The sequence below is a fragment of the Oculina patagonica genome, chromosome 5, assembly GCF_052425735.1.
Source record: "Oculina patagonica isolate OP01 chromosome 5, crgOcupat, whole genome shotgun sequence".
Classification (NCBI taxonomy): domain Eukaryota; kingdom Metazoa; phylum Cnidaria; class Anthozoa; order Scleractinia; family Oculinidae; genus Oculina; species Oculina patagonica.
This window is the reverse complement of record NC_135762.1, coordinates 6,699,100-6,759,373: the sequence shown is the minus strand read 5'-3', so window position 1 is coordinate 6,759,373 and position 60,274 is coordinate 6,699,100. Positions and strand designations below refer to the sequence as shown.

At 38.4% G+C, this 60,274-nt stretch overlaps 5 protein-coding genes and 1 long non-coding RNA gene across 6 annotated transcripts; 1 reads left to right on the top strand and 5 right to left on the bottom strand.

The window, feature by feature from the left end:
- Positions 1-1,220: 1,220 nt before the first annotated feature.
- On the bottom strand, positions 1,221-9,869 carry LOC144653842 (uncharacterized). The gene is made up of 7 exons (XM_078513949.1): positions 9,508-9,869; positions 8,437-8,682; positions 5,289-6,469; positions 3,876-4,018; positions 3,243-3,465; positions 2,319-2,413; positions 1,221-1,575 (listed from the first exon to the last, which is right to left on the bottom strand). Exons 1-7 carry the CDS (start codon positions 9,671-9,673, stop codon positions 1,443-1,445), a joined length of 2,187 nt encoding a protein of 728 aa, XP_078370075.1. The 5' UTR covers positions 9,674-9,869; the 3' UTR covers positions 1,221-1,442.
- Positions 9,870-9,929: 60 nt separating this feature from the next.
- Positions 9,930-17,480, top strand: LOC144653869 (protein-serine O-palmitoleoyltransferase porcupine-like). Its single transcript, XM_078513987.1, has 11 exons — positions 9,930-10,398; positions 11,587-11,630; positions 12,039-12,217; positions 12,352-12,458; positions 13,606-13,740; positions 14,054-14,154; positions 14,690-14,766; positions 14,997-15,060; positions 15,887-15,972; positions 16,151-16,258; positions 16,867-17,480. Exons 1-11 carry the CDS (start codon positions 9,989-9,991, stop codon positions 16,963-16,965), a joined length of 1,410 nt encoding a protein of 469 aa, XP_078370113.1. The 5' UTR covers positions 9,930-9,988; the 3' UTR covers positions 16,966-17,480.
- A 438-nt stretch (positions 17,481-17,918) lies between these two features.
- On the bottom strand, positions 17,919-20,240 carry LOC144653856 (uncharacterized). The gene has a single exon (XM_078513970.1). It carries the CDS (start codon positions 20,177-20,179, stop codon positions 18,605-18,607), a length of 1,575 nt encoding a protein of 524 aa, XP_078370096.1. The 5' UTR covers positions 20,180-20,240; the 3' UTR covers positions 17,919-18,604.
- Positions 20,241-21,736: 1,496 nt separating this feature from the next.
- Positions 21,737-37,208, bottom strand: LOC144653844 (inner nuclear membrane protein Man1-like). The gene is made up of 14 exons (XM_078513951.1): positions 36,333-37,208; positions 36,011-36,066; positions 35,007-35,085; positions 33,103-33,185; positions 32,578-32,660; positions 31,692-31,834; positions 27,025-27,126; positions 26,602-26,704; positions 25,608-25,770; positions 25,148-25,181; positions 24,711-24,798; positions 24,187-24,295; positions 23,548-23,626; positions 21,737-22,960 (listed from the first exon to the last, which is right to left on the bottom strand). Exons 1-14 carry the CDS (start codon positions 37,153-37,155, stop codon positions 22,779-22,781), a joined length of 2,127 nt encoding a protein of 708 aa, XP_078370077.1. The 5' UTR covers positions 37,156-37,208; the 3' UTR covers positions 21,737-22,778.
- Positions 37,209-38,877: 1,669 nt separating this feature from the next.
- LOC144654253 (caveolin-1-like) lies at positions 38,878-41,007 on the bottom strand. Its single transcript, XM_078514336.1, has 2 exons — positions 40,499-41,007; positions 38,878-39,319 (listed from the first exon to the last, which is right to left on the bottom strand). Exons 1-2 carry the CDS (start codon positions 40,622-40,624, stop codon positions 38,981-38,983), a joined length of 465 nt encoding a protein of 154 aa, XP_078370462.1. The 5' UTR covers positions 40,625-41,007; the 3' UTR covers positions 38,878-38,980.
- Positions 41,008-41,831: 824 nt separating this feature from the next.
- LOC144653933 (uncharacterized) lies at positions 41,832-57,176 on the bottom strand. The gene is made up of 3 exons (XR_013570844.1): positions 57,092-57,176; positions 48,603-48,675; positions 41,832-43,453 (listed from the first exon to the last, which is right to left on the bottom strand). It is a non-coding gene; the product is annotated as an uncharacterized LOC144653933 (long non-coding RNA).
- Between the last annotated feature and the right edge of the window lie 3,098 nt (positions 57,177-60,274).

Below are 60,274 nucleotides of genomic sequence, written 5' to 3'. Positions count from 1 at the left end.
TTGATTGACTAGAATTTAACCAACAGAATTTAAAGTCTAGCCAATCAAATCATGTGTCTCTTGAGCCATCTTTTTCCGTGCAGTTCGGCTAGCCCGAGTCCCTAACGGTTTTTCATTTGCAGGCTGTCCCCGTGGTATAGTATACTGCTAAATCCTAACAAAATGCGTAACGCGAACATGACAGAATAAATGGTTCAGCCTTTAGGATTTCCAACTTTTCCGGAAACTTTTTACCGGAACGAGCTGTGCATGGGCGTTATAAACCAAAATTTCGGTTTTCATCACAAATGGTAAACGCCCAAATCTTAAGTATATAGACTACAGTCAACTCTCTCTTAACGGACACCTCTATAAGACGGACACCTCCACCTTTTTTAGTCATTTTACTGTAAGAAAACTCTCTGTAAGACGGACACCCCTCTAAGACGGACAACGGGCACTTTGAAACCGCCAACGGACACGCACAAAAAAGTTATTTCTTAGTGAATAATACTTCGAAACTTGGTATCAGCATATAGCATAGTAGGTCAGGACCTTTAGAATACCAAACTTACCAAACAATCCGCTATAACGTATTACTTCTCTGCTTAAACTTGTATAATGGGCACCAAAGAGGTAGTTTTCTACTGACAGTATTACCGTTTGTTATGAACAAACAAGTCCAATTTCTGATGTTATATTTGTTCCACCTTGTTTTTTTGCTATTAAAAGTAAGCGACTCAACACAGACGTATATTCGTTTTGCATAGCCATTTAGCTTTATCGTCTCAAAATTTTTGGTGTCACGTTACCTTGACTCTCTATAAGGCGGGCACCTCTCTAAAACGGACAGTTGGGGCCGGTCCCGACGGTGTCCGTCTTAGAGAGAGTTGACTGTAAGTATATACCGCTTTTTATTTTTTTAATTTTTTTTTTAATTTTTTTTTTTTATTGAAACAAAACAAACATCTACAATACTCACATTAACTACTTACTTACAACAGTTTGATTTTAATTACATAGTTACATTAATTGTTAATAAATATTATTGATTAATAAAGAAAAAAAATAAGCTACTGACATACATAAATGTACAAAATTCAGAGACAGCTATACACAGAGTAACCACAGCTTTGAAAAAGATGGGTCTAATATCGAGTTCCTTATTGTAAACCCATATAAAGTATATACCCCTTGGAGTTTCCATCTGTCGTAATACATTTTAACACAAGAAACCATAGTACAGTTGCTACAAACCTTTTATTTACAACTCTACTCGTTTAATATTACACATTTGTTTTGTAGTAAATTCCAGCAGAATTCCCCAAGGCACATTATCCAATGAAACAATCGACTCTATTATCCTTATTATCTTTGAGTAAATATTTACAGAAGTAAATAAGAACCTGTTGGTACTTCATTGAATTTCAGCAATTTTGCTGCCATTTTGACAATTTCCCGCATTATTTTGTCTTTTCTTTACTTTTCTTCTTTTTCTTCTTCTTTTGCTTGTCTTTTTCTCGGTCTTTTACAGCAAGACATGAGGAACAGTACCAATCTATATCACCGGGGTCTTCAATTATCCCAACGCACCTCCTACAACAAAATAACAATTCATCTATTAATGGCCACTGTCCCAAGCCGTTTTAGGAGCATAACTTGTCGCTGAGTCTGGTGAATTATGTGCCTTTTGTACGCTTTGACAATTTCACACTTTCCCCTTTCTCTTCATATCAAACTTTGCCTATTGTTATGGTTTGACAGTGGAGCTTTTGTTGTCCATCCTTAAGAATTTTTCAGTTCGGTGTCGTGCAATTATGCAGCATGCTCGGTTTAAATCGGATCCATTCGGCACAGTGTCTATGATGACATTTTTGTTCCCAATGGGAACCTACTTGGGGAAACACAGACAGACCAACAGGGCTGACTTAGTACATGTCGGTACACCGAAAGTTGGACTTTAAACTATGCAATTAAAAAAAAAATGCCATCTCACTAGTGGAAGGCCCTACCAAGTGCTCTTATGTGGAGTTGGTCAATTACGTGGAGTATTTGTCTAATGATTGACTGTATTCAGTGGTATGATCCCCCTTGCCTGTTTTCCTAACCTAACTCTCACTCTGTTTCCAAAAAAATTCGCTAACAAGTATCTAAAGATCTACCATACAAGTTCTATAAAGCCCCTCCCCCCCTTTAAACCCCCCTTTTGAAGTTCAATTTTTTTTCTAAGGTCTCCTTGTCCAGTAATACCTCCCCCCCCCAAAAAAAAAAGTCTCAAAAATGATATAAACCCCTGGGGGGCTTAATATGGCCTTTACAGTATTTAGGTATTTACTCACCCATGAAACCATTCATCACAGCGATCGCAACCAATCATAAAACTGCCATCATCAGGATCACTACAGACTGGACAGTAGTATACCTTACCATCACCCTGTGGAGCATAACACATGGAACATATTGTTACAACAATGCATGATGTGACAACCTTACAATCTTGGTAAATTCAAATGAAAAATTAAGACCACCCCTCCCCCTTTTACACCCGCTTTCAGTGAAACATCCATAGCTACCTTTCTACATTCATCTTTCGACATTGTTTTCGATGCGCTGTTTGAAATGAGCCCACAAGTTTAGAAGGTCATGCAAGTGGGCTGTGATTGGCAGATTTTGATCCTTGTTTGTTTAGCACATTGAAAGACGGATGTTGATAGAAAGCCTCTATGCATGTAACACTGAAGTGGGTGTAATGATGAAAAGAGGAGCGTTCAGTTTTAGCATGAGATTGAGTTCCGGGAAGGAAATCTCAAACTGTGTTCGGCTACTTTTTTGCTATACAGTATTAGTTTTTGATGTCCCTATAGTGTTACATGGCTTTATTATCTTTTGTCATCTATTGTTTGTTTTTTCTTACAAGTGAAAAATGCTGTTGTGATTGTCACTTTTTTTGCATTCTGATTGTTCTTGGTGGAAGAAGAAATTTTCAACTTCTGCTTTTGAGTGGCTCTGTTATAAACATGGCGCACACGTGATACACAATCCGCTGTTCACTGTCAAGATGTTCTCCAAGATGGCAGCGGCTGGTTCTCGGACTGTTTCAGACAAGGATTTCATGGGGTTTGAATACTCTTTAGAAGCTGAAATTTTGGCGACTAACATATCTTTGTATCACCTTTTATGTTGGCATAAAGGAAAAAAGTGCCATTTTGGAACAAACTTCTCCTTTAAGGAGTACAATGATGAAATGTCCCAAATACACTTACATGTACCAAGGTTGTGGACACCGTCTGTGACACCACCGTTCTTGTCAGTGTTTCACTTTTGATTTTTAGTTTGGGTACAACAGGAGGAGCAGCGGCAGCAGCAGCAGCAACAGCTGGCTCCTGTTTAACTGAAACTTTTGAAGATGTTGGAACTGGACTGTCAACCATTTGACTGCTTCCAACAGATGGGCTTACTTTCTTTAAACTATCTGATCCAATTCCCCTTTTAAAAACAAAAAAACTGTAGATGTGAGTTTGTATATTGCTGGTTCCAGTTGAATTCACATTAATTAGGAAGTTATCAGTAATACTTTCCCTCTACTTTTGTCCAACTTTTTTATCTTGTAACTTAAAACTTAGTAAATAAAAGACTGACTTGCAAAGAACTCAATGTACCACTGCTCAAACACCTTGCTTTGAAGACTTAATTATTTTGTAATACTTATCAAATCACAGAAGCCAAGTCAACATTGAGAGGGAACGGGAAGGGGTGCACAGTAGAGTGATTCAACAAAATTTGACAAGACCCATAGCTTTGATAACCAATCAAGATGTGTGCTTTACTTAGGTTACAAGATTCTATACAAAACTGCATAATAAAATAATATTGTGGCATGTTAAGGTAGAACATACATTTGTGAAGGTTCTGTCTTGCTTGTCCCCTTGTTTGCAAGGGATGCTGGGTGGGACGGAGTCTCTAGCTTCACTGTGATGCGAGGAATAGGAGGTGTGGCGAACGGTGATACCTGCAATGGTTCTGCATGATCTGTCTTAAGCTGTAACACAACAAAGAAACATTCTATCAAAACATTGCAATGAATTGGTATGGCGCCCTCCTTCCAAATATGTCCCCCTCTCCCTCCATCTCAAGTAAATGCTGGGGTCCACCCCCATTTTAAGGTGTGTTTTGTTAAAAGTACCCCCTTTTACAAAATGCTCCATACCAGTACTAAGGGTACCAATTTGAAGTTAAGTATTGAGTTAGGAAGGATTTGTTTTGCTAGTATCAAAAGTTAGCTTTTATAATCAATAGAGACCCAATTTCTTAAACCCTTGGTTTCTCAAAACTGTACATGTGCAATGTAAGCCAAAGAAAGTGCCCTTCCTTGACCTCCAAATCGGAGGGTGGAGGGGAGAGAGAATTGTAGTCTTTTGGTCATACTGGGGTAAAGGGTGGGACTTATTATTGCGGGATATTTGTAACCTTCCACGGGAAAACGTACATTAACGACTTCGCGTTAAACGCTTCAAATCGCTTGTTAATCGTTCATTTGGCGTTTAAATCGTTTAGAAAATCGTTAAAAGCATTTGGAAAATTGCTAAAATTTTGTCCCTTGTCGTTAAAATCGTTAGAACTGTTTTCACAGGTTGTTAAAGTTGTCAGTAAAAGTCGTTGAAATTTTCTCTGAACGGCGTTTAAAAAAGTCGTTCAATTTAAAAGTAAAGCGTCAAAATTTCCTCTGAACGGCGTTTGAAGCTTGATCGAAACCTCATTCAATCAGCTGGTCAGTTTTTGGTTAAGCGTTTAAAACTGAGCTCAATTTGATTGTTGGCAATCTACAATCGATCGATATCCACAATCTGCAGTCGACGTTACCGTTCGCAAAAAACATTTTTTTTGATAACATGTAACAATTAACATCGTAGTGAACGAGAAAGCAAGCAAGTAGCAATTCAAGTTTGTTTATTCATTGAAAAAAAGTTAACATACATTACAAACATACCTTATTCCCCTGTTAAAATCGTTTGGAAAAAGCGTTCAAACAATCGAGGTCATTCGTTAAATCGTTTATGAAAAGCGTTTACATTTTTGGCGTGATCGTTCAAAGCTGTAGCCAAGTCGTTAAAAGGCTCCAGAAAGTCGTTTACTAGTCATTCTTCGTCGTTAATTTTAAGTCGTTTACCGGTTAATTGTAAATGTACGTTTTCCCGTGGAAGGTCACATTTATGCATGTAAGATATCTACGTCTTAGTATTTTGGTGGTGTGGTAGACTTCTTTTTGGCAGGATAGGAAGCATTTTTCAGAAGAGAATTATTACTATTACCTTTTTGCTTTTATCTTTTTTCTTTTCTCTGTCTTTGTCCTTATCCTTTCTTTTCTTCTTTTTCTTTTTGTGTTCCAATGCTGGATCTGTTGAAGTATTTCCCGGCACACTGCTATCTACAGGCGGCATTGCAAAGTCTGCCATGGAAAATTTGAGTCCTTCGCTGGTAGAAGGGGCGCTCCATTCTTTAGGTTCCACTTTCAGTGAAGGTTCAAGAATTTCTTTTTCTTTTTTTACCTTTTGTTTCTTGGAAGGACTTGCTTTAGGTTTTGATTTCTGGGGCTGAGAATTCTCTTGTTTATCAGTGTTATCTGGAGGCAAGAATTCTGACACCGTAAATTGTGGCTCATTATTGACCTCCTTTTTAATGGGTTTTATAATTAACTTTGGCATGCTTTCTTTTACTTGAATGTTCTCTTTGGCTTTTTTGGGTGTTGGCTTTGCCGGTGGAGATTTCACGGCAGGTTTCTTAACCTTGGTGGCTGTTTTTTTCTCTTTCTTTGGGGTAGTTTTGACTTTCTTTGTGGGGCTCTCTGTTTTAGTTTTGATTTTTGCAGAGGGTAATTCCTTTTTGTTTGTCACGGGTGATGTCATTGGAGATGGTGATTTTTCTTTTGGTAATTTTGGAGGTGTGGCCGTTGACAAAGAAGTTGACTTCTTTACAGGGCTTGCTGTGTTCTTGGGAGCCTTGACTTTTTTCTTTGGGCTCGACTTAGCTTTTCCGGCGGGTTGTTTTCCTGGTTGTTTGCTGGCCTCAGCTTCCTTTTTCACCTCTGCCTTTGGTTTAGCTGTAGATTTAGAAGATGTTGCAATTGCCGCAGAAGGGGTGGGAGTAACGTGAGGTACAGCTGTCGCTGGTGGAATCTCAAATGTTTTTGCCGTGCTCCAAACATCAGGTGATGGAGTCGGTGAAGGTGAGGACAAATTCCCTTGTAATGCGTCCAGAATGTCCATTTCATTTCCCCTGTTCCCTTTTTGCATAAAGGGAAGGTCAACTCTTCTTTTCTTTATTTCATTATCCAAGCCTGGGGGGGTATCAAGGGGTCTTTTAACAGCCACATTCTGACTAGAAGTTTCCTCTGCGACTGTCTTAATTTCATTTCTCACAAATCCCTCTGCACTTCCTTGCTCTTCTCCAGCATCAACTGCATCTCCATCTTCTGTTGCTGCTTTTTCTTCATCTGAGGAATAGATGAACACTGGAATTACAAAAAGACTGCTGAACATTATGAGCAAACATTTGAGACTTTAGTGGGACTACAACACAACATTCACAGAAGGATATACTTGGATTCAAAGAACTGTAAAATATTCAGCTTAGAACTCTGGGAAACTATCAATAAGATTAATTCACACTCAATACATATGTTTTTGCATATTTATATATAACTTAAAAAAATGTTAGTCAAACCCTCACACTGTTAGTTACATAAAAGTGTGTAAAAAAGACATACAGCTAATTTGAGAAAGGTTGTGGTAAAGAAATCACAAAAGTGCACGCAACATGACCGAAAGATGGTCTGGGTATTCGCTGGAATTCTGCATATTGGCTTAGAGGAAATGTACAAGTTTGTATTCTTGTACATGAAGATTTTGTTTTTCCCCCAGGAGGCCTTTTTTCTGTAGCTTTACTTTTACTGTCGCATGTTTTTGGGTTTTGAAAATTCTTCTAAAATTCAGTGTGGCTAAAAGGACCTTGTTTCTACATGTCTGAAGAGAAAGGAAACATGTAAATTTGCATTTGTCATGTCGCCATCTTATTAGTATTCAACACATGCAGTAGCTCTCCACTTCTACCCATACTACCTTTTGGTCTTGTTGCATGCACTTTTGCGCTTTTTTCCGACAACCTTTCTCGATTTAGCTGCATGCAAATCACTTTCACAGCGCTCGAAATTAGCGGTTGTCCGGTCGTCCGAGACGACTAAAAGTTCGTTCGGGCAACCAGTTTTTTAGAAAATTTTAAGGCCTGGTTGCCCGAGAAAAAACCGCCGGACAACCAAAGAACTTACATTCCCGTGATCACCCAACAGAATAAACCAATTAAAATGTAAGTTTAAACATGAAAATAGCTCTCTTCTAATCGATGGAATCCATCACAATTCTTAGGAAAAGGAAAGCAAAGGTTGAAACAGTTAATTGGACGTTTGTCGAGTGCAATAAGCCGAAATAAGCTTGCCGTGACCTCTTGAAATATTTTGAGGCATGTTAAAAGTGACTAGTTAATTACGCATGCAGATTTGCATGACTTCAAAATTCCAAAATTCAAAATATCTTGGCGCTTTGGAATGCTTTTCTTGCCTTTATCTTAAATGAAATTTAATTCTGAGCAAAGTTTAATTCAAGTTTCTTTCATATTTCAAACTAAAGTTCAGAATTTTTGGCTTTTTTAAGCAAACAGATTTGTGACCCAGGTGTAATTGAGACGCATCTTGTCTGGCTGTTGTCTGGGAATAATTTATATTTTAGCTGTTTTGAGTTTGGTGTGTTTTTGCGTGTGTAGGGATTTGTAAAATGACTATATCGCTTCTGAAAGTACAAAGAAGTATTTTCATTAACGTTAAAAGTAAGTGAAAGTGTTGTGTTCATTTACTCTAAAGGAATTCTGCAGTTTTGTTTAGGATGAGCAGTTTCACACTGTGTGAATTGTAAAATAAATGTTATCGTCTCATGACCTGAGAACAAAAATTGTAACAAAAAAATACAACACTTAATACGGACAACCAAGCCCTCAGCAGGGCAACCAAACTCAGGGTTTAGGTTGTCCGGCATTTGCCATAAGGACAACCTGGATTTTTTTCTAATTTCGAGCACTGCTTTCACTGCTTAGAACCTCGTGAAGTTAGACTCTATACTCAAAGTTAGACTACAATAAATGAATACATGTACCTTGCTCACACAAAAACCTTAACATTTTATAAGCTGTTAGTAGTGAAACACAGTCTAAAACTGTTTCAACCATGTAAGTTGCTTTTTTAGAATTTAATGCAAGACACCTCTTTGCACCCTACCATTTGAAAACAAAGTGCTAACACTATAAAAACGATTACACTTCATCAGATAAATCTCTATGTTATTTGTGCAGTGTAATGAATGTTTGGAGCTAGGAGGTTAAGAAGAAGACTGCACAGCAGCAGCCATACAAAACCTTCATTTTGAAGAAGCTTAGAGACCAGGGGAGGCAAGTAGTCATAGTACTGCTCCAGTCTCTCCGCGATCTCTCCATTACGTGGATGATGGAGAACACAGGGTTTTGGCTTGGGGTACTGTGGCAACTGGTGAATAAATGGAACTTGGTCTACCTGGCTCACAAAGTCTTCTAGCTCATGGAGGCAAACACCAATATCTTGGAAGGCGTGATTCAAGTCGTCTAGGTTAGGTTCAGTTCGGGAGTCTGTTGAAGTGTAAACATTATTTTATTATACCATGAATAATGCTTAGGTAAGTCTGTTTAGAAGTTGAGCTTGGTGATCTTGGATTGTCCAGCTTATTTTGCCATTTTGGTTGTTTTGATATCAGGTTTTAGTACACCGCTTATATGACCCACTCCAGTGCATTAACTATTCCTGAGCATAACCACACTGATTGTAAGCCATTATGCACATGTACATGTAAGTAAAATGGCATGTACTAAAACCCGAAACAACGAACGAAATGAACGCAATGACTATAATTAGCGAAACCACAGAAATGAGGGAAACGAAACTGCCAAAACAACCGAAACGGCCAAAAGGAGCGAAACAAAACAAATCACCAAAAAAGGAAAATCAGCTAACCATAAACCGGCTAACCTGAGCATTGTTCAGGCTAAACAGAGTGCTATCCAGGGTAACCAAATAATGCTCAGGTTAGCCTGTTTACAGTTAGCTTCCAAAAATTGTAATGGGCCAGTCTGGAAAACATGTATGTTACGCCGAAGATCTTCGGCGTGGAGCTCGATAATTTACGCCACTTCTGGCGTATTTCATAGGGATTTGGCGTAAAACTTCGGCGTATCAAATACGAACTTTCCAGTGTGGGTAATGGGTTTTTTGCTTGTTTTGATGATTTGTTTTGTTTCGCTCGTTTAGGCCCTTTTGATTGTTTTTGGTGGTTTTGTTTCGTTGTCATGGGTTTTAGTACATGCCACGTAAAATAGGTCACTGCTGTTGATAATTCAATTTAAGCCAATTAACATTACAAAAGAAAGCTAAAAGATCCCTGAAATTAATAAACTTACATAGCTGGCAGTATCCATGAGCAGACTTAGCTATCTCTTCAAGATACTTTTGTAACACGTCTGTTAACAGGTCGTGTGTTGATTTCTGCAAGGCGTCCCATCCCATGGACTGGCAGATTTGAGCCACGGCGGTTTGAAGGGCGCCATGGTTAAAACCGTCGCACATTGCGAAGAAGGCAAAAAAAGCTCGCTGTAGCTGCTCCTACGTAAACATGTGCTACTAATTACACTTTAGGGGCACTATTTACGCACGAAATAAAAGGAAAGGGGCAATTTTCCTCGCAAATACTTCCACTAAACCTCGTACACAGCAACTTTTACTACAAGGACTGCTTTGGTCAACTGCGCACAATCTGTTTTGCATTTACCGCTGTGAGCTAATACCGTGCGCTCAAAACCAATTTTCAACTTTGGAATTTGACTGATTTTGACAGCAACGAAAATCGGAGAAAATTCCCGGTCCAGTTCAGTCAGTTCAGAAATGGATGAAGTACAGCTGCCTGATTTTGTTGATGAGAATTTAGTAGAGTACTATGATGATCCTGACGAGCTTTTGTTGTACGAAGATTTGCAACAGATGTCAAAGTATGGACGCTTCTTCTACATGTTCAAGTCTTGTGTAGGACCGACAACTACACAAACTGTCGATTTGGTCGGTCCACTTCTGGCGATGTGCCTCATTCTGCGTGTTGTATCGGTGCTTAAACTACCAAGACTTCTAGTTCATTTTGTTTCGTTTGTTTGTGGAGTTGGAGCGTTATTTCTGTTCACGAAAAAGAACTTGGTTTATCCTTTAACCATGAGCGCGCTGGGTTATGGAATTTTGTTCGTGAATAATGGAAAAAGAGGAATGGTCATGACTATTGCATCGGTCACGTTTATTATCGTGTGGTGCGTATATGCGATTCCGACTTTCCCATAGCTTGGGAATTAATATGAAGGGTGTAAAGTGTTGTTCAACCTACCCATGGGGTGGTGGGAGGGGGGAGGTGCAGTGGGTAGGCTTGGTTACCCCCATCACGAATCATGAATGGAGCAGTCGGGGGAACAAGTGCTAGTTGATGGCCACATCACTTCTCCTAGCCTGCGGGCAGGCTCTCTATTCGGGGGCAACATTAATTGGATCGTGCCTTCCACGCTGGAGGAGTGCAATTCACGTTGCCCTGCCCTGAATAGAGAGCCTGCTCGCAGGCTACACTTCTTCAAGAAGTGACTGAGCCAGCGGTGTTCGTCCCAGAAGTTGCTCAGCAACTTGACGTATCTATACATGTGACGGCTTTTAGAGTTAACTTGAGTCATCATTTAATTTTTTTGTTTGGATGAAATAATTTGGAAATTCTTTGAGTGCTTCAAAGAAGATTTGCCAAAACTTGCACTTATTCCCCTGACTGGGAGTGTGTTGTCCTTTTTATCTTCAAAGTCCGAGATAGTGAATACTTTTTTCTGTTGATTTTTTTGTGGTCACTACCATCACAAAATCAGTGGTCACAAATGGGATAAAATTCACTTCCAGTTTGGGATGGGGGATCGCTTGGTTGGTGGCTAGAAAAAAAAAGATATGGTTGTACACCCCAGCCCAGGGTGAAGGGGCTAGGAAGCAAGATAAGGCACTTGCCTTGATCGCCTAAATTTTAACCCCAAATTAAAAACAAAAAGTGTTCCCAGGTGAATAAGATTCTGAAGAAATACAAATTTCCATGAGAAATGCTAAAAATAGAATTTTAGAGCTTCTGGATTTCAAAATTTCGTTGGAGGCATGCTCCCAGATGAGACCTCCTTAGTGTCCATCACGTACCCTGCCTCGTCTATGCCAAAAGTCTGGCTACAGCTCCTGCCAATGGCTCTCCTGTCTTGATATTAGTATAGTGGCCACCCCTTGTTCTTTGCGCAACAAAAAGGAAACAATTTTCCATGAGGTTGAGGATAGGCAGTTTGGAATTGAATGATACATAAGGTCTGAAGAAAAATAATAAACTCTGGTTTGGAAAAGCATGTTTTCTGCTGATAATTTTTGTGAAAAGATATTTTTATTAGTCCTGCAAGCTTAATAGCTGTATGTACATCATTTTTTATCCACAGTGAACTTTTCATTGTCACAGCTGAAAACTGGCATCAAGTTCGAGGTATTTTCTAAAATTAAATATTTCTTCATTTTGTGCTGATGTACCATCTTTTTGTCATCCTTGGGGACCCAGGGGTAGTTAATCGGGGCGACAGGCAGCCCATCGGAACGCCAGAATTTTGGGGTGATAGTTTACAACAAGCTCGGGCGAGCTCAGGAGACCCCCTGGGCCTGGGCACTTTCTTTTTCGAACCAGTTCCTGAAGTGTTTGAACTTCTTCCTTCTGATTGGCCAGAAAAACAATAATGTACCGGTAGGCTAAGGAGATTTGAAAGCAATAATCTTTTCCACTTTTTTTTCCCTTTGCCTGTAAATTTGGAATTTAGGCATTATTTTAAACAATTCAACATCAACTTGGCGTAAGAGTGGAGGTTCCCTTTAAAGGGTTTTTTCTTTTGGTTTGTTTCAGGTTCTCAGATGGTACTAGTAATGAAACTTATTTCCCTGGCATTTGACCTGGATAAGGGTGTGATATCTAGACCGAATATTCTGGAGTATTTTGGCTACTCTGTGTCAGTCAGTTCTGTTATATTTGGACCCTTTATGACGTACTCAGACTATTGCCAGATATTGGTCGGAAAAAGGATGGTAAGAAATAATTTTAATTTTTTTGGGCCAATTTTTTTTCACTTGCACCTAAAAATTTTAAAAAAAACAAAAACCCCTTTGGAGAGGGGGTGGAGGAGAGCTAGTAGTGATGAAGTTTCTTTTCTCTCTTTCAGAGTTTTTTGTGGTTTCTTGGAGTAGTAAGGAGTTGTTTTCTGTCCTACTGTTGCTTGATCATATCAGCTTGTATTGCACCTTGGATATTTGAAGAAGATTCATTTAAGTGAGTCATATTTTGTCTTAGGGCTGATTTACATGGTACAACTTTTACACATGCAACTTTTTTTAAGCATTTGTTGTCCGAGTCATGTAAAATTGGCATACAACTTTCAACAGCTAAGCAGACAACGTGGGCTTCAAAAGTTGCATGTGAAAAAGTTTTACTGTGCTAATCATCTGATGATTTTCGTAGGTTTTAAAATCTGTTCAACAACAGTTTTTGTATCACAGCTAAGCTTCAAGCCAAGTGGCTCATACTGCCAGAGGTTATCCCGGTTTCGGTTACCGACTACCTTATTATAGGAAGATTAACGCTTGTGCCAATTAAGGTATTTGAAATTAACGCAACTTAAATTAACAGGAATCAAAGGAAAAAATACTTTCCAATAAAGGAAATTAACGCGGAAGAAAAGGTTAAATTTTAAAATGAAGGAAATTAACGCGACGTACACAAAGAAAAACATTTGTTGAGATAACAGCAACAAGTTTATTTTAACACTAGGCGTATAATCCGAGGAATACTTCTACTCTCTCCTGGATGGGATGCTAGTCCATTCGTGGGGCTAGCCCCAGCATTATTTTACCGGTACCCATTTATACAAAAAAAAAACCCACCAAACAAACACCGCCCTCCCAATACTGTACACCTGATTAAAGAGAGGCACTGTGAGAGTAAAGTATATTGCCCAAGAACTAAAAACAACACAATTACCCTGGCCTGCAGCAAACCGTTTGATCCGGAGTCAGGCACACTAACCATTAGACCACCATGCCTCCCAAATTTTTTGTATTGTAAGCGATATTAAAAAATAATAGGGTTAAAGGGTTAATTATTGTAAACTGGCGGCACAAAAGAGCATTGTTTATGTAGACAAGTTATATTTGTAAGCTTGTTGCATGCAACAAATCAACATGTACATGTACCATCTAAATTGTTCCTCATCAGATTTTTGATAATAATCTTTGGATTTCATAATAAAGTACCGGTATAAGTGTTTGAGTTTAAAAGAATTCTGTCTACTCCCTGTGAGAAAGGAGAACTGTCACAAAGCACCATACCTGATCCATTCAACAGGGCAATAAATGTGATAGCCATTTTGATTTCTTATCATTAACTAATAATGCTGATTATGGCGTTTTTCTCCCTAAAGGTGGTTTATAGCATACCAAGCAGCAATGTCATTTAGGTTCAGTCATTACTTTGTCAGTTTCCTGTCAGAATGTACCAGTTTATTAAGTGGAATTGGAACAGAGGTTAACCAAGAAGGAAAGCAAGTAACAAGCTGGTAAATCAATGATCCAATCAGTATGTGTGTTGTATAGAACCCCCAGTCTCTAGGGTTTAGACAAGACATAAAAATAATTTTTTATCACCACTGTAGTTGTAATACATTTCAGTTATTATTTTTTCTGGACTCTGCCTAGATTAATCCCTTACCATCAATACCCCAGATCCCAGAATAATCCACAGTACGTTAAGTATTTTTTTTGGCCTAAGAATATCTCCATATCTTCCCCAAATTTTTCTAACATTTTTTATACGAAAAATTACCTTGTATCTTTCTTTTTGTCATGAAAAAATATTTATCTATTTTACAGGAGATATGATGTTGCTCGGCCCCAGCATATTGAGCTTCCTCGTTCCTTGGTGGAAGTAGTTGTACACTGGAATATTCCTATGCATGTGTTTCTAAAAAATTGTAAGTGCTTCCTAGTAAGTAGAATGTTTGTTCTGGGAATTGGTGTACAGTAACATCTATCCCTGGTGAAAATATAAAAATCCAGAGACTTTAAGGATCTGCATAACGATGTTATGTGGATATTCAAGTGGCAATCACTTAGGATCTCCATTTTACAATCCTTAAAGATCTTCAGGGATCTTGCAAAGACCCTTCAGGTTCCTGCAAGTCCCTTTTAAGCTCTTTCAACCCCGGCAGAGGTCCTCAAGATCCTTTGTCAGCGATATTAAAGTATTCTTGCAAAGATCTTTGTAAGATCCTAATTAAATTCTTGAAAGTCTTAAAATATACAACACATCCTTTAAGGATCCCATATGGATCTAATATGAAAGATCATTGTCTTTAAGATCTTTGACAGGTCTTAAAGTTCTTGAAAAATACTAAATTAAAAATTCCTGGATTCAAGGTTCTTGCTAGGAGTGAAAACAAATGAATATTTAATCCTTTATAAGATTTTCTCAATTTTGTTAATTGTCTACTTTTTGCCTGTCCCTAGATGTGTTCAAAAAAGCTCAACCTCTTGGAAGATTTATTGCTGTTCTCTTAACATTTGGGTTAAGCTCTTTGCTCCATGTAAGTATTGACTCCATTGCACCATTGACAAAGTTCTTCTTGGTATACATTAAAAAATTATACACTCAGCAGCCAATTTAAGGCAAACATTTCATTTTATTCAATTCCCTGTACCCTGTTATCAAACTGTTACCTACACCTTCCCAGCAGACAGTTAACCTCTTATGGATGTCTGCAAGCGTGAATAAAATTATTTCCATTGTTACTGTATTTTTTTTATTTTCCTTCAGGGTATAAATTTCCAATTAGCAGCAGTATTGATTTCTATAGGAACATATGCTTACATTGAGCATGGTAAGTAAACACTTTATACTTGCAGTGAAAATACGAAAACCATGAACACTTTTATTATACTTTTTGGAACAGTTTGACAACTAGTAAATAATAAAGATGGTAAATTTTAAGCTTGGTAATAAATAATAAATATAAGATGTTCAACCCGAGCATGGGACAAAGAAAAATTCTGAGTCCCCGACGGGAGTCGAACCCATGGCCTCCCAGATACCGGTTGGGCGCTCTAACCAACTGAGCTACGCGAGCCTCGTTGTGAGCTGGGCCATTTACTAGATTGATATGTGACACGCGTCCTGCATACTGCTAGGATCAGCAATGTCGAAATCATCAAGTTTCTAAAAGAAAGAAAAATTAGAGAAACTAGTTGTCAAACTGTTCCAAAAAAACTTTTGACTCTATCACTGTCCATGTTTTAATATTTTCCGCCATTTGAGCTATCATTCGATGGTTTTCTGCAACAATTTTCATATTCAAGATCAAAAAAAGTGTTCACGGTTTTATGTTCTTCACTGTAAACAGTGTTGAAAAAGTAACCCAGTTCTAATAATATACAGCTGTAAGCTGTCTGAAAGTTCAGGAAAGGTAAAAGAAAATGTTTTTTTTTTTCCAATACTAATGTTATCACAGGATCCAGATTATCTCATCCGTACTGTTACCAAACTTAAGTAACCCTATCACTGGCTAGGAATACTGTTATCCCCCCTTGTATGGGATACTAGTCCACCACAGGTACCCCACCCCACCCACCACTCCCTCAATTAGTATACCTTTAACATTTTGTGATTTTTTTTTCTTACATGAATTTTCTTTTGACTTCAAAAAACAGTGTTTCGTCTGAAGTTGGGTAGAATTTTCAATGCTTGCATCTTGGCAAGAAAATGCAAACCAGAGTGTGGACATGTTTACAATGACGTATGTGTTTTGCTCAAAGATTTTTTCATCTGTTACTATTTGTTAATTTGTTGATTAATCAACTTTTGGCACACACAATAATTCAATCTAGTTCCAAACTTCAATTTGTTTGACCTCACCAACTGAATTTAATAGTAATTATTTTTATTTTCAACAATATTATATCTTCTCTTTTCAGGCTAACTTTTGGGTAATTGCTGCAAATCTTGGCTTTAGTTTTCTTGCTGTGTTTCACCTAGCATATTTAGGCATCATGTTTGGCAGTGACTCAGGAGAGCAAGAAAGGGTAAATAATTATACCTTCTAGGAAAGTAATGCTTGCAATGTTTTAAGAAACAGGTCACGGCAGGTGACTTAAATTACAGCTAATTGAAGGGCAAAATTGTTCAAGATAAAATGAATTTATTTTAAAACACGAAGAGTGCAAAAGAAAACTGACCTTTCTGATGACATGAGGAACAAAATAAAGAACACAGCAAAAAATAGTACAGAACAGAACCAGCTCACTTGAAATGTGAGATACAAACTGAAAGATACTACGATACTGACAATGAGGAGGGTCTTGAAATCTTGTCAAACAGAAAGAAAAACAATGTTCAATGTCTGAATGGCCTACATGTCAAGACAATACTCAGTATTTGGGGTCAAAAAATCAATTTTAAATCCTAATAACAACAATCTGCATGTACTTCTAAAAAATTAACCAATCGAATGATTGTACATATGTACCGCCATACAGCTGTGGCAACACAATCAGAAAATACAATGCAGAAAACAAAACACAATGCATGCAGAGGGCTCTTTGGACGCATTGCAGGCCTAAGGTACTAGGTAGTAACTTATGAGAACTCCTGTAAATTTTAATTTGATTGTTTGCAAACTGTATCTTTACAGGGTTATGGCATGCAGCACACTCTAAGCAAATGGTCTGACTTGGATTTTGCCAGTCACTGGGTCGCCTTAACAACATTCCTTCTTAGTAGAATTATGTAAATCTGTCAGATGTAGAAAAGACAAACAAGCCAGGGAGCCTTGTTATAGGGGTTACCTGGTGTGTGTAGAAAAAATAATTTTTTATGAAAAATGTTGAGAAATCCAGCCTTTGCACTGTGTGATATCACAATAAAGTACAGTCAAAGCTCTCGTAAGCGGACACCCTCGGGACGCGAAAAAAGTGTCCGTAACTGGAGCTGGCCGCTACAAGAATGGTTCTCGTAAGCAGCCACTAGAGGTGTAGGGGAAAGATGGCCGCTTACGGGAGCTTGTCCAGCTAACAATAACCGGACGAACGTGGATGACGACAAAACAAGCACTAAAATGTGGTCCTGTTATTACTGTAAAATCATTGTCACAAACGGCGACATGAATTTGATTGATAATAACAGGATACAGAGGTCGTAAGTAGGATTTTCTTTCGGGTGTCCGCTTACGGGAGCTTTAAAACAAAGAAAAAGTCTAAGTCGTAATCTCTGAAAGTGTCCGCGGCCGGTTACTGGAATGTCCGCTTACGAGAATGTAAAAATACAGAGTTTGTATGGGAGTTAAAACGGGGTTTCAAACAAGGTGGCCGTAAGTAGAGCTGTCCGCTTACGAGTGTCCGTTTAGAGAGCTTCGACTGTAGTTTAACACAGGACAACTGCTTGAAAAGCTGTACAAATATACAAATCTTTAATTAGGTTCTATTTATTTACAGTACAAATTAAACTGTTTTAAAAATCCATATGTAACAATTTTTGTTGTTTTTGGACATTTTTTTGTATAATAAAATTACAATAAATTTGGTTGGACACCTAAACAACCAATTCAGATCATGTACAGTAGTTGGATATCATTATAATAATTAAAATGGTATAATACAAAATACTGTTAAAACTTTTCAAGCTCTCCCACACCCACATAAGCCCCCATTAGTTCGTAACTTGTATGTCAGATAAGATCAGATAAGATAAGATAAGATAAAATTTTATTGAACACTCCTAAAAAGGTTTTTCAGTGAACAATACAATACATGAAGTTGAATAAAATGTAAAATGTAAAATATGTACACTAGTTATATATTATAAAAAATAAAAAGAAGTAGAAAGAAAAATGAAAGAAATAAGAAAAAAATTAATTTAAAAACTCGCTGAGAAGCTTTGTCTTCAGAGTTTTCTTAAAATTTCCGTGACTCTCATATAGTTTTAAGTCTTTGTCTAAAGAGTTCCATAGCTTTACTATTCTGTAATAAAAAGACTTCTGGCCAGCAGTGGTTTTGCACAGGGGAATATTCAGTTGTTGTGAATTTCTTGTGGTTCTGCTTGATATTTGTACAGCTTGTCCTGTTGCAAATGCACAAATCGGAGTGGTTCTTTTATCTGTTATATTCGCTGATAGACCACTATTGCTCATTCTTTAATATTTTGTATATTACAATGTAATTTTCTTCAAGGCTATTAATCTGTACAAAATTCAGAGCAGGTCCCAGTTTTATTAAAATAATAATTAAAAAATATTGGCATTTTGCCTAGAAAATCCTAAGCAAGACCAAAATCCGAAATTCACACCCCTAAGTGAAACAACAAGCATCCCTGTCTCTTTCACTGAGCCCCTCCCCTTCCCCCCCCCCCCCCCCCCACCATTACCCCTGCATGATTCAGCTCAGATCCACATGCAAAAACAACAGGTGGATTGTTGTTGTGAGGAAAGGCATCAAGAGTGTTAATAAAGCAGCCTTGACGCCTGTCAAGTTCATGCGCAGTATTTGGACGCCTCTTCCTGTTGAAAGATCTCCGTTCATCTCATCCAGGATTTGCTTGTCTTGGAACAGATAGCCTTTTTCCATCTGATCACTGAACTTGAGCTTTTGTACTACTTCTGGTAGGCTCCTCATGATCTTGTGCAGCTTAGCCAGAAACACTAACGGAAGGCTGTACAGCACTAGCATTTCCAGGAAATCCCCCAAATTAGCGAAAAAAATCTTTGTGATCCCAGCTACATCAGTCTTGGATACAGTGTGCTCCTCAGGTGCCTTGGGTTGTGTTGTGTTTCGATTGGCTGGAAGCTTCAACAAAAAGGTCACTTCTTGCGGTTGGATGTTGCTGTAGTTGGTAACTATAAGGGCTTCAGGGTTTTGAGGAGGCAGTTTTACTGCTGAGGTCATTTTCATTTGGTCAGAGTAGGTCTGTTCATAGTGGCTCTCTGTTTGAAGACGCTCAAAACAAGAAAAAATGGATGGAATGAGAAGAATCAACAGCAACAATAAATGGATTATTAAGAAGGCTTGAAAAGACCTCTCTGCGTCTTGAATGATTTTAGTGATATCAATGAATCGATTTCTTGCTTTCTCTTTACCATCACGCCATTTCTGAATTTGTTCCTTGTAAAGGCGAATCTGACTGAAGGTGATATACACAACATAGATGAAAGCGAGAAAAATCGGGAGAGCAGCAACAACTCGAGCCAGAATCGACAGAGCAACATTCCAAAGGATCTCCTGGAGATCGAACGATTCTACCTTTCGAGTTTTAATGTTCATCTGGACAATTTTCGAAAACACTGGCACGGCGAAGACGCAGATCAACACAGCAACGCTGATCTTGTAGATGGTGCGTCTAACTTTCTTCCAATATCGCCTGGTCAAGATTACTTCAGACAGCATTTTCTCTAAGTGTCGTTTTCGAAAGTACAGCACACCAAGAATGTACATTTCGAGGTACCTCAAGGACCAGATGATATTCTTAGCAGCCGTCACCGTTTGACCTAATTCGTCTTGTATCAGCGATCTGTTGTGGAATGCGCCCATGTCGAACGCGTAACAGCAGCACAGGAAAGCGATGATGAGAAACTGCATAAAAGTGGTGAACGCCTTGCGCGCGAACGAAGCGTTTTGAGGGTACCACTGAAAAGTGATCTGCAAAAACCATCGCAGGACCTTCAACGATGGAGAGCTCAGGCTCAAGTTCATGATAGCATCGTCTTTAGTCACAGGTCTGCCGTCTTCAATTGCGGCTGCTTCGTGGTCACTGTCACCGTCATCGTAGCCTACAACATCTTCATGGTGAACTGATACAATGGAGATCATAGACGAAGAGCGATCACGATAGTCATCTTGGCTTGTGTTTTTACTCCCTGTAACAGCTTCGGTTTCGTCCACAATGACAAGGGACTCTTTGCTGCCACCGTATGGGCTATAAACGGGCTTATTGTAACCAAAATTATTAGAAGCCATGATCGAAAAGCAAATACCTACGTCCTTCTAGGAGAGATTCTACGAAGATTGTGCTGCGAGCATACAGGGGCGGTGTATGTTGATGTTTTGTTTCCCTTCGCTTTGTTTTTGTTGAGCTGCACGAAAACGAGGCGAGGGGAATCCCCTTGTTGGATTTCAATGCCAGCATTTTAGAGAAGCTGGGGAATTTACCGTTCGCTTTTCAAGTTTCGAATGCCCAGATATGGTTATGTTTTGGGTGCTGGATATTTTCTGTACATTGTTTTGGATTTCTTTTAGCTGTATATATATTGTCTTTACTTAGGGGGTGAAGGTTTATAAAATATACTGTTTGTTTGAAATGTTGTCTAGCCTTGACCTGTATGGGCTTATCACTGCAATTTGGCCAGGGTCAGAAATCACAACACTTGGGACTTTTATGGATTTTGTTTACCCTTGTCCGAAAGGTTTCCTTTCTTCTTTCTCTCTGCTTAAAAAGAAAACATCAAGGTGGTTGAAGGGAACGACTTTATACCACCTCGGAAATTGATTGAGAAATTGAAAAGAGAGAACCTATGTAGCCTACGCCGCAGACGAAACTAAACCCTTGGTTAAGGGTAAGATCACGTCTGCGACGCAGGTTAGAACCTCTGGAACTAAGAAAGGATTTTATACAGTCACACCTGGAACGGACTGCAACCATTGTCTGTAACGGAAGTGTCATGGAAGTTATGCAAGTGTTTTCTTTTGTTTCAGATGGTCAGTCGTCGCGTCCGAGCGAAGCGAAGCCCAAGTGAGCGTCAGTTCGCCCATTTTCTTTTGCCGTTTTCCCCCCCAAGGGCCTACTTCTTCCGCTTTGTCGAGCGTTGTGCTCGGACGGCTTCTTTTGCTCTCGGGCACGGCCATCTTGTTCCTCGAAAATCGTATCTGCATTCTGTGAGATTCCGTGGATGTGAGGATCGACAAGAGGATAGAGTGCAGAGTGTATAACGTTACAAATAGTCTCCTTCGCAGCCGTTTTTTGGGGCGTCGCGCACGCCACTGATATCAGTTATTATCAAAGTTTATCAAATTTCAATGAAAAACAAGCCCGTGTAAGATTAATAACTAAATGCAATTCCATTGGCTACTCGGGAAGTCTTATTTTCGTTAGGAATTTTTTGTCTGAGATTTCGGGTGCGGGGTGAGGGGGAAATATTCAAAATTTTACGGTAGACAGGCAAATCTTCACCCTCTCATTGTGCGATCGCGAGTTGCAATGCAATCTACGATCACACACTCTTTATTCCGGCATGTTAGTCGCAATGCTACCCGCAGTTTACTACACGCTGTTTTGGTGGGTCGGTAGGCAAAAATCTATAGTGGAGGATTTGTGCGGAGCCCTCCTTTTGATTTAGAAACAGCGCGGCTGCATTGTCGCTTCTCCCTCCCCGGCCTTTGAAGCAAAAAGGCTTATCTCCACTTCCCTCCCTCCTCCACCCCCCCCCCCCCCCCCCGCGCACTTCCGCGCCCGTTTTCCAAATTTGTTACCTCCTTAATTCTGTAGCTCACGGGAAAAAAAAACAATACGATCACAACTTTATCACCAAAAAGTTTTGTATTGAACTGTATATTTGTAAACTTCAGGCCCCGTTGTTCAAAAGGTGGACAACGCTTTCCAACGGATAAATCACTATCTGGTGGATAGCGCATTATGTTTTGTTAACACTTATCCACCGGATAGCCATTCATCTGGTGGATAGCGTTATCCACCCTTTGAACAACTGGGTTAAGTGCATTACTGTACCTAGTGTGCAATAACAGCAGGAACAAAGATCTCGGTTCAAAAAATATAACAGTTATCTGCCTGCTACTACACTAGACTGCCAGTCAATAAACCTTGAATTTGAAATGATCACCGTATATAGGGTGCTAAATACAACAACCGAGCACTTGTTTCAATTGAATAGAAAATCGTGCAAGAGATAAAAGGAATTTCTCTGGTAATAGCATTTTTTCCTGCATGTCCATGTTTATCTAGGGTTGGGTTACCATGGTAACGAGCAAACCAATGATTCAATACAACTTCAACGAAAGAGAACCTGCAACTCCCAGATCGTTAAATCAGTTCTAGCACCTACAGAAACTGGTACTAGTTCTTTCTCAATTCCTACATCGCACATTCTCGTCCCAAGAGCCGTCCGAGCCTGGGGCACGAAGCCTGTGTTGCTGGTGGTCGTTGTCGCAGCTTTGCCAGTTGCTTGCGCGTGGGATAACCCCAGCAAAACCGCCAGCTACGCAGGCTAGGGGCACAAGGAACAAGTGGCTTTTCAACAAAGAGAAAATTTAAATTTAGCAAATCAAATCAACCGTTTTAAAATCCCTTTGTTGTAAGGGATTTTACTACCTTTGATTTGATTGGTAATTTTAAATTCTCTTTATTAAAAACCTAGCCAGTGAAATCATGTCTTCTAGAGCCACTTGTTCCTTGTGTCCCAGGCTTAACCGGTTAAGAGTGACAAGCTGTTCTGGGGACGAGAATGCTACATCACGCTCCTAATCCAAGATGGCGGCCGATCACGTGGCCAGTTTGCCATCCCGACGAATACCCAAGTTTCTATAGCAACACGGGCAGGAGGGTTCAATAATATTCGACATCTGAATCATTGACGTCTTCCTCCTCCTCCCCTTCATTGGGATCAAATGTAACAAGCGACGAAGGTGACGATCCTGAAGGATTCAAGCGTTCAGTAGCTTCCAGTGCCACTGGAAATCGCTGGTGGTACCGCTTCAAAGTTAGATACTTGACAGCAACAAGGCGGCCTGCAATTCACAACCAGAAAAAAGATTAACCACAGATCAATTCACCCATGGGTGTGTTTACATAAAAATCTAAAATGACAACTGTAGAGTTCTCAACCTGGTACCTTTTAGACAGGAACAACTGATCAGAAAAAAACATTAATTTTTGAAAAATCGAGCCACGCCCACAAAGCCAGATATTAGTTACTTTTTAGGGGTTCCTTAAAAAAAGCCAAAGAGCGCCACTTTCAAGTATAAATATATGCAAGCTTCCAACAACCCCCTCCCTCTTCCCTCCTCCTCCACCTGGGCTGAGATGGACTTAAGCTTTTATATGGAACACTTTTAACTGAATATTTCCCAAGCAAGAAGTAAAGGGTTTGACTCGCAAATTTGTCATTTTTTGTGATGTTAAAAATGTCTTTCAATATATAAGTAGTTAGACAATTTAAATTGTGCGTTGATAGAACATTCAGTTACATCTCCAAAATGTTGTCCTACTCTGGATCAGCTGCCGATGAGGCATTAGACATGACCCACACACAAATAGAATAAAATAAAATTGTATGGCTGTTGTTGTTTTTATTCATGGTATTCACACAGCTTACCGTCAAACCAACATCCATGGAGACTTCTAAAGGCCAACCCAGCTGAATGGTGTGTGTCGCACTTCACATAAACACATCCCTGAAATGTAACGCACAAGGTTAGCATTATATGTCCTCCATACGAAAGGCACTGAATTATTATAAACTACAAGGGGGAGCAGGGGTGGCGCAGTGGTGAAAGCGCTCGCCGCCCACCAATGTGGCCTGGGTTCGATTCCGGTCCGGTGTCATATGTGGGTTGAGTTTGTTGTTGGTTCTCGTCCTTGCTCCGAGGGTTTTTCTCCGGGTTCTCCGGTTTTTCTCCCTCCACAAAAACCAACACTCCAAATTCCAATTCGATCTTCGATGCACGTACAAGTCTCAACGAGCTCTAAGCTCTGCGGTGTTACATGGGTAAATAAATTACATTTTAACATTTACATTTTTTACAATGGAAAGGGTAATCATTTGTTAGTGGTTTATGAAATTAGAAAGGAAACAATAGACACGAGGAAATAAATAAAACAGTGTGAAGAAAAAATCGGTTAGAATGCAAGGAAACTAGGGAAGTTTCAAAAACATTTTCTGGTGCTTTCTCTTCCAGTTTTATGGCAAAAGTTTTATGCCAAACTCTGCTTCATGTATAAAATCTGGTCATACCTCACTAGAACTCTTATCCACTGCTATATGTACCACCCCAGCTCCATTCTCAATACACTTCTCCAGTATAGCATCTTGAATCATCACATGCCAGCCATCTTCAGTTTCACTGCAATAACCACAAACTCTTACATGTAGGTTCCGACACTCAAATGTTTAAACTGCTGTAGTGCAAATTATTTGATTTGCAAGCGAAAAAAACTATTTCATTTTTCTTCAGATTCTGTATGGCCCTTTCCCCGACTTAAACTCACTTCATCAACACTCAACACAACAAAATGGTCACTCCTTTTTAATTGCACAATTTAAGATGACAAAATTAATATAATTTTCAACTTGAGGTTGATAACTGACTGATAAGGTGAATTTAAATTGCATCTTGAATTACTTTTGTTCTAAACAGCTGACAGTTTTGCCACAGGAAAAATAATATCTATGAATAAGGGTTTGTTGTTTAGTATCACAATAAAAAAAACAAAAACAGGAGATTTTATTTATCTGCGAAATCATAAGTAAACACTTACACATCAGGATCAAACATGTTCCTTATTTTCAAACATGGTGTGGGGCTAATCACAGGTGGATTTACAGCAGACTGAAAGTTCTCGAAAGCTGCCAAGAAAATAACTTGTTTTTAGTCAAAGATATAACAAATCAGTACCCTATGACTCTGAAATGCCAGATCACTAAAGGATGGTTTAAACCAACGACAGAGTCGAAGCTGAAATCACAAGAGTCCATGCATGTACAAACACTACAAATTGCAATCACACACAAAATAATAAGTACCGGTAAAAACATTTTGATCATTAAGTTTTGCCGAATATTTCATTTTGCCATGAAACTTACATGTATGGAACTAAATAACAAAAGCATCTAAAGCTTTTACACCTGTCAAACTTTCTGTTGGTGAGTTCTTTAAGAGTTTAATAGGGAAACAGAAAGGAAGTGTGCAGCATACCTTGTCCTTGCCAGTATTTACCATGCTTTGAGGCCTAAGGAAAAAAATCATATGAGAAAACTGTCAGTTTTTTTAAATCTTGTTTAGTGTTGGTGTATGACATGATAATGTCGCTAAATATAATGCTCTCGACCCATACCTTCCTGTAGGTAAGTGTGCTGCAAGAATTTACTTTAGAATTTACTTATACTTTAGGGTGACTTTGCCTAGTGGGTTGTCTTGGTGTCCCCCTTTGCTCAGTTTATAGTATGTGACTTCACGGGCCTTATAGCAGGGCTGTGAGACCCCTCCCCCCCACGGCCCACAAAGGTCGGGCTCATCGGCAGGTGAGGTTTAAAATGACTCTCAGAATGCAGGAAATGTGGACCTCATCAAATTGTGGCAGGGTCTTAATTGAAAGCCCTGCATGAAACTACTACTCGGTGCAATAATGGTCAGACAATAAAACAAAACAACATACTGAAAGTGACAGTTTGGGGTTGTGAGGTTTGGGTGTAGCAATATGAATCCATCGCCAGACTTCAAAATCCTCTCCAGCTATTCTCTGGCTTTCCACTCGAATGCGCGATTCATTAGCACTCAAAAAGCGAACCGCTCTATTCCATGCTTTGGACAGTCTTTGTCTGTTTAAAAAGAAAGAAACATTTTTCTTTGTTAAGGTAGAACATCTTGATATTTATTATGAAATCTAGCATGAAGCAAATTCAAGAAAGAGAAAAGGGGTACAATACTTTTGAGCTCTCCTGAACTCACTTGAGTGTAATAATACAGCAGTTTTACAGGTTTTTTAATTTCTTTTTTTGAACCCTCCAAGTTTATTTTTTTTCCTTAGTGGCCATTTGGCCACCGACTGCTTAGGTTTGGTTGCCAGTGAAATATTTTGGTTGCTAAATTAAGCTCACGCTTTCAATCCTTCTTTTCAATTTAGTCGCCAGCTTCAAAATTTTAGTCGCCATGGCAACTAAAATGGTCTTAACTTGGACAGTTGTTGAACTTTATGTAGTCTGATGCAAAACATCAAGCCTTCCAATCAAAACATGTTTACCGTAATTTCCGGCCGTTTAGCCGCACAGCAGATTACCCGCACCGGTTGATTTTTGCCAAAATAAGAAAAGGTTTGAGGTTTGAGGCAAGCGTATATTTACTGACTCTTATCTCTGTTTTATCTTCTGTCAGTACTGTAATTATTGTTTAATACTTACGGGAAGATAAACAAATTATCAGATAACCCACACCACTCTATTACCCGCAGCAACGGTAGTTTACGGAAAAAATAACGTATTACCCATGGGTAATCTGCCAGAAATTACGGTAATATTTAATATAACAATTATTTCAGGAACAGTGTAGTTTGTCTAGTTTGACAAAAATGTCATCATTATCAGGCCATCCTTATTTCCCACAACAACACAGCTGGCCTATAGGGGTAAATAACAACAAGCACTGAGGCAAACCTGTCTGATGGAGGAATCAACATGTCTCGAACATGAGGAATTGGAAGATACGGCAACAGATTCTTCTCGGCTTTACTGGCTTCATGATGCTCTCTTAATATGTCTGAAAAATTAATGACGCCAATGCACTTATAAACAATTCCATATAACAACAACAAGCTGCGAACCGCTTTAACTTGGGCCATCTTACATGCAGACAATGTTTCAAGTTCTTTTCATAACTTATTTTTTAGAGGCAATAGACTGAAGGTTGGTGATGTTTTTTTTACACCAGGCAACATTTATTGGAATATAACATTACCAGATGATCTGTAAAAAGATATCGCAATTGCAACAGAAAGAAAAAAGAACGCAACTAAAAACTTGACTTGGTTTAGCCCAAAGAAAAAAGACATGTTTATAACGAAAAACTGTTTCACCTACCAATAATATTTTCAACAAACTGATACATCAGTCTCGTCTCTTCCTCCTCCCTCCTCCATCTTTGCCGCACAATAAAATATGCAAACATCAATCCTCCAATGCCTAAGTGAGAAATAGACAAGCTTTAGTGGAAACCCGATATAACGATTCGCAATACAGTGCAACCCCGATATAACGATATGCCAAGGGAGCAATGAAATTATATCGTTATATTGAGGTATCGTTATATTGAGACTCCCGGTATAACGATATGACCGTAAAATAGCCGAAAATATTGTTATATCGGGGTAAAATAAAAATGTACTTTTTTACTGTATATTATCTAATTAAACTTGTAATAAGACTCAAATAATTCACAAATGTAGCGTTTCAAGCACGCAGCAATGACACAGCAATGTCCTTCAACAATTTGCAAAGCATTAGACGTTTTCAAGGTTACACGACAACGTCTGTGGTATGAATCGTAAAAGGGAAACAAAACTAAACATAAACATTTGAAGTTGCGACTATAAACGTCTTTACTTAACAGTCTTTGCGTGTTCATTGTTTTTCTTTTTTAAAAGACACTTGTTCATTAATTGAAGAACTCTACAAGTTTGGTTTGCCTCATATTTTTTACTTGCAATCTTGAAAACGCATCCTCCATTGCTGAAAGAGAGGAGAAGAATTCTCTCTCTCGTTCGCCTGAATCGTTCAACGTAATAATAAAATCTCGTATTGCCTTGACAGCTTCAGTAGCTTGCACAAGAGTCAGGGGCGTAGGTTCAATCACTAATATACAGTGCAAACCCGATAAAACAATCCTCGATATAACGATATCCCCGATATAACGATGTGTAATATCGTTACTTCGGGGAAGATTTTACGCTCGGTGCGATCAATTCACATCGTTATATCGGGAATATCGTTATATCGAAGATCGTTATATCGGGGTTCTGTCCCATACAATTTACTGTAAATTTTGCCGGGACATAGCATATTCATCGTTTTATCGGGGATATCGTTATATCGAGGATCGTTATATCGGGGTTGCACTGTATAACAATATTCCTGGTATAACGATGAATATTCTAGTCCTGGCAAAAGTTACTAACAGTAAAATGCATGGGACAGAACCCCAATATAACAATCGTCGATGTAACGATATTCCTGATAAAGTGACGAGATGTTATCAGTACTCAGTACTCAGTCACAATCCTTAAGCAAAAACGTTGAATTTAACACAATAAACATTACTGACAGTTATCGAGTAATCTCTAAGGTTTTGGTCAACAGCTTTGTACAATGATTTACAAAAATGATACTTTGTTCTAAGCCTCTTTATCAACTTTATCCTCCTTGTCATTAAAATTATTACCGTAAAGTTCCGTGTATAAGCCGCACCCGTAGATAAGCCGCACCCCCGATTTGGAAGCTCAAATTTTCGAAAAAAAAAATACAGACAAAAAAGTTTGAAGTTCAAGTGAAGTTCTATTGGTAAACAAACAAGGACAAACAAGTACGGTTTCAAAACACTGACACGGCAGTTGTTGCAATGTTTAATATGAATTAAGTCTTATGAAAGCAAAATTTCACTTGTCATACCTTCTTTTTAGTTTGAATTCACAATATCTTTAACTTGAGATGCTCTCTTGATGTCATTTTTTTAAGAAATTCACGTCTAAACACTCCATGAAATCAGCTGTGAAAATGTTTGTACGCGAATGAATGCTAAGTAACCAAGCTTGAAATGTGGAGAGGAGTCTGGGCATCACAAAACAAACATGGCGGCATTTTCCTTTGGTTTGGACCTCGTATAAAGAAACCACGTTTTCAAGATTTTTGGAGACTGCTACCCGCAACAGTATAAAAACTTTATGCAGAATGGGAGTTTGATAATCCAAAAGATTCATTTGCTGTGAAGGTCAATAAAAAAGCGAAGCGGTCGGGCATTTTTTGCCTTGTGAGTACTTGCAATTATGTTGGTAATTCTCGGACGCGGCTGAAAGGCAAGCGTTGAAGTGACCGGTAGGCGTCAGTGCAAACAGCTTTGCAGAGGAAAAAAGGCAGTGAACGATAACAAAGTTTTCAGGTTGTTATATGTTTATTCAGTGGTGTCTTGAAAAGTTTTTTAAGAATATTAATTAGGCCTTTGGGAACTCCAACCATAGATGTTTCCGTAGATAAGCCGCACCCCCGATTTTTGACTAAGATTTTAAGGAAAAAGGTGCGGCTTATACACGGAACTTTACGGTATAGTTCTCTTAGTTTCAGCATCTTTGACTAGGTTTACCCCAGTATAACGATGTTTTCAGTTATTTTAGGGCCATATTGTTATATTGGGAGTTATGATATAACGATTCCTCAATATAACAATTTAATTTTCCTGCTCCCTTGGCATATCATTATATCAGGGTTCCACTGTATAAACTGACTAGCCCAAGAGTCACTCTCCTTACTGGTTGCAATGCATATTTCTTTTCATATTAATAATAATAATAATAATAATAATAATAATAATAATAAAATATTTACATGTATATAGCGCCAGTATCCTGAAAGTTCAAAAGGGCTTTACAGAAGTAACGTGTAAAAACACTATTAAAAAAAACTCAGAGACTCAAAGGACAGTACAGAATGCAATATGGCCAATCAATCGACAGCATGATAATAATTTTCCAGGGTAATTTCGCTTGAGAATAAGTCAAATGAGTTCACCTTTCAGTTCAGTATTGAAGCAGCAAACGTGATATTTGTGCTTTTTGTGCAAAGGTTTGTAACATGAGTTTGTTTTTCTCTTAGACTGCTATGATGCGTTTAAATCTAATTAAATTAACGCCACGCATTCTACAAGAATCATACTACATTGTCCCCTTCAGCATTTAGAAAAAGACCTAAAAAGTTACAAATTTTCAGAACAGTGCACGAGCAGAGTACAAACTATTAATTACAAAGCATAAAAATGTCGAAATTGCGACTTTCTCCCCGAAATTGTCGCTAAAAACTGCGGCTTTTTCACCGAAATTGTCGCTAGAGCATTTCGTGCACCAGATCATGCTCTTGCCACGGTCTGGTGAATACGTCACACGCTCACTCAAGCATGAAACCGAGAAGCACATAGTGTGAAGATTTCTTTCAAGAAATGTCGGAACCGTCACAAAAGCATGTTCAAACACTAAAGCAGCAGAGGTTTTACAAAATAAAACGGAGGTTAGTTCAACCGATGGAGAACAAATCAAAGGAAAGGAACTGACGGATGTAACATGATATTGTTGTTTTTCTCGCAGATCGCTGTGATGCCTTTTAAGTCTAATTAAATTAACGCCACAGATTTTACAGGAATTCAACCGCATTGAAAAGCACACCACGTTAGGCTTTAATACAAAATTTCTAAACATGTCCCTGTTATTTTAATTTTCGATAGCTTGAATTTCAGTTTGATATTGAAACAGCAAACGAGATACTTTTGTTTTTATCAAAAACATGTATCATACTTTTGTTTTTGTCGAAAACGGATGTAACATGATGATATGGTAACCACTAACGTGATTTATTTTCTGCAAACAAGGCGACATTGATTATAACACAGATATTATCAATTAATTATGAGATGATAGATCACCTTTTCTAAGAAAACAGCGTTGCCATATGACACCTTAGTGTCTAATTCAATTAATTTGTGGTTTTAACTTGGGGCCACGAAGTCTACACGAATCCTTCTGCAGAAGAAAAACGCAATGTTCGTGATGTAGACTGATCTGCGCATGCGTTTAGCACAGTATTTTTTTCAGAAAGAATTGTACCACAAGGAGAGCATAGTGCTTTCTGAAACAAATATATACCTTGAGTTCTTCAATTGTAAGTATCGTAATGTACTCCCCGATTTACCAAGGGCACACGGTCAGGTGCTCTCCATCCCCTCCCCCCTTTACAGAAATAATTAATTAATTGATATTAATTAATTAATTGGTGATTAAGAGTTTACACCGCGTTAGCGGTTTAGTGGCTTAGGGGTTTAGCAAACGCCAACCCACCAAACCATCACAATAGTGCATTTTGCACTAATAAATATAAAAATAGTTAAAAGGTTACAAAAAATGCTTAAAATCTTAGACTAATAAAAAATGTTGCTAAAAAGTTATAAAAATGCTTTTTTAAAATGGAAAGTTTTAAGTTTATGTTTAAAAAGGGACACTGAGGAGCTGTTCTTAATGTCAGAAGGTAGAGTATTCCAGAGTGTAGGAGCGGAGAAAGATCTTGCGCCATATGTTTTCAAATTGAAATGCGGAATAATATTTTAGGACTAAAGTCCCTGGCGACAGGCAGCAAACAAGAACTGTAAGTTATGCAACATCACTGAAGGTTGCAAAAGTTTTGTTTTTATATGATCATTTGACAGACTGTTTTGAATTTCAAAAAGCTTTACAGTGCGATGCGCCTTACCGTGGCCATCCAACAAACTTTTTTACAAGACAGTGTCATCTTGTGATATTTTACATTTTTACTGCGTGTTGTTGATAAATACGAGGTTACAAGTATCCAATTGATCGTATTCAACTTTGCAAGGAGGCGTGTTCGTCTAACAAATAATAATATTACAAGAGCACACTTGTAAAAAAGTTTGTTGGGTGGCCACGGTAAGGCGCGTCGCACGGTAATAATACCCTAGCTGAAGAACATATACTTACCAAACCCAATCAAGAAAGACAGATAAGCCAAGCGGGACAGTGCTTCTCTGATGCGACATAACATGGGTTTTGCAGAAACTGATGTGTCAATCCATTCCACCTGAGTTGCATTGGTTGTTACCTCATTATTTTTATCAAACAATCTGAAGAATTTAGAAAAATTCATGTGTTAAAAACTGTGGAAAATAAACAAATCAGGGCTTTAAATCAAAGATTAGCCAACTTAATCAAAGGTCTGCAGTTGTACTACTAACCTAAAAATAACTAGTCAGGATAAAAATAACTTGAAATTAAATGGTTAACCAAAAGGGCACAGTGGTGTTATAGAGGTTAAGAAGCAAGACATGTATTGTAAATGACCCACATTACACCAGATAGCTCAGGAGCTTGTTAAGACATGTACATGCATCCAAGACATGTAAGACATGTACCATATTTTCTCGATTAAACGCCGGGCCCCGAATAAACCCCGGGTCTCCAAGTTGTATTTGAAAATAAACCCCTTAAACAATTATTAAAGGTTTAATATGCTTTAAAAATAACGTCTAATTATATAGCTGTCAAAAATATTGAATAAAAATTATTTCTTAGAAACATAGGGCTTGAAAAAACTCCTGATTTCAAATAAACGCCGGCCCTATCGGGCCAAGTTTGAAATAAACGCCTGCGGCGTTTAATCAAGAAAATACGGTACATGCCACCCCTGCTCCCCGTATTAACTTTGGTGAGCTGTCAGTAACATGGAGATGTCCATATTGTGGTAGAGGTTATTAGAAGAGGTTGGACTGAACCACACAGAAGTAGAATTTAAGATAAATGAACATTCATATGCACCTACTGGTGCACATAAATGATTGGTGCAAGCTTTTGTCTGTCTTTGTGTTACCTTATGTTCCAGTTGGAGTTGTTAAGAATGAGTTGCAATGTGCTGTTAAGGATCTTGTTTTGATCACCAGCCTTTCTTGATGGCTACAATGCAAAGTAAATTTGAAGCTACAACAGTCTTGTGTAACAAATAGAAACCAGATAGACTCTAAAATAAAACTGTGTAAATGGCCTCAACTAGTGCTGGCTGGCTGAAGCCATTGATATATGAATGCTTTGCACGAACCATTTCTTAAGCAAAAACAAGTTTTAAACTTGCTAAAATTTGTTGCACTCAATAAGTGTGAGGGTGGCATTCATTCGTCACAAAGTATTATTGCCTTTAGCTTTACCTGACAAGACCTGATCAACTTTATTTACATACTACATGCTTATCCTTTTTTTACCCCTGGTGAAGGCTGTAGTTTCAGCCGATAAGTTAGGTTTTTAATTTGTTTTTTCAACATTGCTAACCAGTGTAACGCTTTTATCTTGTATCAACCTGGTTAGAGCCATTTTCACAGTATTTGGTTGTTTATGTACTCACATTATCTTCTTTGATCTGTTTTTGAAACTCTCCCTTAGTAACATTTCTGCTGTTTGTACTTGGATCTTCGCATTCAAATAATCCTACAAGACAAGATAATGCTTAAAATTATATCTATGCAGCAGGGCTCAAAGTAATTTCAGATAGTTGCTCAACCCTCCAAGTTTATTTTTTTCCTTAGTGGCCATTTGGCCACCGACTGCTCAAGTTTGGTCGCCAGTGAAAAATGTTAGTCACAAAATTAAGCTCGCTTTCAATCCTTCTTCTCAATTTAAGTCGCCGGGCTGGCGACTTTGATTTCAATTTAGTCGCCAGCTCCAAAATTTTGGTCGCCATGGCGACTAAGATGGTCTTAATTTAGAGGGTTGTTGCTGGTCATGTCGTCCGGCCAGACAGATTTTAGCTCGGTCACATGTCGTTTCTGATTAGTCAAAATATTGAAAATAGCACTTTTAAACTACCACTCGTTTCTGCTGTTTGTTAGAGAGTCTGTTTTAGCTGCAATAATATTGTTACGAATAAATCGCTTTTTAATGTCCTCCTGGTCATCAGTTAGTATAGGTAATCGCATGGGGCCGAGTAAAATTAAGGATTAATATCACGCGTGTTTTCGGAAGTTATAGAAATTGCCAGAGTCGCGAAGCGACGAGGGCAATTTCTACAACTCTCTGAAGCTCTCTGAAGCTGCTGGCTTTTTTTTTTCTCTGGCTAAAAGAGAACTTAAATTATCTGGCTGAAATGTCACATGAAAACAGAGACTTGGGTAAACTCTTAATGCCGTCAAGGTCAGAAAAGCCAGCTGGGATTGCTAATGAGCCAGCTAAGTGATTTCTAAGCTACATCCCTGTTAACCCCTTTACTGCCGATCCCTCTGTACCACCCAGTGCCAAAGCTTAGGTGCATAATTAATGAGGCAACACAGCAGAGCTGAATGAAAGCATAAATAACTCTAAAAATAATTGTATAAACATCACGACAAGGACACATGGTTTTAAAACTATATTGAAACATTTGCTAATACCTAACTACATCATGGTTACCTAGGACCCATATTCGATGCAAAAATCCAAATTTTCAACATTATACAGCTTTTGAAAGCCTTCCACAATCACTCGATCTTCTGCATGTATTTTTCCATAACGTTTTCGCCAGCAGATTATTTTCTGTTTTCCAAGTTTTCCACTTAACATCTCTTTCCCATTCGGCATTTAAATTTCTCATAATTATTTGCGCTGATATGACATGTCTAACAAACAATTTCTTCGGCCACAAAGAAGAAAACAAGATAGCGGACAGATTACAGCCATAAATTTTGAAAAACCTGAGAGGTAGGCTTTCGGAAACTGATGACGAGTAGTTACCAGGCTACCAAAAGTCTTTCTGGGTCAGATCTGCCAATAGCTTTTGAGTTTAGTGTGCCAGGGTTTCAACTGTGGTCTTTATTTTCTTGACGTACTCAGTATGTCATATAGGCACATGAAGTACAGAAATCATGACGTACTCAGACGTACTCAGTACGTCATAGAGGCAGTGAAGGGGTTAATGAGTTTTGGTAACCCCCAGCATTATTTCGTCAGTACCCATTTATACAACTGGGTGGAGAGAGCCTCTATGCCTCCCATAAGATGAAGATATAATAATCAAAAGCAAATATTATTATTGTTGTTGTTGAAGAAAGAATGGAGCTGTTATTAGTTTTTAGCTGTTTTCCAGGCTACAAGGGCCACACTTGAAAAAATTAGCCTCACTTCTTCAAGTTGGGTTCTAAAGTTTTTGATGGCATCACTTGTTTATAGCTTCAGTACACTGGCATAGTAATTTTTACCAAAACTGGACCATATGTCTTTGGGCTCTTGAATTTTTTGAAATGAAGCTCATGACAGTGTCCCTTGTTTCGTAATTACCTGCTTTAATAATGAGCTGTTGGAATAACAACTGTGCATATCCCTGGCTGATATTGGCCAATGGTATGCAATCAGGAGGCTAAAAGACAAAAAAGGCACAAGAATTATACACCAAGTGAAGAATTGCAAACTATGTGTAGGGTTGCAACCAGATCTTGAGGTAAAAAAAAAAAGGTCAGCTTCGAGCCAAAGTGGCGCATACTGCCGGAGCTTATCCCGGTTTCCTTAGCATTAAGCAGCTAGGAGTATTTCTACTCCCCCCTGGATGGGATGCTAGTCCATCGCAGGGAACCCCCCAGCATTATTTCGCCGGTACCCATTTATACACTATGAGAGTAAAGTGTCTTGCCCAAGAACACAACACAGTGACCCCGGCCAGGGCACGAACCCGGAACGCACGCACCGGAGTCTGGCGCGCTAACCATTAGGCCACCGCGCCTCCCATAGATCTTGAGGTGTAATGAACTAACCATTACATTACCACTAAAACATCAAAACATGTTTAGAAGCAACATAGTGCTCTCCGAATTTATTTTTCAGAGGTACATGGTGTCTGAGTCTCAGTGTTAGAATATTGCTAAAATGGATGAGCTTTAGGGTATTTCCATCACAATGTATATGAATGCCGCTATTGTTTTTTACTCCATTCTACAAAGCTTCCTGAGACATGTTAATTAGGCACACTTGTGATGTTTGGACAAAGCTTATTTCTAATACATGAAAAACTGCACTGGTTTTTTAGGAGATGAAGAAAAATCCTTTACCTGCCTTTTTAGCTTTGATGCCATGCCCATTATTCTAAAAATATTTTTATTCAATCTTTATTTTGCTGTTACTCATTTTCAAAACATAAGTTTTGGCTACAATTTAAAGCAGCAAGCAGCAATTATTGTGTGATATTAGTTGAGGTTGCAATGTCATAGATAGCTCCCTCATTAATTAAGAAATCGGCTATATTGTTATCTTCTGATAAACTGTTGTATATCAACATATTGCATCTATACCTTTGGATCGTTTTTTTTCTTCGGTGGATTGTCACTTTGGCAAACTGGTAGTTTCACTGAGACAAAGATACAACAAGAACACTTAACACTTAAATCAATAGAAGATGTAGTTAATAAATAATATTTATACGATTTAAAATTAAAGAAATGCATTGATTAGTTAAGTCTTAAGTCCATCGAAGCTAATTTAACAAATTGCAATTATAATTGCATTATGATTAAAACTTGTGTTAGCACTATTGAGAAGCGATTGCCTGATTTCATAATTTTTTTCCAAACTAAGAAAACACAATTAAAATGCAAAGCAGCGTTATATTCTTACCCAAGTCAGAGATCATTTTCTCGCTTGAGTGGCTCTTGAGGGTCACACACAACAAGACGACCACGCAAATAGCGCTTATCAGCAACGCAATCTTGAATGTCGAGTACCAAAAAGAGCTCCTCTTCACATGTTTGGCTCCAGCGGGTCTCTCTTGAAGTGAAGGGTTCAGTTCCGAATTAGCAGTTGCGCTTCGTTCGCTGTTGTCATACGATGTCGATGGAAGAGTAGCGTCTGATCTTTCACTTTCGTCTGGATCTCTTTCTCGTCTCACAGCTCGCAAATATTTAGTTATACCAATAGTTCGCCTGTTTGGTCTATAATAGACTTGTCCGGCGGAATCTGACAATTCGTTATTAGCATCTGTAGTATCTAAAGTTTCCTCAGGAACGCTGTTGATAAAGCTCGGCTCTCGAGGCCTTAAATTACTTTTTCGCGGAGTGGTCGGTTTCGACTTTTCTCGCCCCGGCGATTCGTTAGCAGTAGTCGTATCTTCCCTGCGCCTACCCCTTAACCTACTTGAATCTGCTAATCTAGTTGAAGTTCTTGGTTCTGCGTCTTCTTCGTCGCTCGAAAATCCAATCAACTTTCGAGACGGAGTTTGATTTCTTGTTGCGGGCAACGACCTGCGGCCGGACGAAGTCGCTCTCCTGGGAGACGGCTTTTCTGCACTTGACTTATTGCTTCTTTGTTCATTCTGCAACCGCTTCAATTTACGAAAAAGAAAGGGCCTTGTAGTGTCTGTTACAGGACCGACATCTTCACCCAAAGCCTTGAGTTGGCGACGCAATTCGACATCGGAGATATTACCGTCTCTCGCCGCCATTTTCAAAAGACTGTCCAGCAGGCCAGGCTACATTGCGGCTAGCAATTTTGGGCAGGACCGCTGAATTCATTTCTTATCCGACACGCCCAGATAGGAGCGAACTTTATCCCCAAAATAAAATTTATATCATGATCAGTCATTTCTTCCTCCCGAAGTTATTCTTTCATAATGTATTTCAGACAGTATAGGGCAACCGCGCCTGTCCTCGCATGCCCTTTCTACCGAGAGCCTGTTCTAGGCTCCAGGCTCTCGGTAGTTGGATAAATGGATGGTTGGAATTGTCGTCCCCAGATTGAAGCCTCGACACTTTTGTTCATTACCGTACCCAAATTCGCAAGTAGCCAATCAGAAGCGCGATCTACTGTTCTGATATCCTACGATATCAAGTCACTGACCTGATATGCCACCATATCACGGTCACTTTGAATTAAAGTAGTGTTTCCGTACGATGAATTGAAAAGAGGTTTTACCAATAAAACAGAAACGAGTATTTTTAATTAGCTGGTGCTTACCGGTCGTAAAATGAGAAAAACTTTCCCGCCAAAACTAAACTTGAGCGCGCTCGCCAATTGCGCGATGTTCGCCGACGAGTACTGAAACATTCACACTGAAACAATGGAGTCGGGGTTTCCAAATTTTTCGCTAAATTTGTATTTTGAAAATTTAGGGAATGAAACTCCAAACAAACGAGTAAAAAAATGTGAGAAGAGGACTTGATATATATAAAAGTGTTGAATACCAAAAAAGTATCAATACAAGCAGGTCAACGCATTTTGAACTACGTGTCTGGCAAGCATGGCTTCAACAGAGCGAATAATATCACCGGATTTTTGGCTGAACTTGGGTACGGTAAATACCTAATAGTACCTTTTTGGTACGCTTCGGCGGCATATCAGGCTCGTTTGGTCTCACCATGGGTATTTTGGCTCGACTGCGTCTCGCCAAAGCGTACCAAAAAGGTACGATTAGGTAAGAGAACCAATTATGCTGACCAGAAGGATTGAGCCCTCTGGAGACGTAAAAAGATAGATGGAGGACGGGAGAAAGGCAGGCAGGCAGGCAATGGGGAGGGAGGGTTGGATGGAGTGAGAAAAGAAGGGAGGGGAAGAGGGAAGGAGAGAAAGAAAGGTGGATGGATAACAGCGTGGACAGAGTCATATATTTTGCAAAGCTGTTTTGAATGGTATCAAGTTCTTTGTCAATTAACGCGATGAAGGCTTGAAATGGTCAGGACAAATATAGTATCTACGCCCAACGCAAAAAGAACCCCTTCCCCAATCTCCCCCACTGTTTGATTGTTCTCATTATCACTGTCACTTCCCCGTAGCCCTCGGGTTGATCAATGGAGAACTTTAGGAAGCACTTTAATACTAGGCTGGAAATTTAATTATTTAGGTAGACTCTGAGTAGGCCTTGATTCTCACTGACTTGTGGCGAGGATATTCGAGACAAGAACAAAAGACGCTCCAGAAAAAAAACTAACAGCGTTTATTTTGCTTCTCGCGCAACGTACGATCCATAAGGGAGGAGCAAGTACTAGACAGAGAAAATCAAGGTCAAAAGTTACGTTAGGTTGCACACGGGGCTAACTTCCGGCATGTCCGGTGAAACATTTTATTCAAAGAAACGAAAGTCCACGACAGAACAAGTTTCGATGGGAAAACCTATACAAATTTTCATGACAGATTAAATAAACTATATTAAATTTTAAGCTTCACACGTTCAGTTCTGCCCGAAGATCATAATATAAAAAGTGATTTGACTGGGGATTTCTACGACTTCACGGCAAAAATGTTCCTCCAAGTCACAGTCTTTTCTGCTAGTCTTAAACGGATTGCGAAGAAATCTTGATTCCACCAAATACCTTTCCCACGGATTCGAAGAAAGGATCGAAAAATGTCCTCAGGCAAAGCCCGAAAATCTTGCCTAGGCACTGCAGCTCAATAATATATGCCCGTAAACATGGCATTATGCACCAAATGTAGTCAAAACTAAGACACGCAAAGTATATCCCACAAAGCACCGCGGTCGGGATGCCGAGAATGGCTGTTATAATTCTGTAGCACCAGTATTTCGTGTTAACGAATGCCGTGAAACTTGTGCGCCAGACCGCGTCGATACTGTGAGAGCCATCGGGTTCCGCAAACACGTCTTGGAAAAATACCTACAGTAGACAAGAAAAAAAGGACGTTAGTTTTTTCAGTCTCTTTCAGCACGAGTCTCTAGCTCGTTATCTCGTAGTTAAAAAGTTGCCGTAGAGCGCCCAACCGGTATCTGGAAGGCCATGGGTTCGATTCCCGTCAGGGACTCAGAATTTTTCTTTGTCCCACGCTTAGCCTGCGTAGCAGGCACCTGTCTAGTTTTTTAGCGCGCGTTTTAAAGAGGGACGAGCTCGAGATCGCGAAAAGGCCACGCGAGACGGTACACAGAAACCTGCTACGCAGGCTATCCCATGCTTGCGTTATCTTTCATATTTTCTCGAAGCATATATTGATCATGATTGGTCAGAAGGATTTAATAAATGATAACCAAAGATAAACTGTTTTTATTTCACTAAATAAGCAATTTCTCCAAGTTGCAACTGAACTTATGTTGCAAGAAACTTATGTGAACCAGTAGCGAGAAATAATTCATGTACATGTTACGGCACATAGAGGGTAACGGTTTGCTTTTCACTTAAAAAGATCTTTAGTTATTAAAGAGAACAGTTTTACAAAAACACTATACTTGGCTTTACAACAAGTAATAGCTACAAACCGCAGAACCGTTAGATAATGACATAACACTATTTTCAGAGTTTATTTTCTTGCAATTTAACTGTTTGTTTAGATATTGAGAAATACACCTAGGCCTGTTAATTTAACAGTTTAGACTCACGCGAGCGCCACTAACAAAGCATTAACTGCACTGAGGGATCTGTCCAATCAAATGAAAGTTGATTGATCATTTCTCTTTTAAAGGGCTGTTAAATAAACCTAGTGTGCGACCATTCAAACGAAAGCCATTGAGAACTACTTTTACGTTGTGCTCTTTTTTATTCTGGCACAAAATAAACGTCAGCTGACTCGCAACGTGTTGCGGAATCAAGAGTTGCGCGAAAAATCGTCCCCGGTATCATGATCATGTTACACAAAGTTCGATTTTTCGAGCAAAATTGTTGCACAAAAATCGTTGTTGTAAATAACATCCTTACGATAGACGCGCGCACGTGTATGGTTCTAATTCATGTCGTAGGCCTGTGTTAAGCTTGTCGCATGCGAGAAAGTCGCACCGTGTAAATCAGCCCTAAGAAACGAAGGGTTGAATTCTATTTTTAGATTTTTGTCGTGGTTTTTCTTCTTACCTTCACGTGGTCATTCATCGCCGTAGGATCTCTGTCGCTCATACTCATATGGTGGCCATGCTGTGCTTCGTGTTCATTGCCTTTGATCTCAACTTGGACTTCGCGTAGTTCATCTGTCGACGACATCTTAATTACCGTTCCCTTATTTTTCGGACAAAAGATTTTTCACGCGAGTAACGGTAGTAATATGGTGAAATAACAGTGGAAACCAAAACACAACTGTACGGTAAAGCCACGTGGGTGAAGAGTAAATAGTGAGACGTGATTGGTCGGTAATGTTTTAGGACCCTGTAGTTTGTTCACCTGTTTTCAAAAAAGGGTTAGAAATCTACAAAGGAAACACGAACAACACGTAATGTGACTAAATGGAAATATGTCGCTAATTTTCGTTTCCTTTTTCGTTCTAGTCGAACATACTTTCTCACGCAGTCGTTGTAGGGCGGAGTGAAACACAATTGCAATTGCCCCTAAAAACGACTGCGTGGGAGGCTAGGCCGAACAGGAATCGCCTTTTTAATTTCACATCAGCCTGATGAGAAATATATAAAGAAAAATAACCGTTGTCAAGGCCTCTGCTTTTATTAAAGTTCTTACCTAAACACGGTTGTTTTTAAAGCTAGAAGTTTGTCATTTGTAGGTGAGGAAATTTTTTATTCAACGTTAACCTGTCGAGGTTCTCGAGATGAAGTACAAATTGTCACTAGAACACCCGAAAGGCGTGCTACCTGCTGTACCCGTTCAGGCGTAATTTAAACAGGTAAATTCTCCTCACTAACCTCTTTACAGTTCTTATTGTTCTCGTTGAGTGAAATTCATAATCGATCAAGTCTATTTTCCGCTTGGCGATCCATTCCCAGATTCTCTACAAAACCTGTAACGTGCGACTGTGTTTATCCAGCTGATTTGAGCGGTACAGAGCGAAAATGCCAAAAAGAAATTAGTTTTTAAAAGTAAGTCCGGTCTAGTTCTTGAGTTCAAATTACTAGTTGTGTTTATACATAAAGAATGTTACACTTTCAAAATCAACAAAATAATATTTGTGTTATAATTGGTTTCAATAGTAAAAGCAAAACAACGTCCATCGAAGTCGCACTGTTTGCCAAAAAATGTGTCAAGTTACATTCGTTTTCGACAAAAACAAAAGTGCCGTATTACATGTACGTTTAGGAGAAAATCAAAAGTATCATGTTACATACGTTTAGGAGAAAATCAAAAGTATCGTGTTACATTCGTTTGCACAGAAGGTGAAACTGAAATATCACGCTTGCTGTTTCAATGTGAAATTCAAAACAACACTTTCAAAACCGGAGTGAAGCAACAATGACAACAACAAAACAACAACAACAAAGCTTTATTGGTTTTCTACAGCTGGCGACTACAGCATCACATCTCAAGGCGGACGCAAACGACTATTTTGACAAATTTAAATGATTATCTATTTTCAAATAATACATTTATGTTACCTGTAAATATAGAATAGAATAAAATAAAATAAAATTATTTTTACATTATAAATTCACTAACAATTACAAATGTTGTCTATATGTACTTTATAAAGTTGCCGTTTTACTTACTTATAACAATCATGAACGATATACACGAGAATGCACTCGCACAGAAGGGGAGCGTTACACTGCAATTGTTATCATCATTCGAAGACGATAAAAAACTGATTTCATTTTAAGTCACTTATACCTACTTTGTTTGCGATTATAGAATCGATATTATTTTTCTTCATGGGGGACTGGTCAATAAGTAGAGGGGGTGGGCCGGAGCAGAAAGGGGGTGGATCATCAGTTTTTGAGCCCTCGAAAAAGGGTGGGTTATGTAGTTTTGATCTATACGTAGAGGGTGGGTCATCTTATTTATATCAGTATAAATTGATAAATTTCTCGAAGTGACCAGTTTTAAATGATTTTCTAGCGATTTCAGGAGGCCCATATATAAAAATTACCCGGGGGAGCATTCCCCCTGATTCCCCTAGATGGCTTGTGATTACAACATTAGTTTTCTGCATAGATTCACTCTTCGCTTTAGGCTTTCACCAGTAAACTCTTTTCTCTAAAACTTTGCAATTAAATGTATGAATTATAAACAATGATTGTAGTAGTTTCTGTTATCAATTTCTGTATTTCTTGAATATTTATTTCCCAAATGTTTGCGTCTTAATTTTCCCATGGACTTAACTCACAAATATGTGGACTGAAACTTAAAAAAGACTAGTATACAATACAATATAATACAATAAAATTTATTTCAATTCGGATTACAGAGTAGCAAAAAAATGCTAGTTAATTTCTACGAATGAAAAGAAAATAATCAAGAAAAAAAGAAGTTAAAAAGATGTGCTAAAACTATTTACATCAATTATGAAAATAATAAAATATTATAAGAAGACCAGTATACAAAGACCAGTATACAAAGTTTGACTAGTATAAGGCTAGTATAAGAAGTGAGAAATTGTCCATCAGGGAAAATTAGGGTGGTGTGTGTAGGAAATCACACTTTAAAAGCGGTAATCAAATAAAAAAACTCCAACCTCTTACAGAATAATGAATTTTTTGAGCAAAGGAGGTGGGTCACGTAATTTTCAACCCCCTATCAGGCGCGGGTCAGTCCAATTTCAGCCAGAGCGGGAAAATAAAACAATCCTCCTTCCTGCCTCCCATTCAACGTCACCGCTTCCAATGCAGCTTTGGCAACTACTTCTGCACTACTTTTGATTACTTCCTTAGCGCTGCTCGAAAGCCCCAAGGTAACAAGGTCTCCAGCTCCCGATAGTGCACATTCGAAAAAGCCAACCATATCACCAGACGTCAAACATATTCCCGCTTTAAGAAAATCTACGAATGGGCTTGTCCCAGGTGCACAGATGTTTAATACCATCTTTGCTGCAATCGGTGCGACAACCAACAACCACCGTGCCATTTTTGGGAGATGTTGCGACTGCAAAAGCTGAAGAATCACAATACGATTAAGAACTTTTGTTCTTTTGTTTCCATCAGAAAAAAAAGTTGTAAACAGTGGTAAGGCTGCATTCATTATGTATGCTACAGGGGGGGGGGCAGAGGATTTTTTTTTTCCAGCGGCTCGTTTTTTTATATCCCCCCCAAGGTCCATACAAATTTTCACAATCCCCCCATGCAATCAGCCGAAAAATGAATACCCCCCCCCCTCCTCCCTCACAAGAAATATCAAAATAAATATCTGTATAATAGTACACTACCTTATTATAGGAATATAACGAAGCATTTTAACAACGCGAACAAAATGTACGCGTAATAAAATTAACGCAAATTCAAGAAAGGTTCTGGTTAAATCCTTATAGTAAAAAAGTTAACATCAATAAAATTAATGCAAATTTTTGAAATTCGCGTTAATAACATGTATCGTTAATTTCCTATAATAAGGTATATATGTTTGAGATTTCAAGAGACATGATGAATAACAACATCGAGAGAGTTTTGACAGTTTATGTCATACCTATGCCAGCCAGTCTAAGTAGCGCAAATTAGGTATAGATAGCCTGCCAGCTCGTGTACGAGTACTACCAGGAGTATTGACTGTCACTCTCGTCGACAAAAGCAACAACCTCATCATCATCATCACTCTCACTATCACACTCATCCACGGATTCATCTCCGCTGTTGCCATCCTCTTCACCCTAATTTTCCGGCGTTCAGCATCATTCCTCTCAAGTGCGACATGTGCCATTATTCTCCTTATCTTATAATTTTTCTTCCCAAGGAGAGAAAGTTTATGACGGTCTAAATATTTGTTAAGTTCTTCGACGTATAGCTTGTTCATATTTTCAAACGTGGACGTGATAGTTTTCCAGTCATATTGTTCATATTCTTTCATTGAACATTTAAGTGCACATTTGTTGTTCAATTTCATAAAACTGTGCACTGAATTACATTGTTTTCTTTTGCATTCATTGATTCAATAAAGTTGCACTGCTTAGACTGAGGTTGCATTAAATGTTTCCATTTTTGATGTTTTACTTTCTATGCTGTATCGAAACATTACATCTACAGGCCAGGCACACTACTTGAAAACTTCAAATAGCTACTATAGTCTCTCAGAATAATAGAGGTACCCTTGTTGCTTACAATCCTTGAAAGAAGCTGCTGTATTTATCTTTTTTTTTTTCACTTTTTTAAAACTATTACAAAAGCTAGACAGAATCTTACAAAAAATAAGCATCCCCCCAGTAGATATTTAACAATTTTCATATCCCCCCTTTTTTTGCTCTAAAAATTTGAGAACCCCCCCTAAAATCCTCTGCCCCCCCCCTGTAGGATACATAATGAATGCAGCCTAAATAACTGAAATAAAGAGATACATTGAACACGTATGCAGCTTCTGCTTGGAAGTAATATAACTCTCGGACGTACGGGTTTTTTTTTTTTTTTTTCGAAATTTTTAAAAGAGGATTTACTATAAAATGCTGAAACTTTCAGTAGCTGTTCATTCATCCCTTGCGGAAATTTTGATACGTCAATCATGTGTCCATGATATTTGACGTTGCCATTACAAGCAGGTCGTGCCAAAAATCGTCATTTTCAACATTTTTCTTTATTTTTTCCAGTTTTTTGAAACAGAATTGTACGATTTGATTATTTTTGCATCCATAAGCAATGGAATTGCTAATGAAACATTTCATAAGCAGTGATTTTGCATTAATTTCCGTTATTTTTTGACTTTGTAAGAAAATGGTGAAACTTAACCGCCTTAACCGTCTGTTGCGTGCTAAAAGAAAGGCAGGCCCGTTGGGTGGATTCTGTTGTGGGGCGTTCTTTTTTTTTGGGAGGTATTTTTTAGCGCCGGAGGCGTACTGGCACGAGCGCCGAAGGCGCGAGCCCCTAGGGGGGTCTTGGGGCGTGTCCCCCACAAAACTTTGCAAATTTAGGTTCTCTCAAGTGCCATTTCCTCCATTGTGAAATCATTCTGAGGTGGGATGCATTTCCTTCAATATTAGCTCTTCGAAAAGTAACTTTCATTCCAAAAAATTTCTGAAATGTTCAGAAATGCCCGTGTGTTCATTTAATTTAGCGGCAGTTTTCAAAACACAAATAAAATTTTTTTTTTTAATCTTGATCACGCCTTTGAAAACGCGGAGATAATTGACAAGGGCAACAATCGCATTAGAAAGACACTTGAATCGTGGCACACGGCAAAAACGGTCGAGGCCGACAACAATTCGTACCCTCTGCCAGGACAATATAACATTCTTTTAAACAAACAGTAATTTATACACTTTTAGCATTCCTTTTAACATTCTTTTACACATACTTTTAACTTTTTAATTTATGCCATTCGCTAGTCATATTCAAATTTTTAGGTCCATTTTATCACTTCATTTTTATCCGTCGAAGACAGCAGTCTGACAGTCTGGCTGTCGAAAGCTCATAATTTTTTTAAATATTTTACCAGAGAACGCTTTTTATCTTCTTACAAATATATAAATTACATGCAGGGTGGATGAGTGGACAAGAAATAGAAAGAATGATGAATTATCTGACATGTTATACAATTTTGTATTTTAGAAACAACTACGGAACATGTTCCATGTCTTAGCAAGTACAGAATAACTGTTTGTACCCGGGGGTAATTCCATAACTTTCAGAAATTTTAGTTAGGATTATATTTTGCAATGCTTACACACTGTCTTAGACTAAGAGCTTTGTCCGACGCTTTGTACAGAAATCTACAAAACAACAAATGCGCATGCTTGCTTATCCAGCCAACTAACACTAGTTCTGATTGCCGCGGGCGCCACGACAAGGATGGAAAGCAAGACGAACATCAATTAACCAATCCAAAAGATTAGAACTTCTATTAGTCGTCCGTGTAATCGACCGGTGACAGTCTTTTGATTGTTTTGTGTAATTTTGTTATCTTTCTATAACTTCCCAAAAATGCCGACTTTAACCGACTCTCCCCCCCCCCACCCTACGGGCCTGAAAGATAAAGACAAGAATCGCTCGTATGGCTTTCTAAAGGACTAGAAAGACAATAAAGTGACACCAGGTAAGGGTTTAAGTTTTATTATAACTTTTCAACGGTGAAAAGAGTTCTCAAATCCATACAAGCTCTTATAGTACGCTTTGGTTACCTGTGGTTTAATGTACGCTTTCATAAGTTTGGAGTACGCCAAGGGAAACTCATTTAGACAGGGCTACAACTGTCTACCATCACGCTTAAATAATTTTCCAGCCCTCAGAATATTTAAACCAGTTAAGAATTGTTCAATAACTGACCTGCCTGAATCAGAGCTTTATTCAGCTTGAATCAGTTGCGAGTTTTGTTCGTTTCCTACAAATCACGTGATAGAAAGGGAATTTCCGTTTTAAAACGTTGAGTAATTAAAAGTTTAAATGTTTTGTTTAAAGTTATGTTTTAAAAAGCGATAAGGAAGTTATGTCGGGCTTTAATATTTTTCAAAATTGTTCCATTTATTGACTGCTTTTACTTGAATCTTTGTCTCTCCCAGTTTGTTCTGAAGTGTTTCTGACAAAAGGGAGATGTAGACCTTTATACGTGTTTTCAAAGTTCCGAAAACAAATGCACGACTCGAAAGAAGATCGTTTTTTTTTATATTCATGAGGTTTAATTACTATCCCGCTTTATTGCATTTTTTTGTTTTAGCAAACATGTGTTGAGAGGCTCAAACAACAAAAGGTACCAATAGTCTTCTTGTAGATAGGCTGATTATTCTTCTCTATTAATCCTTTTCGCTTTATTATCTTTGCTAATCTAATCTAATCTAATCTAATCTAAACTTCAAAACGGTCAAGCCTTTTATGCCTATTGAGAACGCACCAGGGGTTTTTAGCCAAGACAAAACCAGATGGCTCAAAACATGTCTCAAAAACAAAGTACTAGGATCTACACAGCTAACTTTACTGAATAAGGCAAGCAAAGCTTAATTAACCAATCAAAAATTAAATAAATACGACTATTTTAAGCTATATAAGGGAGATAGTAGTCAAGGTCGCAAGAAACAAACAAACATGTTCACAGGTGAGGCGGGTATTGAACGCGAAGTTTCTATGACAAACAAAAGAGGTGTCTAAGAATTAAGTGTAGTACACATGGTAGTAGGTATGTGTCCTAATCTTGGCTTGATCACAAAATTATCGGTAAATTAAATATTTGGCTCCTTAACACATGCTTTTAAGATATATTTATACCGAAATAGACATTTTTCGGAGAAACGAAGTTCACATTGATTTGAATAATTTATACTTTTTGTTTTGTTCAAACGCCTCTGTCATCATTAAAGTGAAATCGTTTTAGTTTATTAATGTTAGAAATGTAAAAACTCTGGTCTTCTTTGCATGGTTGTGAAAGTTTAAAAAGAATTCGTGGAGCCGTTTTTAAGATGTTCGAAAAAGTGCTTACATCTAAAAATTCTCCAAAGTTATGACGGAAGTTATTATATGAAAAAAATCTCGTTCTCGGAATGGCGAGCTAGAAAATCGACAAAACTTTCATGACGTCGAAAGATAAGTTCAGTACACGATTTGACGTTTTCTAAAGTAATTTCATCGGCAAAGCAGCAGCGTTTGCCTCGCTTTTCAGGCTTTTAGCGGTTTGGATAAAGTATACGGGCCTTTATTTAAAGAATGAGAGGTTAAAACTTTTTTTAAACATCAAAGAAATTGCAACTTTTTATTTGAAGTTCAATCTTTAGTTTACGCATAAGATAGATACCAAGTTTGAGAATTTTTCGGTAAATTTTTGAAAGCAGAGATTTATGCAAATTGAACAGAGTTCCAAACTGAAGTTTTGTTTTCCCAAAGGAATCGATCTTGTGATTCTTTGACAGCTTCTTCCTCATCTGCAGAAATTGTTCTGTCTTTTTCATACTACATGAGGGAATCAAAACACTGAGGTCTTTTTCCAGCTCTTGCTTTGAGATTCTTTCGAGCGTTTAATTTTAGCACAGGCAATCGAAGTCAATGAAGTGTGCGCTGAGGATAAGTTTGGAGTACGCCAAGGGAACCTCGTTTAGAAATGTCTACAATCACATCTCAATAAATTCCCGCCCTGAATATTTAATTTAAACCAGTTATCAGTACAGTAATCGTTTTCTTACCTTTGAGTTGTTCAATGACTGGATCAGAGCTCTGTGCAGCTTGATTTGCACAAAATGGCGTTTTGGTAGTTTCCTACAAATCAAGTGATAGAAAAGAAATTTCCCTTTTAAACGTTTACTAATTAAAAGTTTTGTTTCGGCAAGTTTATTTTTAAAAAGCGAGAGGGAGTTATGCCGGACATTGTTCCGTTTATTGGCTGCTTATTCTTAAAACTTTGTTTCGCCAGTTTGTTCTGACAAAAGGGAGATGAAAACCTTAAATTCTCCAACTATACGTGATATTAAAGTTCTAAAAACACATGCACGACTCGAAAACTTGTTTTTACATTCATGAGGTTTAATTATTTATATCCCACTTTATTACCTTTCTTTGTTTTAGCAAACATGTGTTGAGAAAACTCGCTCAAACAACAAAGTTTAACCAATCACAACTAGATAAACACGACTATTTTAAGCGAGAGTTAACCTTGTATCTATTTAAGGGAGATAGTAGTCAAGGTCGCAAGAAACAAACAAACATGTTCACAGGTGAGGCGGGTTTTGAACGCGAAGTTTCTATGACAAACAATAGAGGTGTCTAAGAATTAAGTGTAGTACACATGGTAGTAGGTATGTGTCCTAATCTTGGCTTGATCACAAAATTATCGGTAAATTAAATATTTGGCTCCTTAACACATGCTTTTAAGATATATTTATACCGGAACAGACATTTTTCGGAGAAACGAAGTTCACATTGATTTGAATAATTTATACTCTTTGTTTTGTTCAAACGCCTCTGTCATCATAAAATTGAAATCGTTTTAGTTTATTAATGTTAATAATCTAAGAACTCTGGTTTTCTTTACATGGTTGTGAAAGTTTAAAAGAATTCGTGGAGCCTTTTTTTAGATGTTTGAAAAAGTGCTAACATCTAAAAATTCTCCAAAGTTATGACGGAAGTTATTATATGAAAATATCTCGTTCTCGGAATGGCGAGCTAGAAAATCAACAAAATTTTCACGGCGTCGAAACGGCACATGACACATTTGTTAAAAGAATGAAAAGTAAAAACTCATAGTAAAGATCAAAGAAATTTTATTTTTGTTTATCAGAAATCCAATCTTAAGTTTACGCATAAGACAGTTACCAAGTTTGAAAATGTTTCGGTAAATTTTCGCAAAGCATAGTTTAATGCAAATTGAACGGAGTTCCGCCGCACAAGCCCCTGTGTCTGAGTTTGTTAAAACTAAAGTTTTGGTTTCTCAAAGAAATCGAGCCTGTGATCCTTTGACCGCTTCCTCGTCTCCTCCAGAAAACATAGGCACGCCAAGCGTGCAGGAGTTATTTTTTCAATTTATGGGGTGGCTTGGGGTGAAACTGGGTGATTGTCCTGTTGGGATGGTTTATGCCATGGGCTGAGCTATTTGTGTATGGCGCCCCACGGAGTCACTTTTTTGCACAAAGTTTGCTTGCAAACAAAATAATTTTTACATGCATTTTGATACATCAGAACTGTTTTATTTAATGCGGAAATTTTCATCATTTAATTAAAAAACAAAACTAATTCAATTGTCAAAATGTCACAAAATGGCACGTTCTTATTCTGTTTAAAGCGGTTATTTTGATTGCTAGCTTTGTAGCAACCGTAACGGGTTACTTTTGTTTGTTACGGAATACTTTTGACTTTTTAAAAAGTCAAAAGTATTTGCTAAACACTGTAACATGATACCGTTGTTTTTCTCACTTTTGTAACATGACACCTTTGTTTTTTTTTAAAACGAACGTAACACGATACCCTTGTTTTTCTCGAAAAAGCCACGTCTTCATATAGACATTGAACGAAAAGTACTATAATAAACGAAGTAATAAACGAGTCAAATAAAAAAAAAACACTCTCTTCGGAAAAGTTCTTTAAAGCGCAGTACACCTGGAGTATTTGTTTCCTGTCAAAATTGTTCAACAAAGATTTTCGTTCATTCACAACGTAAATTCTATTCAACAAACAAGAACTAATTGAGTTATCAAGTTGTCACGAAATGGCACGCTCTTATTCTGTTTTTGCAATCGATCGTAGTTGCTTTTAACAGTAAAGTTACTTGTACCGGTTCAATGTTTGAACGAAATGTTAAATGTTTGAACGAAATGTTTTACAGTTGATTTCATTTTACTTTGGCCGCCCGCTTTGCGAAGTTTGTTGGTAAATTGGAAACTTTGTTATGAAGTTGCCAATTACGGTGCAAGTTTGCGAATCAAATTGCAAACATCGATACAAATTTCCCGACTTCGGCCCGACTGAACTTTCCAAGTTTGGTAGTTGAGGAGAAACAAGACATGTTGCTCGAAAGTCATGGCGATTTCTGAACTCGAAGATTTTAGAATTTGTCAAGGAAAGTAGCTTGAAGTGCAAGACAACGTTTCGCATCAGCGATCACGCAAGTGTTTGCCGATAATTAAATATCATGCATGTAGAATTTTGGTCAAATTTTTACTTTTTTGTATGAAAATACATATTTAACGATCTCTGTGAGGCATAATCTTCACTGTCTTCAATTTCAAGTCTTCTGCGTTTGTAAACCGGATGAAACTGGATGGTTTACCCATATGTAAAATTTATTTTAATCGAAGCCGACGCGACGCGACGCGACGCGACAGGGAAGACTAATTTGTTCGAGACAACATGTTTACGGCTCGCTGAACATAAAAGTTTTTTATTTTTATGACATTTGTTTCCAACCGTTTAGCCGGTGAGGGTAAAAGGAGGAATGAGTTTGCGGAATGGCAAGTGGCATGACTTGCGGAATGGCATAATTATGCGGAATGTAATTTACGCGGAATGACTCATTGACATAAATTATACTGAAGAGCGCGCCAATTTTTAAAGAGCAGCCGCTTTATTAAATACTGCGGGCTTAATGATGACAATCGATTGAAGATAGCATAGAGTCTTTGATTTCACGCATGATGTTCTTCACGGATTCTACGAAAATATTTCGGCGGCCAGTGTTTCCTCAATGCTAAGGCTTTCCCATTCTGTGGACGGTTTATCGCTTTTTTTAGTCAAAAGATAAGGAAAAGCATCCGACCGTAGATCTTTATACGAACCGAAAAATGCCTCGGATACATCTTTGTATTAATATTCATGTAGCGGTTACCATTTACCAGATTTACACGCGACCCTTTAATACTGTAAGTTAAACAAAACATCGAGACGGAAAGCCGAGTTTTGGCGGATATCATCTCAGCCTCAGTAAGTACAGGGTACAAAGCAGAGAGATTACGAACACTACGGCGTATTTGTTTCATTAGAAGTCTTCCAGCCTTGCTTTTCGTTAGTCTCCTTCGCAGCCGCTCGATCGGTTTGAAATCACGCAACGCTCCCAGTTTGGCCCGAGTGCCGGGCTGCGAAGGAGACTAGCTTTTCGCCTGCCATTATGAAGACTATATAAACTCAGTGGAAGACTTGAACATAAACGTAAAAAAGCGGCAACCGACGGCCGATCGAGTAGAGCGAAACTTTCATATAGTGACTATAGTCACTGCACGGTAAAAACAAGCTATCGTATTTCAGATCTAGCTCGCATTGCAGATTTACCGGCGATAAGGAATCCGGCGAGTAATTATCACTGCCTACTTGTTGTGAATACTTGGCTTTCTCTTAGGAAAAGAAAATCATTCGCTAAACATACATTTTATCCTACCGCAAAGATCACGAGACGCACATCGATAAAATCCACTGCGGTGTAAATAGTGTCACACCAGCGGAGAAGCCGTGTCACGATCTTTTCATCGCTGTAATAAAAAGCTAGAAATATACCAAAAGTAGTTGTCTTCAATGAAACCACTAGCATTTTCCCACCAAGCAAGTTTTCATTTAGAAAGAAACGATTCCTGGAACAAGGCAGTGTTACGGTCACACAATATTTCGCGGGCGACTAACAACACGACACGTCACTTGCATGCTTTCATTTATTTAAATGCGTTGTCTTTTTAAAAACTTCTCTTCAAATGGGTTGAACTTGACAGTTGTGTGTCTTGCCTTGAAGTACGTAGCTTTAGAACGAATATCGTTCTGTATTTTGAGGCAAATAGACGAGAGATTTCATTCACGTTTACAGAACTACTCACACTGTACTCAGCCAACGCCAGCTAGTCGAAAATTCAAGTCCTCGGAAGCGTCACGGCAAATAGCAAAAGTAATTTCTCTGGTACTGTTCGGCGTAAATCGTTGATTTGAACGGGGAAATGATCTTTACAACGATGTTCAATGGAAATTTCCTCGTCCAGCAGTATTTAACAAGGCGGCTTCTTTTTTTAAAATTTGGCGCGCTTTTTGGTATAATTTATGTCGATGAATCATTCCGCGTATATTACATTCCGCATAATTATGCCATTCCGCAACTCATGCCACATGCCATTCCGCAAACTCATTCCGCCTTTTACCCTCACCGCAGTTTAGCGTAGCAAAGCCCTTTTTAATAACATAACTACAGAAGGATTTAATTAATTCGGGCCGAAGTTGGGAACTTTGTATCGAAGCTCACAATTTGATTCGCAAACTACGAATACGTTTCAAATCCATGATAATTCACAACTCACCAATTAATCTTTCAACGAACACGCTGCGACACATAATTTCGTCAGATTACTTCGCCTTTATAAACTGCAATTTGATTGGTTCTGATAGTACCTGAAATCTGATTGGTGTGACAAACAAACATACTTCACTGACCCACTGACCCACTGACTGAGTCACGGAACATCGCGCCGACTAAAGAGCTATTTTGAAAAAATAACTCAATAATTGTTTTATTTTCTCATGCTGCATGAAGGAATCAAAACGCCGAGATCTGTTTCCAGCTCTTTATACTTTGAGATTCTCTCAAACAGTTCATTAATAGGGAATCGAAGTCGGTGTTGTACGCTTTCAAGGATAAGTTAAAAACTTGCCAAGGAAACCTCGTTTAAGAAGATCTACAGTCTGTGAGGAGTAAAAAAGTATATATTTAAAAAATCGATTTCAAGTAGGAAACATAATCTTAAATCAGTAAAACAATCGTAATCGATTCTTTCACTCGACCAGTTCAATAATAGAAACTAGCTATAGCTAAGTTCGGATCAAATAGTGTTATGTTTCCGTAATACTCTAGAAAATTATAACCTGTTTCGTTTATTTCATTTTATGGTTATACGCATGATAGCCTCCCACGCAGTCGTTCTTAGGGGCGATCGTGTTTCATACGGGTCAACACTAAATTCAAAGTAGCGATCGTTTGTTAAATCCAACTGAATCCGTCGTTAAACATTGTCATCTGTCGTTCCGCTTAGACAAACTGAAGTCAGCTATTTCTCAAGTACCCGAGAGTGATGTTTTGTCGACTGATTGAGGCATTTGGGCAACGAAAAAGCCATTTAACATACGGAGTCTTGTAAGCGACATCACGATCGATCATGTAGAAATTCATAATTGTAGAATGTGCGGGTTCGTATGAACATTGTTTTGATGCGTTTGAATAAAATTTATAGGTGTGATGTGACCGTGGACGCGATAAGATACAAACGAGCGATCACACAGATTGTTTGCTCACTGCATAAAGATTACAAGGTTCTCTTGCAAAACAAAATACAGCGGTAGATTGTTGATACCATTTAGAAAATATCTACAAGGAGTTTCAACTATTTTGGATCGCGGCATAAGCTAAGAAATCTCATGTCCACATCGACGTTTTCGCGATTGTATTCCTGCATCTCAAAATTGAATTCGAACGTACGTTTCAATCGAATTATCCGATTTATCTTCACAGCAACTTCATGCGAGTGAGAGAATTCTATCATAACAGAAGCGTTGAATGTACAAGCTTTAAAGTATAAGGAAAACTGAACTTTCTCGTTATACGCTTTTTATCAATCATTCCAGACATATAAACAAAGCAATGCGGAGGTATCTTGTCGTATAGCTCGCCGCGTGATTGCAAGGAAAATCATTCGATTTGCTTTCATCTTTCCAGTTGTCTTTCCTTGAGCACACACCATAACACTGGCAGTTGAATGATTTGCCAGATGCTGGCGACATTTTCAGCATGAGCTTTGAAATTGTGAAGAGAGTTGATTTGAACGAGTCAGACGAGTCAATCGATCAGCTTTCACGAAAATTCCATGACACGGACAAAATACGCGCAGGATTTGCATATTGACATATCGCTTCCGATTGGTCTGTAAACAATAGAAGTGATTTTGCTTGCGTCAGAACTTGTACATGCGCAGTACCGTGAAAATGTCCCTTTAACCGAGGCCAACATTCCTTTCCCATTGTTTTACTCGCCAGGAAACCTACCAATCACCATTGAGGTATTGTCTGTCGGTCAACAATTAAAATGATCGTTATTCCCGCGAATTCCGACTTTGAGATGCAGGCTTGAATATTTCACTTTTATAGTACGGCATGTTACGATGGCTGAGACAACGGGAAATGACATCGATTTGAATTCAAGTGCTTTTTGTGCGACGCTTTGATTCAATCATCTGTTGGAAGATTTAGAAGTTTTGGAAAAGTTCAGTTTGATTTACCTTGCCTCATCAAATCGGTAATCTGTGAAAACATCAACACTGAAAATATCACAACTGTGGATCCGCTAAATGCTATGAGAGCAGGCTCTGTCAGCTTGAAAAAAGCGAAAGAGAATTACGTTAGCATCAAAGAAGAGATCTAGTGTATTTCCGAGTCAATGAACCGATCAAAGTGGACGAACGCGTATGACTTTGAAATAACGACCACAATAACAAATTTACCGCGCGGTGATTATATTTTCCTTCTGTAAAACTTGCCCTGAACGATTCTCAAATTCGTTAAAACGTTCAATGTTGTGTTACAAAGCTAGCATTGTTGTTCTCCAGTCGATAGTTTGACGGTCCTTCGATTTTATGGTTGCAAAAAATATTTTTCTTTCGAGCAAACGCTGAACGATAAATAAACCGCGCACCAAATAATATTTCTCGAACGGCGAAGTCACAATGGAGCCAAAGCATCGGTGAGACTGTCGAACATCAAAGGACAAGCTTGATAAACAACCGATTTACCGAAGCCAGCAAATTCAGAAATTACTTTCATCGGAAAGAGTTTAAGCGAAACATCCTCCCGGGGGGGGGGGGGTACTCCCATAAATTTCGGATAGGGGTGTGCCGCCCAGGTTCTTAAACCCTGACCCTATTTAAGGATAAAGAAAGCGAAAATTGATACCCTTTTTAAGGCCCAAAACTGAAAAATGACACCCTATTTAAGGGAGGAAGAAACGTTCCGTGACGACGCAAATAACGGCTAACCGCGCACAGCAAAACACAAATTTTTATAAAATCAAAATCGCTTTACTAACACTTGAACGGATGCTTTTTTACGTTTAGCTGGGCGTTTTTTTAGCTGATAGAATTTAGGTACCCTATCTAAGGATCACACCGGGAACACATTGCCAAAAGGAGCAAAAAAGATACCCTATTTAAGGACTGAGAAGCTCAAAAACCATACACTATCGGGCGGCACATACCTATATAGCACATATATGGGAGTACCCCCCCGGGAACATCCTAAACTTGGAACAGCTCTGATCTCGCCCCGCGGAGAGCGTCTTGCGGTCAAGGTCAACCTTTCGGATTTTAGTAGGTAAAATCTGGTTGGCTAAGCGGCGGAAAGGAATGTTGGCCTCGGTTAAGCAGGCGTTCGTGAGGAGGAGTGTAACGCGATCGCCCCTAAGAACGACTGCGTGGGAGGCTATACGCATGATGGCATTTACTTACGTTAAGGTTGTTTCACTAAATAATCTCAAAACTTTAGAAAAGCCAACAGTAGCCTTCTGATTTCAATAAGCTCTTGTCGTATCTTAGCTAATCACAATGGACGTTGTACTTGTATTTTCGCTTAGTCATGATGAACGTTGTACTTGTACATCCGCGCACTTAAGATAATTTCTTTGTTTTATATTCATATTGCATCAGCTTCTTTCATAAGTGAGATTGTATTGCATAATGCTTCTATCAGTTTAGATATCTAACAGTCGAAAAGAATATTTTAACATCTTTTGTTGTATACGTGGCCTTATTTACTTAAGACTTGTACTTTGTACCTAGAAAATCATATATAAGCAAGCGATATTGTGAAGTTTCTTGGATAACATCGACGGTGTGATTACTTCGAAGATTACATGTTACATACGAATAAACTACTGTTGAACTCAAGTTCTGTCTTAGCCTTATGTCTGTAGTAAGTTCCTTGAAGTAGGTCGCCGTGTACCTAGGAGTTTGTGACAAGACTCCGTTTCCGCAGCAAGTGGGTGCTCTAGCGAGTTAAGTTCCCCATATTTGAGTCATATTTCAGTCACATTTCAGCGCGTTTCCAGTTACAGTTCAGAAGTCGGTTCAGACACACAAAGCAAGGAAAAACCTATCGTCACAAATCACACCCCCACCTAAATAAATTTCTAGTTCTGAATATTTAAACCAGTTACTAGTAATCGTTTTCTTACCGTTGAGTTGTTCAATGATATCTGACTGGATCAGCCCTGCAGCTTGAACTGCGGAAAATGGCGTTTCAGTCTCTTAGTAATCACGTGATGGGAAGGGACTTTCCCTTTTAATATTGTTTAAAATTTTGTTTTGTCGATAGGGAGGTAATGCTAGGCTTTAATATTTTCTCGACTGTTCCATACCATTCGTAGGCTGCTTTTCGGAAATCTTTACTGATCACCGAGTATACGCGATATCAGAGTTTCGAAAATACATTAGCTTATGTGCGTCGAAATAAAATAAATAAATAAAAAAACAAAGTAAACTAAAGAGATATTGCCTTTCTTTATTTTTGTAAGCATGTTAAAAAAATATTCCGAAACAGGCATTTCTCAAGGGAATGATGTACACATTGATTTGAATGTATGCTCGGGTCAAACGCATCTGCGATTGACATTAAATTTAAAAGCGTTTCAGTGTATCAATGTTAATAACACTGTAGAATTTCTTTTGCATGGTGGAGAAAGTTTTCAAAAAATATATTGAGCCGTTTTTAAGATTTTTGGAAAAACGCTTAGAATCTAAAAACTCCTGAGAGTTGGACCTATGACATTCGAAAAAATCTCGTTCTCTGAATGACAAGAAAGGAAATCAACAAACTTTCACATCACATAAGACGTAAAGAACATGAGTAAACACAATTATTGGTGTCCAATAAGTATACGTTGTAGCCCTTAAATAAACAAACAAATAGTGTAATTAAACAGAAACAAACGGAATTAAAATTTGTTAAAATTCCCAACTGTATAATGCTATGCGTTATTCAGGTCATGATTTCGAGTAACTTCCCACCTTTTCACCGTCAATTTAACCATATGTAACATGGTTTTAATTCATAAACTACACACCGCTTGGGCCAAAAATCGACATAGCTAAAGCGGAAGAAGCCATTAGAAAGAAATAGAAACGAGAGGAAAATAATAGGCCTACTTTACGGCGTATTTCCATTTGTTCACCCAAGCAAGTTGACCTGCATGTTGGGACAGAAGAGGATATTGTATCACGCCTGCAAAAAGCAAGAGCTACATTTGCCAACATGAGCCCAATCTGGAAATCCAGTATCTAACGCCACCAAGGTAATCACCATTGCGGACACTCAGTCCCGCTAGAACAAACTGCCAGTGTACGATTGCCCCAGCCCCAGTACATATTGATTTGAATATTCTTTTTGGTCGATTCAAATACTTGTGGTGTTGAAAGTCTATTCGGCCGTTCTTAGATTTTTTAAAAGGCGCTCAAAATCTTAAGATTCCCGAGACTTATGAAGGGAGTCATTTTACGAAAGAACATTCTTGTTCTCGGAATCGCGAGAAAGAAATTCAACAAAATGGTAAATTTTAACTTTTGCGAATAATTGAAAAAGATGAAATGTGCATTAATTATTTGTCATGAGCGTGTGACAAAGAAAAAATCGGAGTCGCCGGCAGAAATCTAATCTATGACCTCCCAGATACAGATTCAGGGACAGATTCATATAGGGAACAAGTATAAGACTACAGAAATGCTGCATTTAAAAGCCATCTCTTAATGTATGTTTGTAGGTAGTCGAAGGTAGACACACCATAAACAACAGGACACGTGATGCAAATGTTCGAAACTTTGAGCCAAACTACCCCGCTATATCCGTGGCTTCGCTCTTTCCTCAGATAGCAGGCTTGAGCCGAATATGAGTTCAGATCATCAATTTTTATACAGTTCAGTACCACGTTTGAGAATTTTTTGGGTAAATTTTCACAAAGCGGAGTTTTATGCATATTGAACGAAGTTCCGCCGCACCTGCCCTAGTGTGTCTGAGCTAATGTTGAAACTGAAATTTCGTTTTCTCAAAGAAATCGAGCTTGTGATTCTTTGACCGCTTCGTCCCCTTCTTCAGAAATTGTTCTGTCTTTTGTTATGCTACCTGAAGGAATCAAAACGCCGAGATCTTCTTCCAGCTCTTGCTTTCAGATTCTCCCAAGAGTTTCATTAAGTAAGCTTAAAGGGATAATCGAAGTCAGTGTCCTGAACGCTTTCAAGAATAAGTTAAAAATACGCCAAGATACCGCGTTTAAAAAGATCTACAAACACACACACACACACCTAAATAAATTTCTAGTCCTGAATCTTTCAAGCAGTTACAAGAAATAGTTTTCTTACCTTTGAGTTGTTTAATGATATCTGACTGGCGGATCAGCCCTGCAGCCTGAATTGCACAAAATGGCGTTTCAGTCGTTTCTTAGAAATCACGTGATCGAAAGGGACTTTCCCTTTTTAATGTTGATTCAGTTAAAATTCAAAAGTTTTGTTTAAAGATTAGTTTCAAAAAGTTTAATTTTGTTTTTTCGACACTGTTTCATTCGTTGGCTGCTTTATACTCGAATCTTTGTTTCTCCCAGTCTCATCTGACACACGGGAGATGAACATCTTTAATATTGGCTTTGCCATACAAAAGAAACTATCCCCCACATAGACGGTTTCCGGCGTTGTTTTAAACTTGCATATGAAACAGAACAGATTTTAAAAACCACCACTCCGAAGAAATGGGAACTTTTGAACAATTTCATTTAAGAAGGTTAAATAAGAAATCCCTTGTATCCCCTGGCATTCCATTTTTTAGCCCTACTGCCCCCTGCCTTGAAAATGTCACCAACAGTCCTATATTTTTCTGCCACCATATAGATTTCTACCTTTTTTCCTGCTAAATCGCTTCTGTGCTTATTATTTTATTTATTTATTTATTTTTTTGCTAAGCAGTGCAGAGTTTTGTAAAGCGCGTTTCTTTTCATTTCATTTATACATTTACCCTTGTAAACTTTTATTGTTCTTTGTTTGTATTGTATTGTTGTGAGCATTAATAGTAACAAGAACATTGAGAAGCTTGAGAAGCTTAAAATCGGGCGCTTTGCCTTGAAAGGCAGGGTTCAGTACAGCAGAAACCACGAAGCAGTTACTTAAGTAGCACTCAGTCCGACTGTGTTTGTGTAAGTCACAGGGCTTGCATGAGCTGTATTAGTGTGCATAATATAATATCTAAAACGTTGTCGAGATTGCATTATTACTTAATGACATGATGGTTTCAATTTATAAATGTATCTCACACAATACAAATAAACGATTGAAGTAGACGACTAGACAATGTAAAGTTTTAAGACTTAGCAAAGTGC

Bases quoted from the DNA above. Each gene is read 5' to 3' on its own strand.
- LOC144653842 (XM_078513949.1), bottom strand. From the start codon at position 9,673: ATGTGCGACGGTTTTAACCATGGCGCCCTTCAAACCGCCGTGGCTCAA. The intron at 2,414-3,242 runs GTAAGTGTATTT...TATGCTCCACAG, and splicing joins TGTCCACAACCTTGGTACAT to GGTGATGGTAAGGTATACTA. The intron at 1,576-2,318 runs GTGAGTAAATAC...ATTTTGTTGTAG, and splicing joins TGTGATGAATGGTTTCATGG to GAGGTGCGTTGGGATAATTG.
- LOC144653869 (XM_078513987.1), top strand. From the start codon at position 9,989: ATGGATGAAGTACAGCTGCCTGATTTTGTTGATGAGAATTTAGTAGAG. The intron at 11,631-12,038 runs GTATTTTCTAAA...GGTTTGTTTCAG, and splicing joins AAACTGGCATCAAGTTCGAG to GTTCTCAGATGGTACTAGTA. The intron at 13,741-14,053 runs GTAAATCAATGA...TCTATTTTACAG, and splicing joins GGAAAGCAAGTAACAAGCTG to GAGATATGATGTTGCTCGGC.
- LOC144653856 (XM_078513970.1), bottom strand. From the start codon at position 20,179: ATGGCTTCTAATAATTTTGGTTACAATAAGCCCGTTTATAGCCCATAC.
- LOC144653844 (XM_078513951.1), bottom strand. From the start codon at position 37,155: ATGGCGGCGAGAGACGGTAATATCTCCGATGTCGAATTGCGTCGCCAA. The intron at 32,661-33,102 runs GTGAGTACATAA...TTTGCATTGTAG, and splicing joins AACAGATCAAAGAAGATAAT to CCATCAAGAAAGGCTGGTGA. The intron at 23,627-24,186 runs GTATGACCAGAT...GTTACATTTCAG, and splicing joins TGGATAAGAGTTCTAGTGAG to GGATGTGTTTATGTGAAGTG.
- LOC144654253 (XM_078514336.1), bottom strand. From the start codon at position 40,624: ATGTCGTCGACAGATGAACTACGCGAAGTCCAAGTTGAGATCAAAGGC. The intron at 39,320-40,498 runs GTAAGAAGAAAA...TGTCTACTGTAG, and splicing joins CGATGAATGACCACGTGAAG to GTATTTTTCCAAGACGTGTT.